The following is a 72089-nucleotide window of genomic DNA, read 5'->3' as shown; positions in this document are numbered from 1 at the left end:
ATTTGTACACATTTGCCAGGATTTACTTTGGCCGCTAAGATGTAGCATCGTCTGCAGTTTAGTGTGCAACAAACTGTATAACGCTTATATATTGCACAAAGTGCATACACTTTTTATGCGCATCCGATTTCACTATCAACCGTGAAAAAATACATCGATCTAAACATATTTCAATAAAATCCATCAAGAACCGTGGATGTAGCATCACACAGTATTTTTTGGATAAATCGGATACAGCTCCCACGCCACTAAATTTTTCAAACCGCTGTTTTCGCACAAACGCGAGTGATGATTCACTTTCTTCATTGAAATGGAAACGATCCACATAAAACGCGAATTAGTCAGCGATATTTTGAAAAACATTTTTCGCAAATTTTTCAATTTTTGCAGTAGCCATTTCCGCCGTTCTAGTAGATGGATTTTTATGATCTGTGATTCATATGATCCGGATCGCCGAAAAACTAAAATATCGCGGGGTACCAGCACACTCAAAACAATATTGTAAATACTGTACCCAAAAAATAGGTTTTTTTAGAAAAAATATCACACTAAATTTTGGCCTTTGGCAGTAGATTATTCTGCTGTTGTGTGGGCTACATACTCAATATACATATCAGATTATGCGAAATCGCGAGTTCTTTAATCCTATAATTGGTTTTTCGAAATATCCGAATGCGCGTCCCAGTTACATAAAAAATACAAAAAACACCTGAAATCCGGCTTCAAAATGTCAGCATCCATAAAAGGTGGATGCAGTGGAAATTTTGGAAAGTGATACATTAGAAGTGTAATCTTCATTTTGTATTCTCCTACTTTTACTTTGGACAGATGTCCGTCATTTGAATGGTTTAATCAGAAATCGAATAGCAATGTAAAAAACCTGTTTCGCTTCAACGTGTTTTTACCTATGGTTTTTCCTTTACGCGGTCGTAACTACCACGTAAATTAATTTTTTTTGCTAAATTTTTGAGCTTTGTACAAAAACATCTAAAATAATCCATCAATAGTCATAGTTATTGGTAAACTACAATAGTTCGCGTATTATAATAGTGCAAACCTTGGCTTCATGGAAACTAAAAAATTTTGACTTTTCCTCATATACCCTTCATAGCCTAAAGGTTGAGGGTATAAAAACAATTTCATGGATTTAAGCGTCCCTAGATCGAGTTCAACAGTAGAGTAATATCATGAAATCGCTGTAGTGGGGAACTCGATCTAAGGACGCCTAATTTCATGATTTTTTTAAATGAAATACCTTTAGTGTGGACCGGGACAAAGTATTCTTGACCAGCATGTTAAAAAAGTACGTGACTTATTTTAATCGATGTCATTCCGTATGACATTCCCACTAAGATTGCAATCAGTCTGAGTCTGGATCTGGGTTTACATTTTAAAATCTACTTTGATTTACACACTACCATTTATGTTTCCTAACATTTCTTTTCCTCACATATTACTGAAATATTTCTACGCAAAATGAAAGAACTCAATCGGGGTTTGTTGTCAACATTTCCTCCCTATCGGCCATGTATCTGTACTTTATCTGTACAATTTTTATGCTGCTACAAAGGCCGCTTAGCGTCATCTCAGTGCTTCCTTGCGCATCAATTTGTTAGAATCAAACAGTAAGATTTGATAAAGAGCTTTATTGTGGCTTATCGTTTATTACCGTAAGTTTGTAAGATTTGATAAATTGCTACAAATACATGTCATGGGCACCGTTTTTTTCTTACAGAACGCTACCAATGTTCATGCTCGAAATGATAATCGCCACTTTGGGCAAACTTGGCAAAACCAAAAAATTTGAAAGTCAAGCAACTCAAATACTTAAAACTGATGATGTACCAATGAAATTGTAGAAAATAAAGGGGTTATTCTGAATGAAAACTCTCCGTGAAATATACAAAATTCACGACAATTTTTTATTTATCCTCCTATAAGTTTATGGTAATAATATATAGTTTTTTTTTAAATCAATTACACATTTTATAGTGGATCTATAAAGTGATTAGACAATAATAAAATTGCTTTAGATATTAGAGGATCCCAACAAACCCTAACGAAAGTTTAAAAGAATAGTCTTTTATATAAAACAGGAGTAAAATCTATAAAAAAAAATAATTTTGTTTGAAAAGTCTAAATACAGATGATTCGGATGGAAAACATGCCTAAAACCTTAAAAATATGTTGAATCGATAAAAAACTTGAAATTATTTGGTAGACATCCAAAACCTGGACCTATCAAAACCTGCCCATGGATTGTAGTCCCAAATAACATAAACGATGCCTCAGCATAACTCCCACGGGCATAAGTCCCAAAATGACCTATGTACGAATGAACACGGTTGGTTGGAATTTATGTACCGAATAAAACTGCCAAAAATCCAGATATTACATCCACAAATTATTGAAAAGATTTTGTACGCGTAGCTGTTTTCACATCGGCGCAAAACATGTACATTAGGGCTAATTTATTTTGATGAGTTTTTACCTAGGATTAGATAAAATCTTAATTATAAGATGATTCGATAAAACAAGTTCACACACATAGTCATTTGAATATTTTTTCTATATGAGATTTTTTTTTACAAACTTTTGAAGTCACTATAGGCAGATATATAACTGAAAATAAGCTTTGGAGCCACACGATATAACCAAAATGACATAACCTTATGTTTCTCGCTACATATATTTGTCATTTTATATCATATATATTTAAATGGAGTATAAGTTATTATAGTCAATAATAGGCAAATAGTCAATAATTCGTGCAACAGAAATCATTTTTTAGTCCTTAATAAATAAAAGTTCATTCATTTTTGCTTCAGGAAATCATTTTTGAGAATAAGGGTCAAAAAGTCATAAACCTAATGTACACATGTAAATTAGGGTGATCCAATTTTTATACCCTCAGCCTTTGGGCTAAAGAGGGTATTTACACTTTGATACGACCAAAAATGTGCCTCATCGAAATAATGGTTTTAGACCCCAAGTATGTTTGTACGATATCCGTTTCAGACAATTTTGAGTAGATCTAGCAATGTCCGTCCGTCCGTCTGTCTGTCTGTCCGTCTGTCTGGCTGGTGCGCACTATAACTCTCGAACGGATCAATCGATTCCGTTCAAACTTTGGGTATAGAAATATTTTGTCCAGATTTGATTTAAGTTCGAAGATGGGTCATATAGGTCCACACCTTCCGGTACCTCCCCCACAAAAGTTCGAAAATATTCGGAAAATTTGTGCGCACGATAACTCTTGAAGGGAGTAACCGATTTGGTCCATACTTTGCCAATCGTGAAATGTGTACCAGACTTAGATAAGGTTTCAATATGAAATCAATCGGTCCACTCTTTCGGATAGTCCCACACAAAATTTCGGAAAAGTTCAGTTTAGGGCCATCTCTCGAATCGCTTTGGTTTTTGTTTTAACAGCTTGTATTCACTGCCCTTCATACGACGATACAAGTTTCATCAGGGGCAAGTCCATACTTCCTGAGAAAATAGCCTGAAAGGTGCAAAAAACCCCTATGACACCGTGTGAGTGGTTGGAGCGCAATATAACTCTCGAACGGATTTGCCGATTCGGTCCAAAATTTGCCCATAGTAATATTTTTCTAAACATTGTTTAAGTTTGAAGATAAGGCATATCGGTCCACTCCTTCAGGTACCTCCCCAACAAAAGTTCAAAAATGTTTGGAAAAATTGTTCGTACTGTAACTTTTGAAGGGAGTGGCCGAATTGGTCTATACTTTACACATCCTAATATATCAACCACATATATATCAGTTTCAAATATGTACTATATTTGTACACCCCATCCGGTAACTCTCACACAAAATTTCGGATAAGTTAACTTTAAGACCTGATATCGAATCACTTTGATTTTTGTTAAAGCAACTTGCATTCGCTGCCTCAATTACGATGGTGAAAGTTTTTTTAGGGGCAAGTCCATACTTCTTGAACAAACAGCCCGACGAGTGCAAAAACCCCCCATGGCACCATATGTGGTGTCTGGAGATCCACTTCCATAACGGTAAATGTCGATCCATTCCTCTTAGTATCTCCTCAGCAAAACTTTTGATCATTAATCCTAATCAACAAAATTTCTAAAAACATACGTATTTTGGGAAAGAATTGTTTCAATATACACAGGCTGAGAATATATCTCTGTCGGCAAAGCCGACTGATACTTTTTTACTTGTTTTAAAAGGGTTAGGGATAGGTATTGGGTGGCAATAATCGATTTTTTGACTTTTAGTCTAAAACTACAAATGCGATTTTTCGGTCTGGCGATTTTTTCAATTGTCCTAAAACGCTACTTTCGACTTTTTGATAACCTCAGATAATCGATTATAATCGACTATTTTTCGATTTTCGAGTTTTCTTTTGGTCCTTTGCACAGATGATAAGAAACCTGTAGAACCGCCAAAGTCAACTAAAATCGATGGTTCAGAAATCGATTTTCCTCGCCAAAATCCACATTTGTTGTTGTTGGGGTTGTTGTAGCAACGCAAATGTGTTCGTTCGTGTAATATTTCAGTTATCAGGTTCCTCTGTATCCAGATTCAAGAATTCTGCAACCTGAACTGGTTGCGTCCATAAGGAATCAGGAGACAGGTGAGTGGGGTTAGCTGTGCAGCTAAACAAAAGCAGTGTATCGTGTGGTCCCAATTCACATGCTGGGCAGGTGTTGGGTATCGTGGCGTCAATTCGGGCCCGATACGAATTGAGGCGGCTGCATCGTCCGGATCTTAGCTGGGCTAAAACCACTCGTGTTTGCCTTGGAAGCTGGCGTTCTTCTGCTGCGATGGATGGGGGTGGTCTCCAAGTACGTCATTCACACTGTATCTCTGTACTGCCTTCGCAACCATGTCAGTGTGAATGCTAGAGGTCTAGAGGTTCTCTTTTATACCTTTGGACCTCTCTCTCTAGATCATGAAGATCTATCCTGGCGAGCCTGGGTGGAGGAAGCCTGTCCATTAAATCGTGACAGGGATGCTCACTGCGATAACACCCAAGCAGGTACTGCATCGACAAAATTTTATTGTGTTGACGCACCGGTAAAATCTTCGTCTCCTCATGAAGATGGTCCACTGGTGTCATGAGGAGGCACCCTGTTACCACCGACCGCCCTATTGCATTGTAGGTGGTCAACAAGGTTTCTTTGACAGTTCCCCAAGTGCTGCCAACCAGCGACTTCAGCACCTTTTTCCTACTTCTGATCTTATCGCACATAGCTGTGGCATGCACGGACGACTTAAACATGCTATCGAACGTTACACCCGGTATTTTGGGGTATTTAGTGGTCGGAATCAGTGCACCATCGCCCAATATGTTCAGTGGGAGCCTCATTTCAGCCGTCCATGTGGTGAACAGTGTGGCGGTGGATTTAGCGGCGGATATTTTCATTAGGGTTATGACTTTTTTACAACCTCATATCCCTGTATCATAGCGTGATGAGTTTTGCCATAAGATTACATAAAATCTTAATTATAAGGTGATTCGGTAAAAAAACCTCACGCACAAAATGATTTTAAAATTTGAATTTATCAAAATTATGGACAATTTTTTGAAGTCACTGAAAACAGATACATAATTGAAAATAAACTTTAGAGCCACATGAGATAATTAAAATGACATAAAATTTATTTCTCACTATTTTTCTTCAATTCTGGAATCGTAAAAATGTCGTAAACGCTTTTATTCAAAAATATAATTTTTTAACAAAAAACAAAAAATTTAAAATTTTTTCAAAGTGACTTTTTTCGCGACTTTTTTAATATTTGAATGAAATAAACGTTATTATAGTTATTATTAGGCTTATATTTATTCATTTGTGCAACAAAAAATTATTTTTTGAAAAAAAATTTTTTTTTCATTTCATATATTTTGTCAAAAATTTATTTTTTTAAAATCGCTTTGTGCGTGAACTTTTTTTATATTTCAATGGAATAAACGATAGCATAGTGATTAATAGGCAAAAGTTCATTCATCCCTGCTACAGGAAATCATTTTTGAGGAAAAATGTCAAAAAGTCATAACCCTAATTTTCATATTCCTCAGATGGAAGAACTGCACTAGGTCAGCTATGTATTCATTTAACCTATCACATATGTCATCGATGATAGGACCCGACGCCAAGATCGTACAATCATCCACATACATCACGATCTCTATACCGTCTGGGGGGTGTGGAATTTCAAAAAGATAGAGGTTAAACAGTTCCGGAGATATCACCCCTCCTTGGGGAACTACGGGGTTTGGACTTCTTGTTTCTGAATTCCACAAACGACTGTCGTCCGCACATATAGTTCATTACCCAACGTTTCAAACACGGCTGGAGATTAGTCTTCTCTACATCCTCCATCCATTTTTTGTTGTCACCGATTGTTAATATCTACATGGGATTCGATAGAAAACATATTGAAACCAAGGAAAGGAATGAAAGAAGTAAACAAATTTAAATCAAGGAAAGGAAGGAAGGAAAGGAAGGCGTGGCGTGCTCCTAAAGACGAAAAATGTTTCCCAATTTTGGAAAATACGTAATGTTTGCAAATTTCTGAAGAAAGAATCAGCTATTTCTCAGAAACTATAACAGATATAAGGTCTGTACGATAACTTCACAAGTAAAAAGTACTTGCAAGTTCTCAGCAATTTCTCAATAACTTCTCTCCACTAATTTTACTCTCTCGAAGCTAAAAATTTGCAGAATGTTATCGAACAACAATTTGCATAAACTTGCAAGAAGTCAGCTGATTTGACAAACAAGAAGTTTGGCGGATAAGAATTAATTTAATTTTCATTTAAGGTTGTTTACGAAAATTATTTGATTAGCCATTGCTACAAAAATAATTCTCCTTCCATATCATAAATTAACGGCTGGCCGTGCACTTAGTGTTCCTCCTACACCATGGATGCGCCGCTTTTTGCTGGGATTTGACACCTTAGAAATAAAACAATCACCACAAACTACAAAATAAGTTATTTTAAAAAATAAGTAGTTTTCCATAATTTATTTAGCTATTTGTTCTATTTTTATCTTGTAATTATTTTAATAACCTTGTAATTATTTAATATTTGTTTATGTTTTTGCCAAGAATTGCAAAGTCCGGCACAATACATTCGAATTTAAATAAACTGAGCAAACTTGCAAATTCTTACAAAAACTTGTAAGTTCTCACAGCAATCGGCACACGACAACAACAACAATTTGAGCAAACACTACTGTTAGTCAGGGATGGAAAATTAAAAATATCAAAAAGTACTATAATGGTACTTTTTTCATTGAAAAGGTACTTTTTATTATCTTTTTAAGAAAAAATATAAAATTTTTTATTCAGTATAATTATTGTTGACCTTTGATCACTATCTTCTTCTGTTCATTTGGCTTTAGGTCAGTAGAAATAAAAAACATAAAGTTTGTTTTTTAATGTTGATTTATTTTTCCGATATTTCGACTATCATCGATAGTCATCATCAGGGAGTTGTTGGCTTTAAAAAACAAATAACTATTTTTATAAAAATATAAAACAATTGTTGCAAAAATATAATTACATGGTTTAGTTATTCTCTGAACTTAACACATCTTCTTTTATTGACAAGAGTTTTCCAACTAAATTTTCTTGTGCTTTTCAATGACATTCCTGTATATCTGGGCACAGTGTTCGGTGTCTGTCTTATAATTCATCCGTTGATTGATTGGTTCGTTTACAATATGTAGCATTTCTAGCATATATCTACGTTTATAATTGCTTTCTTGTGCTAGGATCTCAACATCTTTAAAGTTAGGCGTATGTCCTTCCTGTAAGCAATGGGCAGCAAGGGCTGTTTTTTGTTCTACCGGCTTATTTTTGGCTTTTTGGTCTGATTTATGTGAGCTAAGTCTTGTTTTTAGTTTAGATTTTGTGGTACCAACATATGTCTTATGACATACGTTGGACCCGTCACCATTGCACTTAATCTTATAGACAACTGGCATTCAAAAGCTGCAACACAAATAACAATTTCTTCAGTCGAACAAAATCAAAAATACCCCACGAAGACAAATCAAATCTTGTCTATAAGATTAAGTGCAATGGTGACGGGTCCAACGTATGTCATAAGACATATGTTGGTACCACAAAATCTAAACTAAAAACAAGACTTAGCTCACATAAATCAGACCAAAAAGCCAAAAATAAGCCGGTAGAACAAAAAACAGCCCTTGCTGCCCATTGCTTACAGGAAGGACATACGCCTAACTTTAAAGATGTTGAGATCCTAGCACAAGAAAGCAATTATAAACGTAGATATATGCTAGAAATGCTACATATTGTAAACGAACCAATCAATCAACGGATGAATTATAAGACAGACACCGAACACTGTGCCCAGATATACAGGAATGTCATTGAAAAGCACAAGAAAATTTAGTTGGAAAACTCTTGTCAATAAAAGAAGATGTGTTAAGTTCAGAGAATAACTAAACCATGTAATTATATTTTTGCAACAATTGTTTTATATTTTTATAAAAATAGTTATTTGTTTTTTAAAGCCAACAACTCCCTGATGATGACTATCGATGATAGTCGAAATATCGGAAAAATAAATCAACATTAAAAAACAAACTTTATGTTTTTTATTTCTACTGACCTAAAGCCAAATGAACAGAAGAAGATTTTTTATTCAGTAAAAAAAAACAACAACAAAGGCTTATATGAAATCTGAACAATGCAAAATCGTATATATTTTTATACCATACTGGAGGGTATAATTAACTTTTAATTTTGTCATTCCGTTTGTTACACATCGAAATATTTGTCAGAGAACCTATACAGTATATAACCATGTCCGTCCGTTGAAATACAGATATATCTCGGGATATTTCAGATGGAGCTTTTATATTTGGTACAGAAGCTTCAATTACTCTAGGGATTAGTCAATGCAGGCCCACGTTCTGATATAGCCCCCATAGAATTGTACTACACGATTTTCGGTATTTTAAAGAGTTTAGCCTCATTATCCCATCGAAATGACTGAAATTAGTTATTTTGTATTCGATATGGGTATAAAACATTCCTATAGAGAATTGTGGGTATAAATTCATGTTTTAATATAACCTAGAGGTGGCAAAGTATCGATAGCCCGACTATCGCTTTGATCGCTGTCGTAAAGCCTTGTTTATATTGAGCTCTAAAATATTTATTAAAAAAACATTTTTTGGACTTTCTGTTACAAAAGAAAGTAAAAAAAATGTTTTGGTGGCCAATGTAAACTTTGTTTTACGTCAGTAATCAATAATAGTCTGACTATCAATAGTTCCCCAGCACTAATATAGCCCGTATAAAACTGGTATTGCTGGTTCTCAGATGATTTGTCTACTGCATGATGAAATTATAAGGAGGGGTAAAACGTCCAGCTGATTGGTTTCAATGTGTCAAATATTTTGTTATTGTGAATAAATTGTATGAAAACGTAAACAAACATTTTGACATATTGAAGAATTTTCGGCCAAAATAGAGTTGTTGTTGTGCTACTTACGTGACCCGTTAAAGAGATCTTGGTCTACTGTAGTGAGTGTAACTTGATATGGTGGATTCTCAATGGGAGGAAGAGCTCCACAAAGAAAATGGTCAATAAAGGTTCATATTTTGGTATATTACCAATAGGAAGGTACATACATACATCCAGATTTGATCTCGGAAGCTAATACCCCGTTAAGACTATGCTCCGTTTAGCAAATCCAGTGGATTTAAGTTGTAATTTTCATACAATATACGTCAAATAAATCGAGAAAATGCACTTAATCATCGTATAAGTACATATATAGTCTAAAGCAAGTTAAAGTGGGAAATTTGCATTTTTAGTTCCATAAACTTTTTCTAGACTAGAGTATGTGAAATGGTACTGAATTGGTCGCGGGGGTACTTCGGTACTTTTTATAGTGAATTGGTACTAAAAAAAGTACTATTGTACTGAATTTTCCATCCCTGCTGTTAGTGCATGGTTTTTCAATTAGTGAGTGGAGAGAGAAGCTCTCTTTTCTTGCTCGCGAGAAAAGGGCTGCGGAATGTTGGTTCCAGGGCTGCAAAGTTGGTGGTTTTCCCGTTACTTGTGGTGATTTTGGACGTACAAAAACCACTGTTTAAGCAGGAATGTCAACTGTTTTAAGGTAAAAATCGCTACAGACCTATGATGCGTATGTGGCTGTAGCGATTTTTACCTCGGAACAGTTGGCATCCCTGGTTGGTTCTAATCCACTGGTGTGCACGGGCATCCACTGGTGGCTGCTGTAAAATACTCTTACTTTTATTAATTCAACAAAACTCAGACCTTTAAGTATTTTTTGTAATTATTATTTAATAAATAATTTCATCCACGATATTAGATTAAAATTGTGTTTTCTGTGCTAGCACACAGGCAAATTGTGAAAATATACTCTTAGTTTTTTATGAACCATGAACAATTAAAAGTTTATGCTTTTTATACCCTATACCTACGGTGACCAACCGTACTCTATTATAGAGTACTGTACTCTATTTTAGGCGTCCGTACTCTATTTTTTTAACGTACTCTATTTGTCCTCTATTTTCATTGAGCGCACTCTATGTCCTCTATTTTTGATTTATTTCACAAATACTTATGAGTAGTAATTCCCGTCCACTTTTTGGCCTGCAAATTTTCTTCAATGGATACGAGGGCAACTATCTAATTTTCTGGCCTAGTAATAAAAACGCGAATATTTATAAAAAAAAAATAAATAAATTTATTGTGTTTTGAAGTATTCTCCAGCTCATTTATGTACTTTTGCATGTGCTCAAACCAATTGTTGAAGCCCCTTTTCGACTCCTCTTGAAACGCTTCGACAGCATGTTCTGCCGATTGCTGTTATGCTTCGGGCTCATGCGCATAGATCCATGATTCGTCGTCACCTGCGACGATCTTCTCATCATTCTTTCGAAATCGCTTGAACCGATCGGCACGGAATCAAAGGAGTCAAACCATTTTTGAGGCCAGGTGTACATGCAATATCGAATGCAAGCTGGTTGATACCTCTTTCTCAGCATATATAGCATGGCACAACGACATTATCTGGCACAACGGCCGTTTTTGGACAACCTTTGTATTTAAGAGCGTTGGCCACGATTGAATTCATTAAATTAGTTTTTCACAGTGCTATAAGATGGTGCTTCATAGCCATACTAAGATTTAATTTTATCGATGCATTCTGGCCATGTCGAAAGTTGTGAACATGACCCCACTAAATTGATTTTTTTAGGTCAATGTAAACAACGCAACACATGGAAGTACGATTTGTCGTACAGAGTAAAATGTCAAACTTTCCAATAGAAATGTCAAATGAAGCCTGGCGATACGAATTGTTGCCTAGGCCAGAAACTTATATAGTAGCCCTCGTACATGTACTCTATTTTCGTCCAAAAATATTGGTCACCGTACCTATACCACAATGTGGAAAAGGGTATTATAAGTTTGTTTTGGTAAAAATTCATGTAACACCGCGAAATATTCGTCGGAGACCCCCAATGTGGTATACCAATCTTCATATCTCGACGAGATAAAGCGATTTTGAGATGTGTGTCCGTCCGTCCCTCCGTCCGTCCGTCTGTCCATTATAAATTGTAAACACGCTCCAAGCCGCAATTATGGACCGATCGTCACGAAACTTTGTATGGAGGTCGGGTTCAGATCAGAATAGATCCCTATTCTTATTGGTGATGACCGTGAAATATTTAGCGGGTGAAATGGACCAAAAAAATAATATTTATCCAATTTTCTAGCGGCTCTGTAGGTCTCAATAATAGTCCGATCAACGAGTAATTTTAAATAAGGTAAGAGTATATCACAAAGGAGAAGCTTGCAATTTGAGATGGCGATCGGATAATATTTAGAGGGTTAAATGGACCAAAACTTTTGTGTGAAAATTGTGAAAATTTTTAATATACAGCTTATATCTTAATTCCTGGAAGTGACATTCCGGACAAGTGAGATATACTATACTATACGCTTGACCTTTCAATTGATGCCAATTATGTTGGTGTGCATGATCAGATAACAGAGTTACAGCCTAATATATTCCGTTATTTGTTTGTAGTGTAATAATAAATTCGCTAGAAGTCGCAATTATACATCTATAGTCACGAAATTTTGCATTGGGTAAGAGTATAGGTCGAAAAAGATGCCTACAATTTTGAATGATGATCTGATATTCTTTAGCGGGTGAAATGGACCATTACTTTTGTATGAAAAATATAAAAATTTTATTTTTGGTCGATATTTTAATTCCTTGAGGACATATGTATTTCGCAAAGTAGCCTACATATGGAAAAAAACTACTGACCTTTCCTCTGATGTAAATTGCAATAAAGTGTTTGCTAGATAACGGGCCTACTGCCTACTATATGATGGGTTCTGCGTAGAGAACCATATTTTTATCCCATGCTACTTATTGTCTCTCCAAAAGTTTAGGTAACACCACGAAATATTCGTCCTAGGCCCCTTATTTGGTATGCCGAAATTCATATCTCGACGAGATAAAGCGATTTAGCGATGTGTGCCCGTCCATTAAAATTTTTAAATAAGCTTAAGGCCGCAATTATGGACCGATTGTAACGAATTTTTTAAGGAGGTTGGGTTCGGGCCAGATTAGAAATGATTAGTTTTTTGGTGATGATCCTGAAATGTTCAAGGGATGAAATGGACCAAAAACAAAATTTTAACCAGTTTTGTAGCGGCTCTGTAGGTCAAAATAATAACCCGCAAAATTTTAAACAAAGTTTGAGTTTATGATGAAGTGGGTTTGATTACATTTTACGTGAACTAAATTTTCCTTTCCTGCTACAAAAATGTCTTTGTCATGCTAGATAACTTTTTGGGTTTGGTCATAAGTATTATACATTACATCTCTGATATTTGATAATTAAATTGTCACAATCATTGAAAAGAAGTTCCGTGGAGAGCGATTGTCCACGGATAGTGGTATAGGGTATCCCATGGTCGGCTCCGTCCGACTATAGACTTTTCTTACTTGTTTTATTTATATTTCTTAATAATTTGCATCGTGGACGATTTTAGACAACATTAATGTTAAAAAAATGTTGAAATAAGTAATGAAACATTAAGAAAAATTAAATATTAATTCGCCCTTAAATTCGCCTCTCTCTCTCGATTTTGCTCACCATTGGGCATAGATGGTCAAAAATACTCTTAAATATGTTTTAAGGGAAAAATTAAAACAGCGTTTTTGATAGAATTTTTTACTTTTTAAATATTTTTAAGAAACGGCGGCATCTTAAACATTACAAAAAACAATTTTATTAAAAATACAATAACAAAACAATCCATAAATGTTTATTTATGTTGTTACAACGAAAAAGAGAAACAAACCACAGCAACGCTGGCGTGCGAGAAAGCCCATTTATGGCCAAAATTCTCTTATAATTTTCTCCAATTCGCTCTCTTTTACTTTACAAGTTTGTTATCGAACAGCATTTTGTACAATTTTGTACAAATTAGTACCTATAGTGTTTATTGGTTTTGTTAGGTAGGTAGGATTGTTTTCATAAATTACCGTAGCGTTTACACTGTTTCACTAAATTTTAGTTAAATTCCAAGTTTAGTGGACTATAACTTTTACGGAACAGCTTGGAACAATGTTCCGTTTCCACAGAATGATGTCCAAGAGTGTCCTCTTTCTGCCGATATATACTTTTGTACTAGTCCCGGTCCGTCTCTTTAAAATATCGAGATTTTGATTTTTATACCCTCCACCATAGGATGGGGGTATATTAAGTTTGTCACTACGTTTGTAACTACTCGAAATAATCATTGTAGACCCCACAAAGTATATATATTCTTGAACAGCGTGCAATTCTACATCGATATAGCCATGTCCGTCCGTCTGTCCGTCTGTGGAAATCACTCTAGCGTCCGAACGGATTGACGTAGGTTGATGAAATTTTGGGAAAATATGTTATATTTACGTAGGACTTTTGGTATTGAAAGCGGGCTATGTAGGTCCACGCTTTCGTATAGCCCCCATACAAAATGACGCGTGACGCGTCGTCGTTTTAAGGAATTTTTAAGATATTTGGCTCATTTTACTACCGAATTGGTTGTAATTCGGTACTTTGTGTCTCCAAAGGCTAAAAAATATTCCTACCAAAGTTGGGTTATATAGGTCCACGTTTTGGTATAGCCCCCATATAAGGCCCCATATAAAGTACGCGTCATTTTAATATATTTTGAATGTATTAGACCCATTTGACCACAGAATTGGTTGTAATTTGGTATTTTGTGTCTTCAGAGGCCAGAAAACATTCCTACCAAAGTTGGGTTATATAGGTCCACGTTTTGGTATAGCCCCACATAAGGCCCCTTATAAAGTACGCGTCATTTTAATATATTTTGAATGTATTAGACCCATTTGACCAAAGAATCGGTTGTAACTTTGTATTTTGTATTTCCAGAGGCTAAGAAACATTTCTACCATAAAATGTTTATATAGGTCCACGTGTTGATATAGCCCCCATAATACAATATCTCCTGATTTTCGATATTTTGAACGTTTTAGCCTCATTATCACACCGAGATGGCTGAAATTTAGTATTTAGTCTTCTGTAGGCGTATAAAACTTTCCCCCAGAAATTTGTAGGTATAGGTCCACGCCATCATATAGCCCCCATAGAACGGTACCTTCCGAATTTCGGCATTTTGAAGTTTGTGGCCACATTAATCCACCGAAATGGCTGAAATATGTGGTGGAGGTTATAAAAAGTTCGGCTCGACCGAACTTAACGCTTTTCTTACTTGTTTTCCATAAAACCCTCAAAAAGTCGAAAAGGGGTCCATTATGGGTGGTAAATTAGTTGATGTCATATTATAGCAAATACTTTAATCTTTTTAAAATGGTGCTATATGTTGTAATATCTTCTGTGTATCCAGAGATATTGACCTCAGAACCATTGCATCCAGTGATAAAATTCTTCTGCCTTAATATGTTGTACAATAATCATTAACATGTAAGTTTATTTACATCGCTAAACTTACAAAGTCGTTAACAAGGTTGTAATTAAATGTACTTATAACATATAAATATGGCAACATATGTAAAAATACCGTTATAAGAAAGGCGACGTAAACAAAAATAAATAAAAATAATAAAATTGAAAGTGGAAAGAGTTACTCAACTCTACGATTTATTCAATTGTGAAATTTTTGGGCAAAATACCCGACAATGCCCTTAAAGCATTAATTGGTTGGGGTATTATTCCACCTGAGGGCAGGTTGAAATGTGAGAATGGACATTCGTTGCGACTTACAAAAAGTGCAACAACAGTGGATGGATGGGTTTTGGCGGTAAATATATAGGTACATACATATATTTGTTTTAAATTTAAAATTAATTTTGGTTTCCTATTAGTTGTACCGAACATTATTTAAAGGGCCATAAAAGGGCTGGAAGGTGCCAATATAGTCAATCAATACGGAAGGGCATCTTCTTAGAACACTCCCACCTTTCAGCATACCAAATATTGGTTTTTGCATATTCATATGTAGTGCTACAATACTAGCATATCTTTTATTATGCGGAAGGCAAATATGAGTGGCCTGCAGTCTGGAAGGGACTGGAATAATGTCTACCGAGAGGTGGTATTTTACAGTTCGTTCCAGGACATTGTTCGTTTTGGAGGGCCTGGAAACATCGTCGAAATCGACGAATCAAAAATAGGCAAGAGGAAATATAATAGAGGGCACTGGGTGGAGGGGCAATGGGTGTTTGGAGGAGTAGAAAGGGGCTCCAACATATGTTTTTTTGTCCCGGTTGAGGAGAGATCGAGGGAAATCCTCTTTTCTATCATCCAAAAATATATCCATCCGAGGACTACCGTAATTTTGGATTGCTGGAAGGTATGTTTTTTATGATATATTTCCCTATTTTTGCAATTTTATTAAATATTATGCATTTTTAGTCTTATGAAACCTTGTCGGAGATTGGTTACATTCACCACACGGTCAACCACAAGGTCAATTTTGTGGATCCCGAAACGGGATACCACTCTAACACTATTGAGGGACTGTAGCGCCATTTGAAGGCTTCATTGCCTGAAAGCTATTTTTCAACGGCTATATTCAAAAATTTATTTTTTCAAGGTCGTACGGAATGAATGGAATGGATATTTTTGAACCATTTCTAAAATATGACGGAATGCTCTACACTCCTGCATATCCCAAGGCGGAGGAAGAGCGAGAAAAATTTCGTCAAGAAACAAATGAAGAAGAAATTGAATTAGAAATTTAAATGGTTAAAAATAAGTTGTATGTATAAATAAATTAAAAATAAGTTTTTCTCAATTCGACACTTTTTCTCTTTGGCCGGGTCTTGAGATTTTCTCCTCTGGGGTATGTCCAACACCGGCTAAGCGATGCAAAGTGTTTGTAAATTCGGCACTTTTTCTATGTAGCCGGCCTTTGGCCGGGGCATAAGATTTTCTCCTTTGGGGTATGTCCAACACCGGCTACGCCATACAAAGTTTTTATAAATTCGATACTTTTTCTATGTAGCTAGCCTTCGGCCGGGGCTTGAGATTTTCGCCTCTGGGGTATTTCCAACACCGGCTACGCGATCCAAAGTTTTTCTAAATTCGACACTTTTTCTAAGTATCAAAGTAACGTTTTTCTAAAATTCATTTCAAAACTTGAGCATTTTCTAAAGAAATTAACCCATTAGAACCGGGATGTTAAGATTATAAGGTCATTATCTCTGGATCCAGAGAAGATATTACAACAAAAAGCACCATTTTGGAAAGGTTAAAGTATGAGCTATAATATGGTATGCATTAATTGAACACTTATAATGGGCCCCTTTTCGACTTTTTGAGGGTTTTATGGAAAAACCCGGGTCCAAAAATCGATATTTTTGCTATAACTTCTGAACCGATAAAAATAACCCAGTCATGTCATCACTTGTTGGATAGGTATTTTCATAGTGTAAAATTCGGTTCAGTAGAACTGGGTTTAGCGGGTACCGGATACCCGGACTTTCGGGTCAAATAACCGGGTTACCGGGTCCGTCCCCCAAGAAAATTTTACATTCCCGTGATTAGCGCAACAATATCTACCACTGCAAAAAATTTGAAGAAAATCGGAGAGTTTTACTAAGCTAAGGTTAAGCCCTTTTGAGAATAATACCGCTAGATTAGTCAGTGGAAAAGCAGAAAAATTGCTACATCTAAACACCAAACATTAATTTATGATTGTTTCCTTGAAAAAAAAAATTGAGTATGAATTTTAATGAGAACAAGCCAATACATACGCCTTTTCGCAACCAACACTACTTTTAATAAACGACATACAAGTACCATTTGCAAATGCAACAAAGTATTTGCGAGTGGCATCAGATACAAATCAATGAAATGTAAAGAACACTTGTCGAAAGAGACGCAGTAAAAAATATTGAAAGCAAATCAACTAAACTGCATTTTCAGAGCGTCATCAAATGTTAGCATATGCAATATAATTTTGATAAATAAGCAAATATTAAAACTGATATGGAGCTATAATCTCGCATGGTGGGGAACAGAGATCGGCAATATGAATAATAAAGGCACACTTTTGTGTCATTCCCGAAAAACGAATAGTATGACTGGGCCAAAAGCATGATTAAACAAAAAAATACACTGCTTTAGTGCGTGCCGTCCTAGCTTTTACATTTGCATTTGTACGATTCGCAAATGCAGTATGCACAGTAGGGCGACCCAATAAAAACAAGTTAAAATAGTAAATTTCGATACCAAAATAAAGTAAAAGAAGTAAAAAAGTATGAGTCGGCTATGCCGACAGAGATATACCCTCAGCCTGTGTATATTGAAACATTTTTTTTTCCAAAATACGTATGTATTTAGGGGGTTTTAAAAATTTTGGGCGTTTGAACCGACAAAATTAGGATTAAAGATCAAAAGTTTTGCGGAGGAGATACTAAAAGGAATGGATAGACATTTACCGTTATGGAAGTGGATCTCCAGCCACTACATATGGTGCCATAGGGGGTTTTTACACTCTTCGGACTGTTTGCTCAAGAAGTATGGACTTGCCGCTAAAAAAACTTTTACCATCGTAATTGAGGCAGCGAATGCAAGTTGCTTCAACAAAAATGAAAGTGATTCGATATCAGGTCGTAAAGTGAACTTATCCGAAATTTTGTGTTAGAGGTACCGGATGGAGTGGACAAATATAGTCCATATTTGAACCTGATCTATATCTGGTAGATATATTAGGATGTGTAAAGTATAGATCAATTCGGCCACTACCACCAAGAGTTACCGTACGAACAATTTTTCCGAACATTTTTGAACTTTTGTGGGGGAGGTACCTGAAGGAGTGGAACGATATGACTTATCTTCAAACTTAAACTATGTTTGGACAAGATATTAGTAAGGCCAAATTTTGGACCGAATCGGCAGATCCGTTCGAGAGATATCATGCGCTACAACCACCTCACACGGTGTCATGGGGTTTTTTTTGCAACTTTCAGGCTATTTTCTCAGGAAGTATGGACTTGCCCCTGATGAAACTTGTACCGTCGTATGGAGGGCAGTGACTACAACTTGCTACAACAAAAGTCAAAGCGATTCGAGAGATGGCCCTAAACTGAACTTTTCCGAAATTTTGTGTGGGAGGTCCATATTGAAACCTTATCTAAGTCTGGTACACATTTCACGATAGGCAAAGTATGAACCAAATCGGTTTCTCCCTTCAAGAGTTATCGTGCGCACAAATTTTCCGAACATTTTCGAACTTTTGTGGGGGTGGTACCCGAAGGAGTGGACCGATATTAATATTCATAATAAATTATGAGAATTGCCTATTTCCTTCGTCAAAAATTTTGTGAAACCCCACTATTTCCCATACTGAAAAAAGCTAATATCCTGAAAATATCGGAAACCGGGAGGTACCGTTATACGGGGGCGATACTAAAACACGGACCCATATTGACAATTTTACGAGTAGGTGGATATGTTTTGTGACCACAGGCAAACTCAGATGTTAAATAATAGGTACTTCGGTTAAAAAAGGTAGCTAATTGCTCAAAACACCAAAAATAGGGAGGTACCGTTATATGGGGGCTATACCAAAACATTAATATATATAGAACATTTTTGGCCGAGATGTTTTGTGACCACAGGGGACCTCAAATGTCAAATTGAAGATAGTTCTGTCATCAAGTGTAGGTAAATCCTCAAAATACCGAAAACCTGGTATGCTTTGTGGCCACAGCGAACCTCAAATTTTAAATAGCAGGTAGTTCGAAATGTTCAAAAATAGTTCAAAAAATATAGCTAAAATCTCCAAAATACCGAAACTCTCGGAGGTACAATTACAGATATGGGCGATATACCAAAACGTGGACCTATGTTGACAATTTTTAGTGGAAATATTTCGTGACTATAGGGAACCTTAAATGCTAAATTAAAAGTAGTTCGGTCAAAAAGTGTAGCTAAAATCCTCCTCGGGAGGTGCCCCTTATGGGGCCTAAACCAAAACATGGACCTATGCCCATATTTTTTGGAATATAAGTTTGTTGATCACTAGGAACCCTAAATGTGAAGTTGTAGCTAATTCGGTTAGAAAATGTGACCAAAAACGTGAAAATACCGTTATATGGGGGCTATACCAAAACGTGGACCGATGTAGCCCATCATCGGACTTGACGTGCCTTCAAACAAAAAGACGCATCTTCCCAAAATTTCAGTGTCCTATCTCCATTTTTGTGGATGCTAGAGTGGTTACCACAGACGGACGGATGGACGGACGTACATGCATAGATAGACTCAGATTTTCACCCTGATCAAGAGTATATATAGTTTATAGGGTCGCAAATAATTATTTCAATGCGTTACAAACGGAAAAACAAATTTAATATAATCTCCATACTATGGTGGAGGGTATAAAAACAATTTTTTTTAACTCCTACCCCCTAACTTTGCCCATTTGATCCAAAAACTGTATATATGACATTTTATGACGATCGGATAACATTAACTAATCATCAAATTTCAGCCATTTTGGTGGGATATTGAGGCCACTACCTTCAAGATACCGAAAATCGGGAGGTAACATTCTATGCAGGCTATACAAAGACGTGGACCAATTCCAATAAATTTCAGGTAGAAAGAGAAAGAAGAAAAAATACCAAATTTGAGCTATTTCGGTAGGATATTGAGGTCACAGCCTTTAATTACTGAATATCTGGCGGTGCCGTTCTACCGCGTACCTATACAGACAAATTTCAGGTGGAATGTTTTATGTCCCCAACGAAGACTTATGGCCTGTTCCTCTAAGACAAATTCGATTTCAAATTCGTTAGAATTACTACCAACCTCCTGTTGTTGTAGGAAATATTTGTTTGATTGAAATGAGAATAATAACACTGTGCAGCAGCATTTTTGGGGGGTGGAAAATTTCTTTTGAAGATGAAAGCCCTTGATGAGTATACTAAGAACCCAAAAGGAAATTTTCGCCATAGGTCAAGTTTCTGAGATATCGCGCGATGAAGTTTTTGATTTTTTCCCTATAATACTTTGGAAAATAGCTCCATATCTCCGTTTGGCGTTGTTGTAGCTTCATTTTGAGGTGGCATGTCTTCAGTCAAATCGATTGGCGAATCTTTTTGTAGAACATTTCATTCTTCTAACTCAATGCCTTTCATGTCCTTTTCGTCCTTTATTTCTTGAACCGTAGTCAAAGTACCACAAGATGAGATTTTTCAGCATCCAAATATTCTACAAAAATGTTGCTCAGAAGATTTTAGGTACGGTTCTCTTTGACAACTAATCGATTTTGTCCCGTTTTCATTGTCCTTTTTGACATTTAATCGGTTTTGGTTCAGAAATAAACTAAGTTTTGTTTTTCTGTATATTCGTCATTGGGTATTTATTGGTATGTACACATAACCATTGGTTATTGCTTATGTAGACATCTGGGGTGCTTCTGAAATATTTACCACAAATAGCTATTGTAATGATGAACACCTTAATAACAAATTTTCTTGGAGGATAGATCCGGTTATCTCAATTTTTGAACCGGATATTCCGACATTAAAACCGATTTTTGAACCGGTTTTAAGTAACCGATTAAACTTATATGTATACCGTTAAAAAGCTTATAGAGTTGTCAATCAAATTAAATTATTTCGCTTCTGAAAACGTTGTTAGTTGCAGTTCTAGAACAAAAAAACCGTTTTCTTGAACCGTTTTTAAGGAAAAATATCAATACGCGCAAATATGGAGATCAAAGGCTGGGGGGCGAAAAATTCTTTTTGGCGATGAAAGTCGATGAAGGTAATATTACGAACCCGGAAGGACAGTTATGCCGTAGGTCAAACTTCTGAGTTATAGCGAAATTAATTTATTGACAAACTATACATACCCACATGACAAAAAAACCTAACGAAATTTGATCGCGTCATAACTCAGAAGTTTGACCTACGGCATAACTGTCCTTCCGGGTTCGTAATATTACCTTCATCGACTTTCATCGCCAAAAAGAATTTTTCGCCCCCCAGCCTTTGATCTCCATATTTGCGCGTATTGATATTTTTCCTTAAAAACGGTTCAAGAAAACGGTTTTTTTGTTCTAGAACTGCAACTAACAACGTTTTCAGAAGCGAAATAATTTAATTTGATTGACAACTCTATAAGCTTTTTAACGGTATACATATAAGTTTAATCGGTTACTTAAAACCGGTTCAAAAATCGGTTTTAATGTCGGAATATCCGGTTCAAAAATTGAGATAACCGGATCTATCCTCCAAGAAAATTTGTTATTAAGGTGTTCATCATTACAATAGCTATTTGTGGTAAATATTTCAGAAGCACCCCAGATGTCTACATAAGCAATAACCAATGGTTATGTGTGCATACCAATAAATACCCAATGACGAATATACAGAAAAACAAAACTTAGTTTATTTCTGAACCAAAACCGATTAAATGTCAAAAAGGACAATGAAAACGGGACAAAATCGATTAGTTGTCAAAGAGAACCGTACCTAAAATCTTCTGAGCAACATTTTTGTAGAATATTTGGATGCTGAAAAATCTCATCTTGTGGTACTTTCACTACGGTTCAAGAAATAAAGGACGAAAAGGACATGAAAGGCATTGAGTTAGAAGAATGAAATGCTCTACAAAAAGATTCGCCAATCGATTTGACTGAAGACATGTTACCTCAAAATGAAGCTACAACAACGCCAAACGGAGATATGGAGCTATTTTCCAAAGTATTATAGGGAAAAAATCAAAAACTTCATCGCGCGATATCTCAGAAACCTGACCTATGGCGAAAAATTCCTTTTGGGTTCTTAGTATACTCATCAAGGGCTTTCACATTCAAAAGAAATTTTCCACCCCCCAGACTTTGAGTTCCATTTTGTGTCACAGTGTAATAAAAATATTTTTCAAAAAATATAAGTTTGGCAGTAGTTCGAACGAATTTGTATTTGCATCGTCTTAGTGAAACAGGCCATTAATGCAAAATTTCAGCCACTTCGGTAAGATGTTGGGGCCACAACCTTTAAAATATCGAAAATCGGGAGGTACCGTTTCTGAAGGCTATATCAAAATGTGGTCCGATATAGCCGATTAAAAATTGCGAATTTTATCTTGATTTCAACAGACAGACGGGCAGACGGACATGGTTACTTGGACTTAGAAGTTTATTTATATATTCTACGACGAATATATCGATGTTTTAAAAACGGAATGACAAATTTAATTATACCCTCCATATTATGGTGGAGTTTATTGTAATGACAATAGCAAGCAATGTAAAAGCAATGAAGATGCAAATATGCATTAAAAGCGAATTGCATTTTGCAGAACACTGGTGGGTACAAATCAACTCGTTTAATCAATTAACAGGTAAGCAATATTTTTACATTGTATTTAATTATTCGCAATGCTTTAGATTAGAACTACACTCTATTATTAAAATGTTTCAATAGTTGTATGGTTTAATTAATGATTAACCAATTATTGTAATCTTTTATAGTTGGTACTATCTATTTAATTATAGACAAAGTAATGCATTTAAAAAAAAACAACTTATTACTTCAGTACCAAGTTATCCCTTGCTATGAACGGACAAATATTAAAAACCGAAGCTATATACAGCTTCCTTGTGCTGATACACTTTTTCCTATATCCTATTTTGGTGATTGTTGCAATTCTTGAGGAACTTCAAAAATGGTTTACAAATGACAAGTGTAGAAGTCCGCATACCCTTAGTGGAGAAGTGGCTTTGGTAAGTAGAATTTTTCAACGAAATTTGAAAATTTTATGTATTTTGCCTCGCTTAGATTACTGGATCAGCTCGTGGTTTGGGTCGTGACATTGCCATAGCATTGGCAAAACTTGGCTGTCATATAGCCATTGTGGATGTTCAGGAGAAATTGGGCGAGCAAACAGCTACATCCATAGCGGAAAAATATAATGTTAAAACTAAATTTTATAAGGTATGTGTGCGTTTCACAATGGTTCAGAAATCGATTTTCCTGGTCAAACCAACAATATTTGCGGGCACCGATTGTTAATTTCTATATTGAAATCGACAGCAACGAAAAAAAGAAAACCAAAAAATTAGGTCAAAATAATACAAACCGTGGGGGCGGCTTGCTCCTAAATACGATAATTTTCCACCATTTTGGAAAATATGTAGCGTTTACACAAAATGAGGTATTTTACTTTTCTTCGGGTACTACATTTTAGTAAAATTCCAACTTAGGCGGACCAGAACTTTTAGGTAACAACATGCAACAACGTTTGGTTTTGGAAAAAGATGCCTGAGAGTGACCTCTTTCAGCCCATATATACGCCCGTTCTGTCCGTTTAACACTATTTGTATACCCTCCTCCATAATATGGAGATTATAATCAAATTTGTCATTACGTTTGTAACACATCGAAATATTCCTTGGAGACCCTATAAAATATATATTCTTGATCAGCATAAAATTCTAAGTCGAAATAGCCAGGTTCGTTCGTTGTCCGTCCGTCTGTTGAAATCTATATACGGCTCGCAATTTTGAAGATAGAGTTTTTTATTTAATATGGAAGTTTCTATTACTTCTAGGATGTTTGGTATTGAAAATGGGCTATAGATCCAAGCTTTTATACAGCCCCCATAGAAAGGTACCTCCGAATTTTCGGTATTTTGAAGATTGTGGTCTCAATGTCCCACCGAAATGGCTGAAATTTGGTATTTAGTCTTTGTTTGTGGTATAAAACTTTGCACCTGAAATTTGAAGGTAAAGAACTACGTCTTCATATAGCCCCCCATAGAACGGTACCTCCCGATGTTCGGTATTTTGAAGGATTTTGCATCAATATCCCTCCGAACTGGTTAAAAATTAAGTATTTAGTATTCGTTGGTGGTATAAAACATTTCATCTGAAATTTGTCGATATAGGTCCTCGTCTTCATATAGCCCCCATAGAAGGGTACTTCCCGATTTACAATATTTTGAAGGATTTTGCCTCAATATCCCTCCGAACTGGCTGAAAAAATGTTATTTAGTCTTCGTTGGGTGTATAAAACTATCCACCAAAAATATTTCCTCTAGAAATTGATCGATATAGGTCCACGTCTTTATATAGCCCCCATAGAAGGGTACCTCCAAATTTTCGGTATTTTGAACTTTGTAACCTCAATGTCCCACCGAAAAGGCTGAAATTTGGTATTTAGTCTTGGTTATGGGTATGAAACTTTCCACCCGAAATATGTCGGTATAGGCCCACGTCTTTATACAGTCTCCCATAGAACGGTACCTACAGATTTCGGTATTTTGAAGGATTTTGCCCCAGTATCCCACCGAACTGGCTGAAATTTGGTATTTAGCCTTCGTTGGGGGTACACAACTTTCCACCCGAAATATGTCCGTATAGGTCCACGTCTTTATATAGCCCCTCATAGAACGATACATCCAGATTTTCGGTATTTTGAAGGATTTTGCCTCAATATCCCTCCGAACTAGCTGAAAATTTTGTATTTACGATTCGTTGGGGTATACAACTTTCCTGCAGAAATATTCCGGTATAGGTCAACGTTTTCATATAGCCCCCATTGAACGGTACCTCCCGATTTTCGGTATTTTGAAGGTTGTGACCTTAACATCCCAGAGAAATGGCCGAAATTTGGTATTTAGTCTTCGTTGAGGGTATACAACTTTCCATCAGAAATTTGTCGGTATAGATCAACATCTTTCTATAGCCCCCATAGAACGGCACCTCCCGATTTTCGGTATTTTGAAGGTTTTATCCTCAATATACCACCGAAATGGCTGACATTTGGTTTTTAGCCTTCATTGGGTGTATGAATCTATCCACCAAAAATATTTCGGTATAGTTCCACGTCTTCATATAGCCCCCATAGAACGGTAGCTCCCGATTTTCGGTATTTTGAAGGTTTTAGCCTCAATATACCACCGAAATGGCTGAAATTTGGTATTTAGTCTTCGTTGAGGGTGTACAATTTTCCATCTGAAATTTGTCGGTATAGGCCAACGTCTGCATATAGCCCCCATAGAAAGGTACCTTCCGATTTTCGGTATTTTGAAGGTTATAGCCTCAATATCCGACAAAACTGGTTGAAAATGTGGTATTTAGTCTTCGTTGAGGGTATACAATTTTCCGTCAGAAATGTGTCGGTATAGGTCAACGTCTTCATATAGCCCCCATAGAATCGTACCTCCCGATTTTCGGTATTTGGAAGGTTTTTGCCTCAATATACCACCGAAATGGCTGACATTTGGTCTTTAGCCTTCATTGGGTGTATGAAACTATTCACCCGAAATATGTCGGTATAGGTAAACGTCTTCATATAACCCCCATAGAACGGTACCTCCCGATTTTCGGTATTTTGAAAGTTTTAGCCTCAATATACCACCGAAATGGCTGAAATTTGGTATTTAGTCTTCGTTGATGGTGAATAATTTTCCATCAGAAATTTGTCGGTATAGGTCAACGTCTTCATATAGCCCCCATAGAAGGGTACCGCCCGATTTTCGGTATTTTGAAGGTTATAGCCTCAAAATCCCTTCGAACTGGCTGAAAATTTAGTATTTAGTATTCGTTGAGGATATAACACTTACCATCTGATATTTGTCGATATAGGTCCACGTCTTTACATAGCCCCCATAGAAGGGTACCCCAGATTTTCGGTATTTTGAAGGATTTTGCATCAATATCCAACAGAAATGGCTGAAATTAGGTATTTAGTCTTTGTTGATGGTATACAATTTTCCTCCAGAAATTTGCCAGTAGAGGTCAACGTCTTCATATAGCCCCCATAGAACGGTAGCTCCCGATTTTCGGTATTTTGAAAGTTGTGACCTCAACATTTAGCAGAAATGGCTGAAATTTGGTATTTAGTCTTTGTTGAGAGTATACAATTGTCCACCAGAAATTTGCCGGTATAGGTCAACGTCTTCATATAACCCCAATAGAACGGTACCTCCCCTTTATATAGCCCCCATTGAACGGTACCTCCCGATTTTCGGTATTTTGAATGTTGTGACCTCAACATCCAACAGAAATGGCCGGAATTTAGTACTTAGTCTTCGTTGAGGGTTTACAACTTTCCATCAAAAATTTGTCGGTATAGATCAACGTCTTCATATAGCCCCCATAGAATCGTACCTCCCGATTTTCGGTATTTTGAATATTTTAGCCTCAATATACCACCGAAATGGCTGACAGTTGGTCTTTAGCCTTCATTGGGTGTATGAAACTATTCACCCGAAATATGTCGGTATAGGTCAACGTCTTCATATTGCCCCCATAGAACGGTACCTCCCGATTTTCGGTATTTTGAGGGTTTCAGCCTCAATAGCCGAAATGGCTGAAATTTGGTATTTAGTCTTCGTTGAGGGTGTACAATTTTCCATTAGAAATTTGTCGGTATAGGTCAACGTCTTCATATAGCCCCCATAGAAGGGTAACTCCCGATTTTCGATATTTTGAAGGATTTTGCCTCAATATCCCTCCGAACTGGCTGGAAATTTGGTATTTAGTCTTCGTTAGGGGTACAAAACTTAACACCCGAAATTTGTCGGTATAGAACTACGTCTTCGTATAGACCCCCCCCCCCATAGAAAGGTACCGCCCGATTTTTTGGCTGAAATTTTGGTATTGTTGTGGGGTATAAAACTTTTGTCGGTATAAGTCTCCATATATAGCCCCATTGAACGGCAGGCACTCACGATATTTTGAAAGTATGAGCCAGGGGTACAAAACATTATAGCAGGTACAAAACATTCCTTGCCAAAAATCAGACAACATACGTCCAAGTTTTGCCAAAGGCCCCATGTAAGAGTACCACCCAATTAAAGTTTTTTTTTTTGAAGATTTTAGTCACATTACATAGTTTTTAGTTTAACCCGTCGTGGACCGGTATTGTCCATGTATTTTGAGAAGTTTTTGTCAAATCTTCGAACCGAGATTCCTGCAATTTGGTATAGTGTTTAGTCAGAGGATAGAAAGAACAAAGATGATCTCTTTTAAAGAGTGTTGCAGTCAACTGCTGAAGTGGATGTAAACTGGGATTTTGGAATCTCAATGGGTAGGAAACCTCCACACAGAAAATTATCTGTATAAAGTGATTATCATCAGTGAAGATATTATTCTCCACCAAGGACTTGCACTTAACGTAGAGAAAGAGCTTAGCAATTACTAATGGTTCACATGTATTTACTTCAATTCAGTGGTGGTGGAGGGTACAAAAAATTCGGTCCGGCCGAACTTAACGCCGTTCTTAATTGTTTTCATTTGAATTTGTTTAAAAGTTCTAAATTATTTAAAAGAAAAAAGAAAATTAAATTAAAAAAATTAATTTATTTTTAAAATTTTTATAGTTTATTTTCATTGTGGTTTTGGCCTTTTTTGATTTCGTTCTTTTATCTGTCGACCAAAAAATTGTTTTTGGAAAATAAATCTATCCGTTCAAAAGTTACAGAATTTTGACCAGGAAAAAATGATTCTGAACCACTGTGCGTCTTAAGAAATAAAAGAAAAAAACATTACCACCGTATTTTTCTGCATTTCAGATTGATGTCAGAGATTACCAGCAACTTTTGGATTTACAGAAAAGCATTACAACTGATTTGGGCGTTGTCACAATTCTCGTAAATAATGCTGGAATTTTAACAATGTCCACAATAGAAAATCCTCCCGTTCATGAAGTTCATCGTATGGTTGATGTTAATTTTACAGCAACGTTTTTAGTAAGTCTCATGGACCAAGTATTCGTTAGTGGAAATATAAAATGTATACCCAGAAAAATCAAAAGGGAAGTGATTCATTGTGAGCTCTATCATTCATTCTTTGAAATAGGTTGAATAGAGCTGAATGTACTCATGATTGAGCGAAGTCTGTTACAAAGAAGTGGAAGGACTGTGAAAGAATTTGAGCAAATACTATAAGAGGAATTGCTGAAAATGCCATTGCAAAGTACTGTTGACCTTCAGTGTAAAAAGAATATCATTCCGTATCCCAAGTCCCCTAAGATTACTATCAGTCTGATGCATCGCTCATTTTTCTGGGTACACATTTAAGACCTGGGTTTACATTTAAATACCTACTCTGATTTAAACACTGCCATTTATGTTTGCTAATCGTTATTTTCTTTTAAACTCCCCACAGATCACTGAAATATTTCTACCCAAAATGAAAGAACTTAATCGAGGTTATATTGTTAACATTTCCTCCCTATCGGCCATGTATCCACACTATGTGTTCAATCTTTATGCTGCTACAAAGGCCGCTTTGCGTAATCTCACCGCTTCTTTGTGTATCGATTTGTTAGAATCGAAAAGTGATGTAAGAGCTCTCGTAGTTTGTCCCTCCTTCCTTACCACCAATAAACGCATTACTGAATTACTTAAAATTGTAAAAATGGGACGTTTGTTGTTCGATATAGATGGCGAAGTTGTGGCTGAATATATTGTGCGGGCCATGCTCAGAGGTGATGTTGAAATAACTGTTCCTCGCATTTTAATTGTGGCTTATCGTTTATTAGCGTAAGTTTGTAAGATGTTATTAATTTCTGAACATAAATTTCATGGTCACCGTTTTCTTTACAGTACCCTGCCAATGTCTATCCTCGAAAAGACAATCGCCACTTTTGGCAAACTAGGCAAAACCAAAAATTTTGAAAGTGAAGCAACTCAAATACTTAAGGCTGATGATGTACCAATGAAATTGTAGAAAATATATGTTTGTGGTTAAATACATATTTTTTTTAAATCAATTGCAGATCTTATAGTCTATCTATGAAGTGATTAAATAATAATACATTTTAAGAAGCTTAAGATGTTAGAGGACTCCAACTAACGCTAAAGAATAGTCTATTATATAACACAAAAGTAAAGTCTATAAAAATTCTTAATTCATTTGGCACTCTAAATATAGATGATTCGCATGGAAAATACGTCTAACGCCTCAACAGTATTTTAAATCGGTCAAAAAAATGAAATTGGATGTTACTCTTATTTGTTGGTCATACAAACACATGGACCTATCACAACCTGCCCACAGGTTGTAGTCACAAATGACATAGACGATGCCTTGACATAACTCAAACGGAGATAAGTCCGAAAATTATCTTGAAACCTATCTATCCGTCAATGAACAAGGGTATAACTCCCTACTTTGGTTGGAAGTTATGCAGAGAATATAACTCCTAAATCCAGGCATTACATCCACAAATTTTTGAAAAAGGTTTTGTAGTCGTGGCGCGTTTTTACATCTACCCAAGGGTTGTGGTCAAACAAACATGAACCTAGGTTTTTGATTGAGAAATTTGGTGACCACTGGAAACCTTAAATAACAAGTAGTTCGATAATAAAGTGAAGGAAGAATCCTCAAAATACTTACAATCGGTAGGAAATGTTCAATCCAAAAAGTTATCTGAAGCCCTAAAAATACCGAAAGTCAAAAAACTGTGGCTAAAATTCTCAAAAAACCGAGAATGGTTCGATAGAAAATTTTACCTAATATCATCAAAATACCTAAAACCGAGAAGAAACGTCTATGGTGGCTATACGAAGACGTGGACCTACACCTGCAAATTTCAGGTTAAAATTTGTATATCCACAACGAAGACTAAATACAAAAGTTTAGCCATTTTTGTGGGATACTGAGGCCACACCTTTTAAAATAACGACAAACTGGAACCAGTTTGAAACGAAAGGAGCTTACACCTGGGAAGTTTTTGCGGAATCTGAAAGTACAATGTTCATAAATGAGAAAAACAAAAAAAAAAACAACAAAATCGCCGGAGCGCTTTCTAAATAAATAAATGCCAAAGCTCACATTTTTAGAGTTTTTTAGGTTTTCACGATTCTGCTGGGAAACCGCTAGCCCTATCAAATTGAAACTTAACAAGTAAAAAAGTATCAGTCGGCTTTGCCGACAGAGGTATACCGTCAGCATATGTGAATTGGAACTTTCATCTACGGCCAGATCGAATGTACTTAGGGTCTTTTCAGAATTTTGTGGCACTTTTTGGACATTGGAACTTGACGAAAAAAATGTGGATTAGGATTAAAGTTCAAAAGTTTTGCGGAGGAGGGAACGGACCGACATAGTGCATAGCGGAAGTGGATCTTATTTTGAGAGTCATATGTTTTAGATAGATATCGCGCCCACTAGTCATTTCAGTGGGTTATCGTACACCTGTTGGACCAGTATGCCGGGAAGCATGGAGTTGTCCACGGAAAACATATATGTCTGTAAACAGGACCACAAACAACATCATCGGTATAAATTTGCAAAGGATCTCCGAACAGACCCTAAACTGCACTTGGACACAAATGTTGAACTTTTGTGGGGGAGGTATCCTAAAGAGAGGACTGATATGGGCCATTTTATAAGTTAAACTAAGTTGGGACAAAATATGACGAAGACCAATTTTGGACCAAATAGGTTTATCAGTTCGAGAGTTATTGTGCTCTCCAGCTACTACATATGGTCCCATAGGGGTTTTTGACAACTTTCGGGCTGTTTTCCCAGAAAGTATGGACTTGCCACTGAAAAAATGTTTACCGTTGTAATTGAAACAGCGATGCAAGACATCTGTCCAGTATGCGGCATGGGCCAGCACGATACTAAGCACCTATTCAACTGACCCGCCCAGCCTACTCATCTGACTCCAGTGGATCTGTGGTTACATCGCATCGAAGTAGCCACCTTTCTGGAACTGAAGATAGACCCAGAGCCAGATTGAACAGGAGAACGAACATACAAACATAATGATAAAACACTGTTACAACAACCACAACCACAATTCGGTGGGATATTGAGGCCACAACCTTCAAAATTCCGTAAATCGGGAGGTTCCGTTCTATGGGGGCTATAAGAAGGTGTGGACCTATACCGACAAATTTCAGGTGGAAAGTTTTATACACCGAACTGAGCCCGAATACCAAATTTCAACCATTTCGGTGGGATATTGAGGACACAAGCTTCAAAGCACCGAAAATCGGGAGATACCGTACTATGGGGGCTATATGAAGCCGTGGGCCTATACCGACAAATTTTAGGTGGAAAGTTAAATAATACCAACGAAGACTAAATACCATATTTCAGCCATTTCGGTTGGGTATTGACGCCACAAACTTTTTTCAATGCACAAGTGGAAATTCTCACACGAAATAATCTCTCTATAACGAATTTTTGAAAAACCTTACTCTGAGCCACTGTCAATCTATCAAACTTCCGAACTGGAAGGCATAACAATTCATGAAGGAAATCCGCCTGCTATTATAGATGTGTAAGTAATGATAACTGTTTCTAAACAAAACACTAGGCGGTCTTTGATAGAAAAAAGGCTTCAAAAATAATCTATATCTGCTAATTTGCAATAATGTCCGTGTAAATAGAAGTTATCAAAACTCCACCTATATCTTATTCCACCTAGCCATATTCACATCTTATATGCCTGATGAGCTGACTAATCCCCAGCGAAACAATCGTAGCATACTGGTTTATATTCCACACAAATAAAAATGACTTATGACGTCTCCGCTTTTAACGTCATATCGGTTGTAACGTCGTTTTTTTTTGTGGAATATTTGAATTTTTCTATCGGTTATAACGTCGAATCATACGAAGAGGGAAATTGTCTCTCAATAATTTGTTGTATGTATATTTTTTCAAACTCAAACAACAACAGAATACCAAACTTATGCAGAATATGTTCGAAGATGGCGATCTTAAGTAAATTAAGCTTGATTTTTTGCCACCCAATGGCATATCTGTTTTACAACCCATGGGCAAGGTGGAATAAAATCATTAAAATCGCATTGCCAAAATAGGCAAATATCCACTATACTTGCAAGAATAGAAAATGATGAAAATACGAAATTAAATGTATTGGATTCCATCTTATTGTTAGATGAATCATGGAAAACGTCTGTAACGTCTTCTGTCATTGGTAATTGTTTTCATCATGCGGGATTGTTAATGGTCCTTTGAACGATTTTGAAGATATTTATCTTCATTCTAATTTCTCCCAACACGTAGAAGATATTGATTAATTTGTTTTTTATTATTATTTTTTTTTATTATTATTATTTGCCATCGATGACAAAGTTTTTACATCTGTCACATATAATGACGACGACATAATGTTGGATGTTTTAGATGGAGGCAAGTCTAACGAACCTGTCCTTGCTCACAAAGCCAAGGGAAGCAGCACCAGTACTGAGAAGGCGTCCACCTCCTCAGGAAAAGCTGTTACCAAGGCACGTGATCGAGGACGCAGGCAATCCTACGCCAAAACGGCCACGGTGGCAAACGATGACGAGCTCCTAGTTGCAATCATCGACCGAGCTGACCCCTTCGGGAAAATCAGCGAAAGTCACTGGTTGCTCTTCGAGACTCGGCTTCGTTAAGCCATTGTGTCCACTGAGGCGAACCAGGGTGACCGCCAGTTTGGTGGCGCCTTCCTTCACAAGGGAGTTAAAGTCATTAAATGTCTCAACAGGAGCTCGCAAGAGTACCTTAAGAAGACAGTTAATGGCTTTGATGAACTTTGGGAGGGGGCAAAAATTGCTGCGGTGTCTATAACGGAGATTCCGTCCAGGAAGGTATTCCCAGCATGGGTTCCCCCACCTACCGTGGATAAGGAACTTCTGCTGAGGATGCTGGAGCTCCAGAACCCAGGTCTCCTTACTATGGACTGGACTGTAATGAGTCTCACCCCTTGTAAGGAGAATGGAGGGATGGACATCAAGATGGCGGTAGACTCCTCAGGAGAGGAGTACCTTAAGATTCGTGAGGGAAAACTGAACTTCGGTTCAGGATGGGTTCGGTTCCGACTGATTCCACCTCGCGGAAATCAGTAGGAGTAGGTAGGCGGCAGGTGCTACGCATTTTGCAGATTAATCTGCATCATTGTAAAGCAGCTGCCGCCGAACTACCCCTGTCCCTCACGAACTCAGAGGTAGACATTGTTCTAGTCCAGGAACCTAATATATATAAAAATAAGGTCTCTGGACTGAACAATGCCAACTTCGAGGTCTTCGCATCGTCCGAAGGGGACAAGGTGAGGACCTGTGTGGTAGGTAGGAAGAACCTCAATCTAATCTTTCTATCTAATTACAGTAATGGAGACATGTGCACGGTGCGACTGGAGAACGGCAGGGAGAAGGCCACTCTCCTGTCCTCAATCTACATGCCGTATGAGGACCCTGATCCACCAAATCAGGGGGTACACAGGCTGCTAAAGGAGAACCTGGGCGTTTGTAACGTTATCCTTGGATGTGACGCCAACGCCCACCATTTTCACTGGGGCAGCAAAGACACAAACACTAGAGGTGAGTCGATTTTCAATTTTATATTATCTTACAATCTAAGAATATGTAATATAGGAAACGATCCCACCTTTAAAATTAGAGACAGGGAGGAGGTCATTGATCTAACCCTGTCTAATTTAGATGATTCTGTCGTCAGGAAATGGAGGGTATCCAACAAATGCTCCTTTTCGGATCATATGAGGATATACTTTGAAATCTCTTTCGACGGAGTCCGCCAAAATCCTTATAGGAACCCGAGAAGGACGGACTGGAGAAGGTTCACTGATCTGACGAACCATCAACTGACACTCCCCGGAAGGATAGAAACAGTTGCTGAGCTTAACAGTAAGGTGTCCAACCGCACTCGACGAAACTTGACAGTGACTGGGAATCGTATAAAGCGAGTTTCACCAAATACAAGAGTGAAATCAAGCGCGCCAAAAAGAAGTCATGGGTTTGCTTCTGTGAGTCTGTAGAAGGGGTAAACGACGCTGCCAGATTCCGTAAGATACTCTCGAAGGACCCCAAATCCATCGGTAGTGTCAAAAAACCGGACGGCACGTGGACAGACTCAGGTCTTGAGACTCTAAACCTTCTAGCTGAGACCCACTTCCCTGACTGCACGGAGGCCAGTAACCTTCACATTGAATGTGACAACTTCCAAGTCCAAGAGTCAGTGGACGAGAGCCTCATTGATAAGGTTGTAAGCAGAAACAAAATAAAGTGGGCAGTAAGTACATTCAAACCCTATAAGTCACCTGGTCCAGATGGAGTAATTCCTGCGATGCTTCATTTTGCTGCACCGCAGATATACCAAATTCTGGAGGAGATCTTCAGGGCCTGTTTGTTTCTTTCCTGCGTACCAGATCTGTGGAAAGAGGTAAAGGTAACTTACATCCCCAAAGCGGGGAAAGCCAGTCACTCTGCACCGAAAGACTACAGACCTATTAGTCTATCCTCCTTTCTCCTCAAGACACTCGAACGACTGATCGATCTGGAGATTAGGAGCTTTGTAGACACTGCCTCGCTGAGCAACTCGCAGCATGCCTACATGAAAGGTAAATCTGTCGAAACTGCTCTTCATGAGGTCGTGGGTTTCATTGAGAGAAATATGGAGAACTCAAACTTTACCTTGGCGGCTTTCCTGGATATAGAAGGAGCCTTTAACAACGTAAAACTTGAATCCATTCATCTCTCGCTTAGATCGGTCAACACCCCGGAAACCCTGATCTGCTGGATAAAGAGAATGCTGGAGAGCAGGATCATAAATTCCAGTATTGGGGAGTTGACAACAAGGAAGACAGTAACTAGAGGTACTCCCCAGGGAGGTGTACTCTCACCGCTGCTGTGGCTACTTGTGATAAACAATATTTTGGCGGAATTCGACAATCAGGGCATCAAGGTTGTCGCATACGCGGATGATGTAGTTTTACTAATAACTGGCAAATTCTTGTCCACTATTTCGGAGCTTATGCAAGGAGCCTTATCAAAGCTGTCTCGTTGGGCCACCACAAATGGCCTTGGTGTAAATCCAACGAAAACAGAACTGGTATTGTTCACCAGAAAGCGTAAGCTTGGCGACTTCATACCACCAACATTGGATGGAGTGCAGTTGCATCTATCTCCTGAGGCCAAATACCTAGGTACAATCCTGGATTCTCAACTGAGATGGAAAAGGAACGTCGAGGAACGGACGAAGAGAGGTATGATCGCACTCTATTCATGTAAGAATTCGATTGGGAAAAGTTGGGGTCTAAATCCAGCTATTATACACTGGTTGTATAATACTGTGGTGAGACCCATACTATCCTATGGATGTCTTGTCTGGTGGCATGCGCTTCGACATAAATCGAACTCGGGCAGCATAGACAAGGTGCAAAGGGCAGCCTCGATCCTGATAACTGGAGCTTTTAGAAGTACACCACAAGCAGCTCTGAACGCGATGCTAAACCTCTTGCCCACGAGAATTAGCATCAAAGGTCAAGCAGCACGTAGTGCTCTAAGGCTACATGAATTGAATCGTTGGCGTGGCAGCACCTATGGTCATGCATGCATTCTTCGAGAGCTAGGGCCAAACCTTGGCTTAAATCAGCAGGGGAAGTTCAGCGACTACTTATCAACAATCCATAGATTTGATGATTTTGAGGTCGTTATCCCTAGTAGAGATGACTGGATCCGTAGTAACCCTCCTCTGGACGGTCTGGCTTTCTATACAGACGGTTCCAAGATGGAAGAAGGTACCGGAGCTGGCGTCTACTGCGAAAAGCTTTGCCTCGAGTACTCTTATAGGTTGAACAGCGACTGTAGCGTTTTCCAAGCAGAAATCTTCGCGATCAAAATGGCCGCAGAGTTGATAAAAAGTCTGGATGCTGAAATCTTTGAACCGGTGACTATCTTCGTTGATAGTCAGCCGGCTCTTAAAGCCATCAAATCCCCCAATATCAAGTCTGAGGCCGTTCTTGAGTGTAGAACTGCCTTGGCGAACCTAACTAACGCTGTCCGACTCTGCTGGGTACCGGGACACTGTGACATTGTGGGAAACGAGAAGGCAGATGAACTGGCAAGACACGGATCTCAATCAACAAGTCAAGCTATCACTGTTTCTATTAAACCACCCATATGTCACGTTTTTCGGAAGGTGGAGACGTTCTTTGAAGAACAGGCCAAGGAACTATGGCATAATGAACCAAGGTGCAACGTGTCAAGGGCCATTTGGCCGAATCTTTCAACAAAGAGAACAACTTCGCTTTTAAGTTTGAGTAAGTCAGAAATCAGGGTATTGACGGGAGTCATTACCGGCCATTGCAACATCCGAGCTTTTATCGGCAAATGGCAGGATGATGGCGTGGACTATTGCGGGCTCTGTGAAGATGAGGAGGAAACGGAGACGATCGAGCATATTTTATGTCGTTGCCCGATGTTAACTCGAAAGCGGTATAGATTAACAGGAATACGCTTTCCTCCAAGCTTAACTTTCTACTCAAACATGGAACCAACAATCATAAACAACATCATCAAAAATCTGAAGTGGCTGGGACGGCGCGACCCATAAGCGTAACTACTTCTCTGACAGTTTTTTCCACCATCGCCAAATAAACCACCCTCTCTGTCTTTATTACATCTTCATTCTTTCTTATAAATAATTCATTTATTACTACTCTCCAAACCACACTCCCCCTTTTTTCTTTATTCTTCTCTCTTTTCTCTTCTCTTTTCAGGTAACTCTGAACCTCCTTTTTTCTTTATGGATGATCACAATGGACCGAAAGGTCTCCGAGTGGCGTAGTCAATATACATATATATTGACTACACATCCCCAAACCTAACCTAACCTAAGTCTAACGAAGAAACTGCGGATACTACAGAGACAGAATTTCAAATGCTGTCAGCGTCAAAGGCGTGTCTAGCTGTAGAACCTCTTCAAAAATTTATTTACTCAAAAGATGTTACAAACAAAAATGAGTTTTGAAACCCTTTCAAAATCTGAGTTAAATTTAAAACTTATGTCGGAATTCAAAATACAAACTAAAATAAATTAAAACAAAATAAAATATAATTTAAAAAATAATAAATTATTTGTCGCTTAGCCTCAATAAATATATGTATTCTTTCTCATGATGGAATCTCTCAAATAAAACGCTTGCCGTTTAATTTTGCCACCATTTATAATTTAAATGCAAGCGTTTTATTTGAGCGTTTGCAACTGTGTGAAAAATGAGTTACCAGATTTGAAAAGCAAAAGACCGGAAATCGGGTGATACCGTTATATGGGGGCTATAGGAAAAATGGACCCATATTGATTTTGGTTTCATATTCACGTATTGTCATCTAAATCTGAAAAGTGTGCAAAGTTTTACTTCGATTGGTCAACTGCAACCGTTTTAAAAACCAGTTACCAGACTTGAAAAGGGGGTTAAGATAGACACTGTAAAAACACTGTTAGAATGGACCAATATTGGTTTTGATTTCATATTCCTGTATTGTCATCCAAATCTGAAATGTGTGCAAATTTTAAGTTCGATTGGTCAACTGCAACTGTGTGAAAAATTAGTTACCAGATTTGAAAAGCAAATTAGATAAAACACTGTAAAACAGTGTAAAAATGGACCAATATCGGTTTTGATTTCATATCCGTGTATTGCCATCCAAATCTGAAAAGTGTGCCAAGTTTTAGTTCGATTGGTCAACTGCAACCGTGTTAAAAATGAGTTACCAGATTTGAACTAAACACACACCAAAGCATGTTAAATAAAACACTGTAATACAAATAAAATTAGAAATAGAACCATATCCTATTTTAAGGTGATATATCTGCTGAAGAATGAATTTAATGTCGTTATTTCTTATTAGTTTGTTTTTAGTCATTTAAACTTAGGTATATAGAAAGAAAAAGTAAAAAAAATGGAATTGATTTTATTTATTTACTTAATAAAACAACGTTTTTATTCCCAAAAGTCACTATACATAATATAATTTTACCTCTTTTATAAAAATCGTTATAGCGTCCGATTTTAGCCGGTCCCTTGACCGACGTTATAAACAACTTAGACTGTAATTAGAAACTTGCTCATTTTGGTTTACACAACATATTTGAAACACAACACATTCGTCAACGCTCTTTATTATTGAAGTTCACAAAACACAACTCATTTATTACCGCTTTTAGAATAAAATTTGATTGAAAATACGTTAAAATTCCAATGACTACCGTGCAAAGATTCATATTATTTCTTTAAAATGACTGGTTTGCCTTTTTGCACCGGTTTCTCTATAACGAATTTTCTCTATAAAGTAGTAATTCGTCAGTCCCCAACTACTACGTTATAGAGAAGTTCGACTGTAGTTTGAAACAATTTGACACATATCATTAAACTGCACTTTTGCGAAAATTTTTCAAATTTCACACATTTTTGTGAGGATTTCATTTTTTAGCCACAACTATGAACTGTTAGTCTTTTTTATCGATTGAACCATAATTGCGGCCTTCAGTGAAAACGCACCTTTGGTCACATACAAATTACTATGTTAGCAAAGATCGCTAGGGTGGCACGGATTAACGTTAACCGATTGGATTTTGGATGAAATGAAAAAATAGGAGGTGGGAGTCCAAAAAACAAATTGTTTTGGACACATGTGGAACCACCCGAAGCTGTAACCGATGAGGGCTATCTTCAAACTTGATATATGTTACCAAGTGCAAACGAGTCAGACCGACAGACGGACTGACTAAAGTGACTCCAAATTGTCTAAAACAGATTTCGTTCAAACATTCTGAAATCTAAATTGTGAGTCACTGTTGATGTGAAAGTGTGAGATAAGAGATATACAACCTAGTAGGTTGTAATAAAAGGGTAGAGATATTGCTAATTTCGCGAAAAATTATTGTGCTTGTTTAGTAGTTGTTACAAAAAGAATATTTTCTATTAGAAAAATAAAACAAAACATGTTAAAGCCATCTTAATACTTAATTTTTAAATAAACAAGTAAAAAAAATATCTGTCGGCTTTGCCGCCAGAGGTATACCATCAGCCTATGTGAATTGAAACTTTCATCTACGGACAGATCGGATAGGATCTTTTCAGAATTTTGTGGCCCTTTTTTACACATTTGAACTTACAGACAAAAATGTGGATTAGGAATTAAGTTCAAAAGCGGAGCAGATACTTGAAGGAATAGACCGACATAGTCCATTATGAAAGTGGATTTTATTTTGTATAACATTTGGACCAGTATGCCAGGAAGCATGAAATTGTCCACGGAAAACATAAAACCGCTATAAACATGACCACAACGAATAGCATCGGCATACATTTCGAAAAGACCCAAAACTGCACTTAAACACAAATGTTGAACTTTTGCAGGGAAGGCACATTAAGGAGATGACAAATATGGGCCATTTTAGAAGTTAAAATAAATTTAGACAAAATATAAAATGATCCAAAGTTTGGAACAAATTGGTTACCCCGTTCAAGAAAGTGTATGGAGGATACCATTTCAGTGACTTTTTTTAAATTTTGGGGGGAAGTACTGGAAGTTGTGGACCGGTATTGCCCATCTTCAAACTGAAACTAACTTTGGACAAAGTATGACGAAGTCCAAATTTCGGACCAAATCGGTTGACCCGTTCGAGTACTATAGTGTGCTCCAGTCACTACACATGGTGCCATAGGGATTTTTACAACTTTGGGGCTATTTGCTCAGGAAGTATTTACTTGCCCCTAAAAAACTTGTACCATCGAAGGGGGGGGGGGGGGGGCATTGAATACAAGTTGTTACAACTCAAATTAATGCGATTCGAGTGCTGGTCCTAAACTGAACTTTTCCAAAATTTTGTGTGGGAGGTACCCGAAGGACTGGACAAATATAGTCCATACTCGATCCTGATCTATACCTGTGTAGATATATTAGGATGTGTAAAGTATGGACCAAATCGGTCATTCCCTTATTAGAGTTATTGTGCGCACAATTTTTCCGAACATTTTTGAACTTTTGTGGGGGAGATATCTGAAGGAGTGGACCGATATGGCTTATCTCCGAACGTAAACTAAGTTTGGACAAAATATTACGAAGGCCAAATGTTGCACCGAATCGATCCGTTGGAGAGTTATCTTGCTCTCCAACAACTACACACGGTGTCATTGGTTTTTTTTTATGCAACTTTCAGGCTATTTTCTCAGGGAGCATAGACTTGCCCCTGATGAAACTTGTACCGTCGTATGGGGGGCATTGAATACAAATTGTTACAACAAAAGCAAAGTGATTCGAGAGCTGGTCCAAAACTGAACTTTTCCGAAATTTTGTGTGGGAGGTACCCGAAGGAGTGCACCGATTGGGTCCATATTGGAACCTCATCTAAGTCTGGTAGAAATTTCAGGATGTGCAAAGTATAGACTAAACCGGTTACTCCCTTCAAGAGTTATCGTGCGCATACATTTTCCGAACTTTTGTGGGGGAGGTACCCGAAGGAGTGGACGGATATGGCCCATCTTCGAACTTAAACTAAGTTTAGGAAAAATATTACGATACCCATTTGGTTCGAATCGGTTAGTCCGTTCGAGAGTTATCGTGCGCACCAGCCAGCCTGAAAGACAGACGGACGGACATTGCTAAATCGACTCCAAATTGTCTGAAACGGATTTCGTCCAAACATACTTGGGGTCTAAAACCATTATTTCGATGAGGCATATTTTGCCCGTATGAAAGTGTATATACCCTCGTTAGCATAAATGCTGAGGGTATAATTAAATTAAAATAAATTAAATGTTAAATAAAAATTGTGTCAAAGTTATATTTATATCTCCAAAACTCGACGAGTTACAGCTCATTTACTCCGACTTTGGCATAATTAAACAAAATCATTTTTTGAGTTTATGAAGCAGTAAAGCACTTCAAATCAGGCTTGATCTTGCACAGAAATTAAGCCGTGATATCTGGCTAGCTGTTTGCAAAATATGCTCCGATTTTGTTTATTTTTGTTATTGCTTCAAAGTCAAATTTCAATCGCCAACTTAAAAGGCGTTTTTCCCGACACTAGATGTTTTGAGATGTCTCTATATTTGAGTAAATGAGCGATGTAATATTTGCTTGGCTTGCTGACCCACCCCATACTGAAGGCATCGTTAATTTTATGTTTTGAATAAAATTATTTTGAAGCTAAATTTATTTCATCAATATTTTTGCTACAGTGATGCGACACTGCTGACGCTTCATATTTAGCGTCTGTATTTAAATGACTTGATATGAGATACAGTGACGCAGTAGCAAAAATTTCCAAAAATAAAACAAATGTTCAAACAAAAATAGCTGAATTAATTTAATAATATTGTGCAGAAAACGAGATTTGCAATGATAGAGCAAATAATACTGTTTGTCTAATTAATGATCTATTTATACCCTACCCCATAGAATGGATGGTACAGTTTGTTTTGTTTTTCGTTTGGAACACAATGGAATAATCATTTGCGACCTTATAACGTGCATATATTCTTAATTAATTTTGAGTCGATCTATGCAAGTCCGTCCGTCTGTGGTAATCACTTTAATATCCAGAAAAGTTGACAAATAGGTCATGTTCGAAGATAGGCTACATCGGCCCAAACGATTTCAGGTATTTTGGCCTTTTTATTTACATTTCCAGACCGAATTAGCTATAATTTGGCATTACAGTTTCGAAGTGGTCAAATAACTTCTCCACCAAAAATTGTGGACATAGGTCCTCGTTTTGGAATAGCTCACATATAACTGTACAGCCCGATTTGAGTTATTTTTTTAAGTTTTTAGGTACATTGTCAGACCGAATTAGCTGTATTTGGGGTACTTAGAAGTCAAAATACTTCTCCGCCGAATATTATAGACAAAGGTCGACGTTTAGGTATAGCCCCCTCCACAAATTGTGAAAATTACTACTCTCGTAACAGATGGAAAACTTGTTATTTTCATATTAATCCAGGATATATTATGGTGGGGAATATAACAAATTCGGCCTGTCGAACTTATCGCTTTTTTATATTCTTAAATTTATCATTCCATTTGTAAGACATTGAAATATTCATCGAAAACCAAATAAAGCATAACATTCTGTTTCCGTCTGTCTGTTGAAATCAAGATGCAACTCTCAGTATTTAACATAAAGCTTTATAATTTGTTATAGTAGCTTCTACCGAATTTTCGGTATTTTGAACGTTGTAGACTCAATGTCTCACCGAAATGACTGAAATTTGGTATTTATTCTTCCTAATAGGTTTAAACTTTCCACCTAAAGTTGGTAGGTACAGTTCCACGTCTTCATATAACCCCCTCATAGATTAGTACCTCCCGATTTTCGGTATTTTGAAGGACTTTGCCTCAATATCCGACCGAACTGGCAAAAAATTTGGTATCTAGTCTTCGTTGTGGGTATACAATTTTCCACCTTAAATTTGTCGATATAGGTCGCCGACTTCTTATAGCCCCCCCTAGAACGGTATATTCCAATTTTCGGTATTGTCACACCGAAATGGCTGAAATTTGGTTCTTAGTCTTCATTGGCGGTATATAACTTTACACCTGAAATTTGTCGCTGCAGGTCCACGCCACCATATAACCCTCATAGAACGGCACCTTCCGATTTTCGGAATTTTCATGGTTCTGTCCTCAATATCCCGGCGTAATGGCTGAAATTAGGTATTTAGTCTTCGTTGCGGACACATAACTTTCCACCTGAAATTTGGAGGGTATAGGTCCACGTTTTGATATAGTCCCCATAGAACGGTAGCTCCCGATTTTCGGTATTTTGAAGATTGTTATTTTGAAAGTTGTAGCCACAATATCCCACCGAAATGACTGAAACTTAGTATTTGGTTTTCGTGAAGGGTATAAAAATTTCACCTAAAATTTATAGATTTAGGTCCTCGTCTTTACCATCCGATTTTCGGTATTTTGAAGTTTGTGGCTACAATATCCCACCAAAATGACTGAAATTTAGTATTTGGTTTTCGTGAATGGTATAAAATTTTTCACCTAAAATTTTTAGATTTAGGTCCACCTCTTTATATAGCTCCCATAGAATGGTACCTCCGCATTTTCGGTATTTTGAAGGTTGTGGCCTCAATATAACACTTAAATGGTATTTGGTCTTCGTTAAAGGTATAACAATTTTGAACTGAAAATTGTCGGTATAGGTCCACATCTTCATATAGCCCCCCTAGAACGATACATCCCGATTTGCTATACATTGAAGGTTGTGGCCTCAATATCCCACCGAAACATCTGAAATTTGGTATTTAGATTTGGTTGAGGGTATAAAACTTTCCCTCTGAAATATGTAGTTTTAGGTCCACGTCTTCATATAGCCCCCATAGAACGGTACCACCCGATTTTCCGTATTTTAAAGGTTGTGGCTTTTAGTATTAGTCTTTGTTATAAGTAAAAGCTTTCTGTCTGAAATAAGTCGGTATATGTCCCCGTTTCGAAGTAGCCCCCCAAGAACGGTACCTCCCGATTTTCGTAATTCTGAAGGTTGTGACGTCAATATCCCACCGAAAGACTGACATTTGTTATTTAGTCTTCCATGTGGTTATAAAATATTCCGGAAGGGAATTATCAGTATTGGTCCGCTGGTTTCTATATCTCCCAAAGAAGCGTACCTCTTAATTTTCGATATTTTGAATGTTTTACCCAAATATCGGACATTTGGTATTTAGTCTTCTTTGTGTTTAAAAACTTTCCGCCAGAAATTTGTAGGTATATATCGACGTTTTGATATAGCCCCGTGGAACGGTACATCCCGAATTTCGATATTTTGAAGGTTAGCCACATTGTCTCACTGAACTTGCTGCAATTTGGTATTTAGTCTTCTTCATAAACGAAAGGAAACTATTTGTTCCATTTTACTTCACTTCAACTCTTGGTGGAGGGTATAACAAGTTCGGCCTTGCCGAACTTAACGCCGTTCTTACTTGTTGTAGTTGACAGTATGCTTAACTTTTAGGCGATTCGGTATCTGTGGACCAAAATGGACCATTTCGTATGTTCCAGAAAGTTATTTGCTGATATATTTGCTACATTATTGTGGTTGATTGTATTCTTGAATTTTGAACGGTTTAGTATCTATCGAGCGGGAACCGAGAAAAAAGGATAAAGATCGAATTTGTTTCTGTAGAGTTTGTATGTTCACAATTATTATTCTTTAAGAGAAGAACTGCAACTTTTATTCCACGTGTAAACCCAAATTCTTAGCGGTTTAGAAGATATGTACCTGACAAAATTATCCCTTGTGACAGCAAGGTCTTTGGGGCCCATAACCGTAAAAGTGGAAGTTATTGTTAAAGACCATGGGACGCGCGTCTTCTTATTTCTGGTCTTATACCACGTTGCGATGTCAGAATATGGTTAATAAGCCATGGCTCAAAAAGTGCCAACCAGTATAATAAAATAATGTTGTGGCGGCGATATGTGCCTTACTTTAACCGAATGAATTAAATAGTCCGGTCAAAATAGACATTGAAATAGCAAAAATTCCCACAGAGCTGAATTTTGGTGGAGAGCTAGGGTTTGCCATTAGAAGCAAAGTCCTAAAAGTCCCCATCGATGCCTTGTGTGCAAAAAAAATTATTCGGGGTCAAAGGTCAAATTTTAAGGGTTTTTAGGTTTTCGGATTTATTTCTTGAAAACGGTTGATCTAATCAAAAAGTGACTAAAGTAAATATTGTAGACACAAAAATTATCTACGAGTTTGACCTTTATAATTTTTTTCCTAGAAGGAACCATTCTTGAGATATAGCTGTTCTAAAAAATACATGATTTTTATGCACTTATAAGGGAAATATGCACATATTCAGACGAACCGGCAAAAATAAGCGAAGTAATCGGGTCTGCCCCACAAAAAAAAATATATATATTTTCTTGAAGAGCGAAATTATATCTATCTTCTAAAAAAAATTCCAACAAAATCGGAGCGTGTTTAGTAGAGTTATTCAACGTTAGAGTTATTTTATGCGAAAATAGCCCATTTAACCCACATGTATAATCGAAAGCCCAACGGGAACGACCCCCAACGAAAACTCTCCGATTTTTTCAAGTTTTGTCCGAAGGTAGGGTTTGTTGCACTGATTACGGAAATGTATAATTTTCAACGGTTGCGGATCCGGTTCTCCGGTTATTCGACCCGAAAGGCCAAATTTAAAAACCGGGTTAGACTCGGTTCTACTGAACCGATTACTGCAAAGTGGATATCGTTTGAAAGCTTACGGAAGTATCTAACACATAGTGTCGTTACTTTAACCGGCTCGCCTCATAATGTACTTACGCGGCTAATTTTTTATTTAACCTTTAGATCGCGATATCTCGAAAATGGTAAGTCTTTTTTAAGAACCATAAAGACCACTCTTGTAGACAATTATTGAATCTACAATTTTCACTTTAGCCGGTTTTTGCTAAGTCTTACCGTTTTTGAGAAAAATTAAAAAACTGAATAATGCCTCCAAAAATGACCTTTGACCCCGAATAACTTGTTTTGCACACATGGGATCGATGGGGACTTTTAGTACGTTGCTTCTAATAGCTAACCCTAGCTCTCCACCAAAATTCAGCTTTGTGGGAATTTTTGCTATTTCCCCCTTATACGCCTGTCTATTTTGACCGGACTAAAAAGTATGAATATAAAAGTCAATAAACCTAGACTTGATTACTACAGATACAAGTTATTGCTTATTCGGCTTATTCGACAGCACTCGTTGTTCCGCTGTCTTGCAATACTGGAATGCTTTCACTTTAATGTCGTATCAAGCTACAACAGTCGTTGAACTTTGTTGTTTATTTGAGTGTAACGTTAACTTATATGTTCGCCCGATTTGTGGTATTTGGTGCACCAAACACCAAAATTCTGTACAATTTTGATGAAGCTTGGAAAATGTCGTCGAAGTTAAACTAGAAATATTTGTGCCAAATTATTCTGAAATCGGTTCAGATTTGGATATAGCTCCCATATATATGTTCGCCCGATTTGAGGTATTTTGTGCACCAAACTCTAATTCTTTTAATTTTTCTCTTATATTTTACCCCGATTTTATGTACTATTTATTATACAGATATTTTGATTAAATTTGGAAAATGGTCTAGAAAAAATTTCGTTTAGGATAGCATATAGTCGGCTCTGCCCGACTTTAATGTTTTCATCACTGGTTTTTTGCTGTGTTGATGCTGCTCATCAGAAAAATATATTATTATATTTTCCGATTTTTTTTACTAACGGTTCCAGAGATATCAGCAAAAGTCGAATTCTGCAAAAACTATGTGCAAAGAAATTCTCATAATTTCCTTAATATTGATCCAAATATTTTATGTTTTTGTATACCCTCAGTATTTATACTAACGAGTCAAAATGAGTCTCATCGAAATAATGGTCCGTTTCAGAAAATTTGGAGTTGCTTTAGCCATGTCCGTCCGTCAGCCTGTCTGTTTGGCTGACTGGAGCGCACGATACAAAATTTGGCTTTCGCAGATGGGTTATATCGGTCCACTCCTTCCTGTACCCTCCCCACAAAAGTTCAAACATATTCGGAAAATTTATGCTCACGATAACTCTTGAAGGGAGTGATCGATTTGGTCCATACTTTGCACATCGTAAAATTTCAAACTTGGTTTAAGTTCCAAGATAACCCAAATCGGTCCACTTCTTTAAGTAACCACCCCCTTTGGAATCCTGTGCTCTAAGGATAATTGTTAAATACCAAAGTTTTATTCGATATTTAATAGTCTAAAGTCCAGATTAGAGTCCCGGAATTTTCTATATGAATTTAGATTACACTGTGTGCGATTTTTTGAGTCATGGTTTATTAACCATATTCCGACACCGCAGCGTGATAGAATACCAAAAATAAGAAGACACGTGTACCGGCGATTTTTCATATCACTTTAATTTTCGCGGTTATGGGCCCACAAAGGCCTGAGGCATTAATGTCAAAAGTGATCATTTTGTGGGGCTCATATCTTCTAAATCGCTGAGAATTTGGGTTTACTCGTGGAAGCAAAGTTGTAGCTCTCGTCTTAAAGAATAATAATTGTGAACATATAAAATCGATGGACCAGAATCTCAGAAAAAAGTATAAAAATCGAATATTTTCAAAAGTTTTCGCTATTTTCGCCAATAAGGAGCGTTCATAGACAGTTCGTATGTTTCAGAAAGTTGTTTACTGATATTTTTGCAACATTAATGTGGTTAATTCTTTTATTGAATTTTCAACGGTTTAGTTTCTATGGAGCAGAAACTGAGAAAAGATGATAAAAATCCCAATTGTATTGCTATTTTGGCCATTAAGAACCAATTCTACAGAGTTCGTATGTTCTAGAAAGTTTTTTTGAGATCTAAGGTAATTTTCCAGGTGGTTGTTTGCTTCAATTCTGCTCGGTTTGAAATATGTAGCCTAAAATTATAGGGGAAATTTGACCTTGAAGTTGAGGTTCAATGGATTTTATGTGTGCACAATTATTATTGTTTAAGTCGAGAGCTTCAACTTTGCTTCCACGATTAAACCCAAATTCTCAGCGATTTAGAAGATATGAGCCCCACAAAATGATCCCTTTTGACATCAATGCCTCAGGCCTTTGTTGACCCATAACCGCGAAAGTTGAAGTGATAGGAAAAATCGCCGGGACACGTATCTTCTTATATTTGTTCTTCTATCACGCTGCGGTGTCAGAATATGGTTAATAATTTTCGTGTTGAATAGTGTTACTTAAGCTGATGGGGTCCGATAAGAATTTAAACATATTTGTAAAAAATAACTAGTTTTACTAGGTAATATATATGTTTAGAGACGGTATTATGCCAAAGCACCCTGTTATACGACACTTCTGTGGGCGATTCTCTAACTCATTTTTTTAGTTACCGACAAGAATCGTTAACATTAAAACGCAAAATTATGAATGAAAAGTTCAAATAAAAGTTGACAACACTCTTGCTATCGGTAGAACTTTGCGACTTTTAATTCGTCGCTAACTTACCGAAAAATATCGTTAATTGCCGGAATTAAAAGCATTTTAATTTTACCGATTTTTGTCGGTAACTCAAAAAATGTTTTAGAGAATCGCACTACTGGTGTGTATATGGTGCGATTTTGACATAATATCTGTCCGGCTAGTTCTTGGATCTGATGAATAACTCAATCTCATCCATCCAGTACCATTTCTATCCTCCAGGGCAATATAAAATCCTTCTACATTTTGGGTCAAATGTTTTGTATAAGGGGACAAATTCTTTTTTTTTCTACCTGGTGGGTATATTAAGTTTGTCATTCAGTTTGTAACACATCGAACTAATCATTTGCGACCTTATTAAGTATATATATTCTTGATCACGATAAAATTCTAAGACGATCTAGCCATGTCCGTCTGTCCGTCTGTTGTAATCACTCTAGCGTCCGCAATAATTGAGATAGAGTGCTGAAATTTTGCATCCGTGGGTCTTTTTTCCATAGGCAGGTCAAGTTCGAAGATGGGCTATATCGGTCCACTCTTTGGTATAGCCTCCGGATTTGAGGTATTTTGACGTTCTTCGCCACATTTGCAGACCGAATTAGCTATAATTTGGCACTTAGGGTTCCTAGTGATCAACAAACTTATATCCCAAAGGATATGGGCATAGGTCCATGTTTTGGTATAGTCCCCATATAACGGTACCTCCCGATTTGCGGTATTTTGAGAATTTTAGCCACAGTTTTTAACCGAACTATCTGCAATTTGACATTTGAGGTTCTCAGTGGTCATGAAACATCTCCACCAAACATCGTCAACATAGGTCCATGTTTTGGTATAGCCCCCATATAACGGTACCTCCCGATTTTCGGTATTTTGAGAATTTTAGCCACAGTTTGTAACCGAACTATCTGCAATTTGACAATTGAGGTTCTCAGTGGTCATGAAACATCTTCACGAAACATCGTCAACATAGGTCCATGTTTTGGTATGGCCCCTTTTATAACCGTACCTCCCGATTTTCGGTATTTTGAGCATTTTTGTTACAATTTTTAACCGAACTAGCTGTAATTTGACATTTGAGGTTCTCAGTGGTCATGAAACATTTCCACGAAACATCGTCAACATAGGTCCATGTTTTGGTATAGCCCCCATATATCGGTACTTCCCGATTTTCGGTATTTTGAGAATTTTAGCTACAATTTTTTATCGACCTAGCTGTAATTTGCCATTTGAGGTTCACAGTGGTCATGAAACATCTCCACCAAACATCGTCAACATATGTCCATGTTTTGGTATAGCCCCCATATAACGGTACCTCCCGATTTTCGGTATTTTGAGAATTTTAGCTACAGTTTTTAACCGAAATAGCTGTAATTTGACATTTGAAGTTCTCAGTGGTCAAAAAACATCTCCAACGAAACATCGTCAACATAGGTCCATGTTTTGGTATAGCCCCCATATAACGGTATCTCCCGATTTTCGGTATTTTGAAAATTGTAGCTGCAATTTTTAACCGAACTAGCTGTAATTTGACATTTAAAGTTCTCAGTGGTCATAAAACATCTCAAAAAGAACATCGTCCACATAGGTCCGTGTTTTGGTATAGCCCCCATATAACGGTATCTCCCGATGTTCGGTATTTTGAGAATTTTAGCTGCAATTTTTAACCGAACTAGCTGTAATGATCGGTATTTTTAAAATTTTAGCTACAATTTTGTCTATTCAAAAATAATCGTCAATATAGATCCATATTTTGGAATATCCCCCATACAACAATACCTCCCGATTTTCGGTATTTTGAGAATTTTAGCTGCAATTTTTAACCGAACTAGCTGTAATTTGACATTTAAAGTTCTCAGTGGTCATAAAACATCTCAAAAGGAACATCGTCCACATAGGTCCATGTTTGGTATAGCCCCCATATAACGGTATCTCCCGATTTTCGGTATTTTGAGAATTTTAGCTGCAATTTTTAACCGTACTAGCTGTAATGATCAGTATTTTTGAGAATTTTAGCTACAATTTTGTCTATTCAAAAATAATCGTCAATATAGAGTCATGTTTTGGTATATCCCCCATATAACAGTACCTCCCGATTTTCGGGACTTTTCAGTGGTCACGAAATTTCTTCACTAAAATTCGTCAATATGGGTCCATTTTTGAGGGTCTACATTGTTTTGATGAAACTACCCTCAATTTGACTCTTGAAGTTCACTGCAGCTATAAAACTTTTCCGCCAAAAAATTTAAAGATAGGTTGACTCTTTGATATAGCCCCGTTGGTGGTACCTTTCACCTAGCTGAACGCATTTTTTTAGATTAGATTAGATAACACTGTGCAACAAAATGGAGGTGAAAGTCTGGGGCACGGAAAATTCCTCTTGGGGGAAAAAGACCTTGGTGAGTATATTATGAACCCCGAAGGACAGATCCGCCGTGAGTAGAACTTCCGCGTTATGGCGTGATGAAATTTTTGTTAGAGACCCTGTGGGCCATCAGGAATTAGCGTTATATCTTTGTTCACAGTTGCTTAAGTGCTCTACAAAAACAACAAACAAAGATATAATGCTAATTCATGATGGCTTACAGGGTCTCTTGCAAAAACTTCATCACGCCATAACGCGAAAGTTCGACTCACGGCGCATCTGTCCTTCGGGCTTTTTAATATACACACACCAAGGGCTTTCATCTCCAAAAGGAATTATGCCCCAACATTTGTGTTCACAGTGTTATTTAAGCAATAGTTGGAGGCAGTAGGAGTCTATCCATTGTCGAAAAGTTGTTCCACCTAAAATTGTGAAAGGACCCTAATTATTCCATTTTAATAAGGACTATTTTGGTGGAGGGTATAAAAAGTTCGGCCCGGCCGAACTTAACGTCTTTTTGCTTGTTTTATTTATAGATCATTTTATGTGGAATTTATTTTCTATTTCAACGCACTTCATATTTTTATTTTATTTCGCTATATGTTGGATTTGAACACACGAACTTCTGCTTTGTAGCCGAACACACTACATACTAGGCAACGCACACGAATATTAAAGGTTGTTAAAAAGCTTACATAAGCACTACCAAATATTCGATGTCTTGTTTAACAAAAAGTACCCGGCCCGCGGTGAGCGTTGAACACACAACCCTCTGATTTGTAGTCGGACACACTAGCTCTGTGCCACCGTACTCATAACTTAGTAAGGAGTAATATAAGTAGTTATTTCTATTTACATTACTTTGTCATGGGTTACATAATGACTAACGAATCTGAATTTTTGCTGCATTGGTATGAATCGGAGGGGTTTGTATTGATTTATCGGTGTCAAGTCTTATTTTAACATCTGTTGATGACTTCTGATAGATCTGCTTAATAATTCGTATAATTATTTGATCATCTCCTGTAGGAGATATTGGTGTCCTTACACCTCCTTCCCATCTTATGGCGATTTTAGTTCTTTTTACGCGGTATCCTGCTCTGTTTTAGATATTGTGCTTGTATAAGTTCGATACATTGGTTACGCTAATGTATAGGTTCGATACATTGGTTTCCCCGTCGTCAGCATTACAATTAACCACCTTAATTGGCCGCTCTTTGGAGCTCAATGGGGAAATCTTCTCTGCCTTTCTTTTAGGAGTCATATTCGCCTGGGTCGGATGCTGGGAGAGAATGCCAATTCTTTCCCACACTCTCTCCTAAAAGTCATATTCGCTTAGTTCGGATGCAGAGGGGCGCTTTCCAATGCTGCCGTCGTCGTTGTTGATCACAACCTTGTTACCGCTATTATGCTCATTGGACACTTGCTATTTAACTGTCGAAGGAGTCACACTCCTATTGCTTTCGTTTCGTAGCTTCACATACCAAAGGTAACCGTTTCTTATTCAAAGAAACTCACTTTTACCACAAACATATCGAAAATATTTGAAACCGATACACTCGTGTTTGTCTTTTATTTTCTTCTCTTTTCATCCCTGAGCTATCGACGGTCAGTGGTATCACGCCAACAGTGCTTTTCTTATGTTTATTTTTGGACTTCGTTGGATCCACAATTTTCAAAAATTTCCATTTTAGTAAAGCTTTGATATAAATTTCTGGTCATAATTTAAGTGTTTCTTAAAAAATTAGACATGTCTTGTTTTTCGTCATAATTGTCTGTCAAATGTAAACATAGGTGGAATAAAATGTACATTAAGAAATGTCTGATTAAAAACAAGTAAGAACGGCGTTAAGTTCGGCTGGACCGAACTTGTTATACCCTCCACCACAAGTTGTATTGAAGTAAAATGGAATAATTAGTTTCCTTTCGTGTATGAAGAAGACTTAATACTAAATGTCAGCAATTTCGGTAAAACAATGTGAGGCACCAAATTTCTGACGGAAAGTTTTTAGGCTCAAAGAAGACTAAATACCAAATTTCCTATATTTTGGTAAGAGAATGTGGCTAAAACTTAAAAAATACCGAAAATCAAGAAGTACGCTATAGGAAGACGAGGACCTATACTGATAATACTCTTCTGGAATATTTTATAACTCTTGGAAGACGAAATAACGAATTTCAGCCATTTCGGTTGGATATTGACGTCACAATCTTCAGTATTACGAAAATCGGAAGGTAACGTTCTATGGGGGCTATATCGAAACTTGGACCTATACCGACAAATTTTAGTCAGAAATGGGGCAATATGAAAGCGTGGACCTGTACAGATATATCTCTGGCGAACAGTTTAATATCACATTGAAGACTAAATACCAAATTTCAGCCACTTTGGTGGAATATTGAAGACACAACCTTCAAAATACGAAAAATCGGAAGGTACCTTTCCATGGGGGCTATATGAAGGCGTGGACCTATACCGATAAATTTAAAGGGGAAGTTTGAGTACCCCTAACGAAGTCTAAATACCAAATTGCAGCCATTTCGGTGGAATATTGAGGCCACAACGTTCAAAATACCGAAAATTGGGAGGTACCGTTCTGTGGGGCCTATATGAAGGCATGTACCGATACCGACAAAGTTCTGGGGGAAAGTTTTATACCACCAACGCCATTTCGGTGTGATAATGAATCTAAAACCTTCAAAATACCAAAAATCGGGAGGTACCGTTCTATGAGGGCTATATGAAGGAGTGGACCGATACCGACAAAATTCTGGTGAAAAGTTTTTTACCCCTAAAGAAGACTACGTACCAAATTTCAGCCATTTTGGTAGGAAAATGAAGCTAAAACCTTTAAAATACCGAAAATCGGGAGGTACCGTTCTATGGGGGCTATATGAAGGAGTGGACCGATAGCGACAAAATTCTGGAGGAAAGTTTGCTACCCCTAAAGAAGACTACGTACCAAATTTCATTCATTTTGGTAGGATAATTAAGCTAAAACCTTCAAAATACCGAAAATCGGGAGGTACCGTTCTATGGGGGCTATATGAAGGTGTGGACCGATACCGACAAAATTCTAGGGGAAAGTTTTATACCCCTAAAGCAGACTACGTACCAAATTTCAGCCATTTTGGTAGGATATTGAAGCTAAAACCTTAAAAATACCGAAAATCGGGAGGTACCGTTCTATGGGGGCTATATGAAGGTGTGGACCGATACCGGCAAAATTCTGGGGGAAAGTTTTTTACCCCTAAAGAAGACTACGTACCAAATTTAAGCCATTTTGGTAGGATAATGAAGCTAAAACCTTAAAAATACCGAAAATCGGGGCTATATGAAGGTGTGGACCGACACCGACAAAATTCTGGGGGAAAGTTTTTTACCCCTAAAGAAGACTACGTACCAAGTTTTAGCCATTTTGGTAGGATAATGAAGCTAAAACCTTAAAAATACCGAAAATCGGGAGGTACCGTTCTATGGACCGATATATCCCATTTTCAATACCAACCATCCTGCAAGTAATAAAAACTTCTGTACCAAATTTTGACTCTCTATCTTTAAAATTGCGAGCTGTATCTTGATTTCAACAGACAGACGGACGGACGGACGGACAGACGGACATGGTCAAATCGACATAGAATTTTATGCTGATCTATAATATATATACTTTATAGGGTCTCCGACGAATATTACGATGTGTTACAAACGGAATGACAAATTTAATTATACCCTCCATATGGTGGAGGGTATAAAAACTGATGCCAATCAATACATAAAAAAACTCCTCAAAAGTGAACTAATAGATATTCGTACCACGGAATTGCAAATATATTTAGCAGGCTAAAACTTGCGTTCCTCCGATATTTTACACATTTTTGTAACATTAGTGTTTATAACTGAATAATCATTTTTAAATTTTAAAGATAGGGTCAATAAAGGATCAAATAACTAAAATAATTATATTTTAAAACTCAAAATGCCCCTAAAAATAGATTGAATGTGATATAGGCATCTGAATTGCAAATGTTTTGAGGAGCACTGTACATTAATTTTTTTTTTTACAAATTTCAAACAAAAGTTTTGGTCCATTTAACCTGCTAAATATTATCTGAACATCTTTTAACATTGCAAGCTTCTTCTTCTTCTTTGTCATAAACTCAACTCTTATTTAAAATTTGGCATTCATCGGACTATTATTGCGTCCTACAGAACAGTTACAAAATTGCGTGAACATTTTTTGATCCATTTCACCCACTAAATATTTTACGATCATCACCAATAACAATAGCGTTCTATTCTGATGGGAAACAGTCCATATTGGCGGCCTGGAGTTTGATTACAATTTATAATGGACAGACGGACGAACGGACTCACATCGCTAAATCGCTTTATCTCGTCGATATACATACATATGAAAAATGGATTACCACATTGGGGGCCTACGACGAATTTTCGCGGTGTTACATGTATTTTTAACAAAACAAACTTATAATACCCTTGCCACATTATGAAGAAGGGTATAATAAATAAACATTCATGAATATGAACATTGCAAACACTATTTGTATGTATTTGTTGCGTAAATCATTTATTGCTTTCTAAATGCATAGGAACATCATCAGCTTTCAAAATTTGCGATAGTTCATTGCAGTTAAAAAATTTATTTAAATTCTTTGTAAAAGTCGCAGTTAATTTTTCCACGAAATACACCGGAAATGGGCTGCAACAAACAAAATATAATTTATTAATAATACACATACACATATATAATTCCTCAACAAACTTCATCAACTTACGCCATTAATCGTGAACACAATAATAAAGGACGTGGTACTGTTAGCTCGTCATCTCCGCTTAGCATTGCCTCTAAAATGCATTCGGCCACATCTTGTCCATTTAAATTGGCAAGTAAATTGACAATTTTTAAAACTTTTAGTAGTTCAAGGACACGTTTATTGGTGGTAAGGAAAGAGGGACAAACGGTGATGGCTTTCACATTACTTTTCGATTGTAGCAAATCGATGCGCAATGAGGATGTCAAATGGCGTAATGCCGATTTTGTGGCCGCATAAACATTGTAAAAAGGAGATGGATACATGGCGGATATAGAGGAAATATTTATGATATAGCCACGATTGAGTTCTTTCATTTTGGGTAAAAATATTTGAGTTGTCTGTGGTGAAGATTAACGAAAGATAAAAAAGCAAAGAATGAAAAAAAAAAATGAATTGAACTTAATTTTTATGAAGCAAAGCTTACCAAAACTGGTGCTGTCAAATTAACATTAATCATACGTTGCACTTCGTCAGCAGGAGGATTTTCGATAGAAGATAATGTTAAAATACCAGCATTATTTACTAGAATTGTGACATCTCCCAAATCGCTTGTTACAAGTTTTTGTAAATTCAACAGCTGTTGATAATCCTGAACATCAACCTGTAATTGTATACCATGGAGAATTATTTATGAACGGTTTGTTGGAAATCGATTTGAGTTTGGACAAAAAATATTACGAGGACCATCGAACAGGTTGATCCATTCGAAAGTTATCGTGCACTCCAGCTGGACAGATAGACAGGACTAAATCGACTCCAAATTGTCTGAAGCGGATTTCGTCCTCTTTTGTTGTCTAATATTGATACTTACCGTATATGCTTTTGCTTTGACATCATACTTTTCCCTTATATATTCAGCTGTTTCTGTAGCCAATTTACCCTGTATATCCACAATGGCTATGTGACAGCCATGTTTAGCCAAAGCTATGGCAATATCACGACCTAAACCACGACCAGATCCAGTAATCTAGATAAGTAATATGTAATTTTTGTTTTACATTCTATGTTAAGCTCAACGGGGACAAACAACTATCTTACCAAAGCTACTTCTCCAAACAGTGATTGAGGACTTTTGCTGGGCTTAAACCATTTGTAAAAATATCCCACAACTGCGATGCAAATAAGTAGGGGATACAATAAAATTTGACAAAGCACAAACAAACTGTGAAGAGCTTCAATTAAAATAAGGCGACTATTCATATCGAACGATGATTTCCAAATGAATAGTAAGTGGGTCGATGACCAATATAAACTTAAGCTAACAGTTTATTTTGTTTAGTTCCGTTTTATTTTATTTTTGTCTATGTTAGCTAACAAATTTATCTAATAAACAAGTAAGAACGGCATTAAGTTCGGCCGAGCCGAACTTTTTATACCCTCCACCACGAACAGAATTGAAGTGAATAGAGAACACAAAATTCCAATAAACAACCAATCTTCAAAAAATCGTAAATGGGGGGGCAAAATACAAAATGTCAGTAGTTATTCCGATTGAATAATGTGGCTAAAACTGTCAAATTATGGCGGATTTATAAAATCGAGAAAATTCCGGAGGAAAGTTTTGTAATTCCAACAAAGAAAGTTTTATATCCCCAACGAAGGTATTGTAGCCAAACCTTTGAAATACCGAAAATTGGGAGGGACCGTTCTATGGGGGCTATATTAAGACGTGGAGCAATACCGAAAAACGTCAGGTGGAAAGTTTTATACGCATAACGAAGACTAACGAAGACAAGGGAGACTTCTCACATATCAATGAGTGCACCCCGATTCATATTAGCTCAATAATATGGGACATATAGTTTATCGCCGAGTCCGAACGGCGCGCCCTAAGACACCACTTGTAGAGAAGTTTTACATGGCTGAATTACTCAAGAAATTTCGCCAACATTACTGAGGGGTATTTTGCCACCGTTGAAAATTTGATGTTGCCTGGCCGGGGGAATCGAACCCACGACCTTCTGCGTGCAAGGCGGGTGTGCATACCATTGCACCACGGTGGCACCCACCCAGCTAACATTTTTTTCCGAATTCGGACAGAATTTCTGAAAAAATATCCGATTCTGATGCAGAATTCGTATCGAATTCGGTACGAAAGTTGTATGGACGTGGTCACAGAATTCGGAAAGAATTTTCTAAGGAAATTCTTAAAAATATTAGAGTTTCGCGACGAATTCCGTCCGTATTCGAAAGTAAATTCTTGGAAAATTCGGAGAAAAATTTAGATTTTCTGACAGAATTCGGTCCAAATTCGGATGAAAATTCTGGAAAATTCGATGAAAAATTTAGATTTTCTTAAGAAAATCCGTCCAAATTCGGAAAGAAATTCTGGAAAAATTCGGAGAAAAGTTCAGATTTTCTGAAAAAATCGGAAACTATTCTGACGCTGACGCCACGTGTCGTACTGTACAGAACAAACCCCACTCAGAGACAATTTTCTTTCAATGTGCTATTTATGGAAGATTCTAATTTCAAACTTTCTAATGATTTTGCCTGTTGTTATCATTTTATGATTAACAGTAGATCAATATGCAGAAGTATACTTCTACATATAATATGTTGAAGCTATCAACACTAGCTTGAATTATTATATGTAGCATTTATATTTAAAAAATTTTAAAATTGTATATGCGAATTTTATGACCAGTCATTTTGTTCTTCGACATCAAACGAAAAAAAATTCCCTCAGAAAATCCATTAGAAATCGGAAAGAATTCGGAATGACGATTCTTAAGATTCTTTAGAAAATGTGCAGAGATTCTTAAAATAAACTTATAGAAAATCGGTCATATTTCTAGGAAACAAGTAAAAAAGTATCAGTCGGCTTTGCCGACAGAGATATACCCTCAGCCTGTGCAAATTGAAACACTTTTTTCACAAAAAGCTTATATATTTAGGGGGTTTCAAAATGTTGGTCTCGTATGAACCGACAAAAATGTTGATTAGGATTAAAGTTCAAAAATTTTGCTGAAAAGGTACTTAAAGGAATGGACCGACATAGACCATGGGGGTGCCATAGGGGGGTTTTACACACTGCGGGCTGTTTTCTCAAGAAGTATGGACTTTTACCATCGTAATTGAGGCAGCGAATGTAAGTTGCTTCAACAAAAATCAAAGTGATTCAATGGCAGGTCTTAAAGTGAACTTATCCAAAATTTTGTGTGGGAGGTACGGGATGGAGTGGACAAATATAGTCCATATTCGAACCTGATCTATATCTGGTAGATATTATGAGAATGTGTAAAGTATGGACCAAATCGGTCACTCCCATCAAGAGTTATCGTGCCCACAATTTTTCCGAATATTTTTCAACTTTTGTGGGGTAGGTACCTGAAGGAGTGGACAGATACGGCTTATCTACGAACTTAAACTATGTTTGGAAACTATATTACGAAGGCTAAATTTTGGCCGGAACCGGCATTTCCGTTCGAGAATTATCTTGCGCTTCCACCCATAAACATCGTGTCATAGGGTTTGTTTTTCAACTTTCAGGCTATTTTTTTTCAGGAAGTATGGACTTGCCCCTGAGGAAACTTGTACCTTCGTATAGGAGACAGTGAATACAAGATGGTACAACAAAAACCAAGGCGATTCGAGAGCAGGTCCTAAACGGAACTTTTCCGAAATTTTGTGTGGGAGGTACCCGAAGGAGTGGACCGATTGTGTCCATATTGGAACCTAACCTAAGTTTTGTAGAAATTACACGATGTGCAAAGTATGGACCAAATCGGTTATTCCCTACAAGAGTTATCGTGCGCACAAGTTTTGCGACAATTTTTGAACATTTGTGGGGGAGGTACCTGAAGGAGTGGACCTATATGGCCCATCTTCGAACTTAAATCGAATCTGGACAAAATATTTCGATACCCAAAATTTGAACCGAATCGATTGATCCGTTCGAGAATTATCGTGCGCACCAGCCAGACAGACCGACAGACAGACGGACGGACATTGCTAGATCTACTCAAAATTGTCTGAAACGGATATCGTACAAACATACTTGGGGTCTAAAACCATTATTTCGATGAGGCACATTTTTGGTCGTATCAAAGTGTAAATACCCTCTTTAGCCTAAAGTCTGAGGGTATAATAACATTATCGTCAATCTTGTAGAGAATTTTCACAGCTACTATATTTTCTTCAGCTCCATTTCGATAGGGCTTGCGGTTTCCGAGCAAAATTGTGAAAACATAATAAAGCACTAAAAATTTGAACTTTGACCGCGATTTATTTTCCGGCGATTTTTTTCGTTTTTTGATTTTTCTCATCTATAAACATTGTAGTTTCAGAATCCGCAAAAACTTCCCAGGTGTAAGCACCTTTCATTTAAAATTAGTTAAGGCGCACAGTGCAAATTTTCTGCCAGTTAGGTCGGATATTGAGGCAAAGTCGTTCAAAATACCTAAAATCGGGAGGGGGTTATATGAAGACGTGAAACTATACCTACCAATTTCAGGTGGAAAGTTTTATACCCATTAGGAAGAATAAATACCAAATTTCAGCCATTTCGGTAGCACATTGAGTCTACAACGTTCAAAATACCGAAAATTCGGAGGTACCCTTCTATGGGGGCTATATCAAAACGTTCACATATGGACAATTTTCAATATCATACATCCTAGAAGTAATAGAAACTACTATACAAAATCATAAAGCTTTATCTTAAATATTGAGAGTTGCATCTTGATTTCAACAGACAGACGGAAACAGAATATTATGTTTTCTTTGGTTTTCGACGAATATTTCAATGTCTTACAAATAGAATGATAAATTTAAGAATATAAAAAAGCGTTAAGTTCGATCAGGTCTAATTTTTTATATTCTCCACCATAATATATCCTGAATTAATATGGAATAACAATTTTTCCATCTGTTACGAAAGTAATAATGTCCACAATTTGTGGTGGGGCTATACCAAAACGTCGTATTTTGACTACTAAGTACCCCAAATACAGCTAATTCGATCTGAAAATGTACCTAAAAACATAAAAAATAACTCAAATGGGGCTGTAGAGTTATATGTGAGCTATTCCAAAACAAGGAAATATGTCCATAATTTTTGGTGGAGAAGTTATTTGACCACTACGAACCATCAATGGCAAATTATAGCTAATTCGGTCTGGAAATGTAGATAAAAAGGCAAAAATACCTGAAATCGTTTGGGCCGATGTAGCCTATCTTCGAACATGACCTATTTGTCAACTTTTCTGGATATTAAAGTGATTACCACAGACGGACGGACTTGCATAGATCGAATCAAAATTAATTAAGAATATATTCACGTTATAAGGTTGCAAATGATTATTCCATTGTGTTCCAAACGGAAAACAAAACAAACTGTATTATCCATTCTATGGGGTAGGGTATAAATAGATCATTAATTAGACAAAAAGTATTATTTGCTCTATCAATGCAAATCTCGTTTTCTGCACAATATTGTTAAATTAATTCAGCTATTTTTGTTTGAACATTTGTTTTATTTCTGGAAATTTTTGCTACTGCGTCACTGTATCTCATTTAAATACAGACGCTAATTATGTAGCGTCAGCAGCGTCGCATCACTGTAGCAAAAATATTGATGAAATAAATTTAGCTTCAAAACAAGTAAGCAAAGGCTATAGACGGACACGGCCGACCATACGATATCCTACACCACTACCCTGCGAACTAGCCTTCAGCAAATAAAAATTATTTTTGGACAAATGAGGCGCTCAGCCGTTTTGGCGATGAGCGCCTCAAATAAAGTTATTGTAAACAAGTAAAAAGTCGTTAAGTTCGGCCGGGCCGAACTTTTTATACCCTCCAACATAAAATAGTGTTAATTAAAATGGAATAATTAGGGTCCTTATACAATTTTAGGTTAGACGCCTACTGCCTCCCACTATTGCTTAAATTTCACTGTGAACACAAATGTTGGGGCAGAGATAATTCCGCTAGGGCGTGATGAAGTTTTTGCAAGAGACCCTGTAAGCCATCATGAATTAGCATTATATCTTTGTTTGTTGTTTTTGTAGAGCACTTAAGCAACAGTGAACAAAGATATAACGCTAATTCCTGATGGCCCACAGGGTCTCTAACAAAAATTTTATCACGCCATAACGCGGAAATTCGGCGGATCTGTCCTTCGGGTTTCATAATATACTCACCAAGGCCTTTCTTCCCCAAGAGGAATTTTCCGTGCCCCAGACTTTCACCTCCATTTCGTTGCACAGTGTTATCTAATCTAATCTAAAAAAATGTGTTCAGCTAGGTGAAAGGTACCACCTACGGGGCTATATCAAAGAGTCAACCTATCTTTAAATTTTTTGGCGGAAAAGTTTTATAGCTGCTGGGAACTTCAAGAGTCAAATTGAGGGTAGTTTCATCAAAACAATGTAGACCCTCAAAAATGGACCCATGTTGACGAATTTTAGTGAAGAAATTTCGAGACCACTGAAAATTCCCGAAAATCGGGAGGTACAGTTATATGGGGGGATATACCAAAACATGGACCTATATTGACGATTATTTTTGAATAGAAAATTTTTAGCTAAAATTCTCAAAATCATCATACCGATCATTACAGCTAGTTCGGTTAAAAATTCTCAATATACCGAAAATCGGGAGATACCGTTATATGGGGGCTATACCAAAACATGGACCTATGTTGACGATGTTTCGTTGGAGATGTTTTATGACCACTGTCAAATTACAGCTATTTCGGTTAAAAACTGTAGCTAAAATTCTCAAAATACCGACAATTGGGAGGTACCGTTATATGGGGGCTATACCAAAACGTGGACCTATGTTGACGATGTTTGGTGGGGATGTTTCATGACCACTGAGAACCTCAAATGGCAAATTACTGCTAGTTTGGTTAAAAAATTGTAGCTAAAACTCTCAAAATACCGAAAATAGGGAGGTACCGTTATATCGGGGCTGTACCAAAACATGGACCTATGTTGACGGTGTTTGGTGGAGATGTTTTATGACCACTGAGAACCTCAAATGGCAAATTACAGCTAGTTCGGTTAAAAATTGTAGCTAAAACTCCCAAAATACCGAAAATCGGGAGGTACCGTTATATGGGGGCTATACCAAAACATGGACCTATGCCCATATCCTTTGGGATTTAAGTTTGTTGATCACTAGGAACCCTAAGTGCCAAATTATAGCTAATTCGGTCTGCAAACGTGGCGAAGAACGTCAAAATACCTCAAATCCCGAGGTACCGTTATATGGGGGCTATACCAAAAAGTGGACCGATATAGTCCATCTTCGAACTTGACCTGCCTATGGAAAAAAGACCCTCGGGTGCAAAATTTCAGCACTCTATCTCTATATATACTTTATAGGGTCGCAAATGATTAGTTCGATGTGTTACAAACAGAATGACAAACTTAATATACCCTCCATACTATGGTGGAGGGTATAAAAATAACTTGGTGGAGTCTGCCACCTTATTACATCAAGTTTAAACAACAATATAATAATTGTTCCACAAATATTCCAGAAGGGACGATTCATAATAAATCAATGATATGGGGCCTACAGTTTATCGCCGAGTCCGAAAGGCGTGTCTTAAGACACTACCCAGTAAAATTTAAAGGAAGGGGTTCTTTGCGATGACGTGATTTCATGTCATCTTTTGCATTGGTTCAAAGGAAGTCGTGAATGATCCGATCTTTTCATTAGGATTTGAACCAATGCAAAGGAAGTCGTGAAAGATCCGATCTTTTCATCAGCATTTGTACCCATTCCATCGTTCCAATAGAGATGATGTTTGTGTTTTTATTTACACACCTGTTTATTTTCATTTCGGTATGTTCCAGTACTGGAAAAATCTACTATTTTCTACTATTTTTTTCCGTTGACATAAAGGAAAAATGGTTATCGTAGTAAAAATTAGTAGATTCTTGCAGGTTCTGGAACAGACCAAAGTTGATAGAACTGTCGTCGTGATGTTGTCTTACATTTCCTGCATATCAGACAACTAAAACTTCTAAACAGTTGGTATTGTATGAAGCTCGAAATGTCTGCAATAAAAATGAAGCCTCAATAATCGAGCTAAAAATAGAATCGGACTGCACACATTGCTATTTTAAAAGTTCCCTTCTTGTCTGTTCTAAATCTGACATATCAAATCAAATCAATCAAATCTCGCTTCTTGGAATTTGAAAAAAAAGTCCGAAACGAAAAGGAACAAGAATCTGAAAATAAGGAAGAAACGACTTTGGGAAAGAAACAATTAAAAATAAATTAATTAAGCAGAAAATTAATTTCCAGGTATACACTTTCATACGGGCAATATGTGCCTCATCGAAATAATGGTATTAGACCCCAAGTATGTTTGGACGAAATGTGTTTTAGACAATTTGAAGAAAAAGTCGAACGCTGACAAAACCAAATTAAAAACTGTGAAATAAAAGTAGAAAATTGATTTTTTATGTTTATTTTTGACATTGCTACCAGATCTACCATTCTTCCGTTCCTTTACTGTACTGGTAAAAATGTTCATGAGAGAGCAATTTTGAGCAATTTTTACACTTTTCTCTTTTACCATTAAAAAAGTAAAGGAACAAATCTATTATCACTCCCAAATGCATGGAGGGTACCAGGGACGTACGCAGGGGGGGGGGGGGGGGCACGGGGGGCCCGCCCCCCCCCCTAAATGGTTTGGTCGAACAAAATTTTTTAAGCTACTGTAACTAGTTATTATATTTTTTTCTCATAAAAATGTTTGTATATTTGAAGATTTCAAATTAAAACTTATATTTTCTTAAGTTTTTGAACAGAAAATGTACATCATTAACAAGTTTTGTAAGAAAATATTTTAAAAATTTTTGTTTGTAAGCTGTTTTTGAGAGAAACTTCCAATAAAATCTGAATTACTTCTTCATGTCATATCATACCACTATCAAAAGCTAATTCCTTAATGAATATACCCCATGTCTATTATTTATTCGAACTGTATAGATCTCTCGAGGCTTAAAACTCATCCGGTTATAACAAAAATAACGAGTTCAGTATTATGGGAATGGAAATATATAAAAAGAATCTATTGAATAAAATGTATGAAGGGTCGGTCTTTCGTGGACTACATATTAAAAGCCAATTAGAAATTTGTTTTACTGCCATCGCCAAAATTTTGTTATTCTGTTTTAGACAAATTTGTTGCAAAACAGTATGAGAAAATAATGAAGACACATGAATTTTTGTGCGTCACTTGATATTTACTTATCATTACCGAAGTATAATTGTAACCTCAGACTTTAGATTACGAGATTATATACACTAGGATTGTATAGATTTCATCAAAATAATGATTTAAGACTTCACATATATTTGGACGATATTCGTTTCAGCCAAGATGGAAGTACTTACCACCGTCCGTCCGTCTGTATCTCTGTTTGTCTGGCAGGTTGGAACTCATGATAACTCTCGGTCCAAGTTATGGATCTCGTAATGTTTTGTTCAAATTAAATTTAAGTCATATCGGTACCTCCGCCATAAAAGTTCAAAAATGTTCACTAAAATGGTCGAAGGGACTAACCGATTCGGTCTAAAATCGAACCTAATATGGTTCGCAAGATTACTTCCAAAAGTACATCAAGGTCCAAGAGAATATGTTTGGACAACATCTTCAGATCTCTTATACAAGTCTAACATAACTGCAGTTTAAAGACTGTTCGATGATTCTTTGGACATTTTGTAGTCTGGTTTTCGTGGACAAGTTTATGCTTCCTGACAAAACTCTAAATACTACGGTGGCCAATTAAACAGCTTATGGGCGCGGTAACTATCGAGAGGAGTGTCTCTCAAATAATTATTAGTGAATAATTATGTGGGGTTCAATAAGGATCGATTGTTATTTGTCAAAACTATATAGAACTAAGTCTATCAAAGTATTTGTCATCGAGTCCAAAAACTTCTAACCGTACAATTAAGAAAACAAATTATAACGCTTCTTTTGTAACCTAATATTAAAAGTAAAAATAATCCTGGTATCAGAATCTATCTCTTTCGGTAAATAACACTGTGCAACATTTTTAAGGTAATCTTGTACAAATAATTTGAAGTGAGGATTTTTTGAAAGTACAGACCCAAAGTACAAAAGCCCTAGTTCCGTTTTGTTGAGTCCGATACAGCTTGGATTTTATGGCCCCATCTAAACATTGTTAAATATCGACTTTTTAAACAACTCGGGGCTATATCTCTGAAACCAATGCAAATCTTCTTCTGACAGGAACTCGGACAAAAATATATATGGGAGCTATATCCAAATCTGACCCGATTTCGATATATTTTGGCACATTTATTTGTAGTCCAAATTCCGTCACATATTCCGAATTTGGAGTCTGTATCCGTAACCGTTCTACAGATATTTTCATACAAAATCTAAATTTTTGGAGGTACCTCCGGTTCTGATGCTATATCTCCGGATCAGGGCGGAATTTCAAAACTTTTCATAGCCTATGTTACTATCAGGCCTTGTAGTGATATACTCTGAAAATTTCAGGAAGATCGGTTAAGCGGTTTTTGAGTCCATAAACTTCAAACAAATAAACAAACATACAAACATTTTTCTACTTTATATATCGACACCTCCAAATAATAGTATGCTAAGTCTATAAAGTGAGTTTAGCAGGAGAAGCTCTCAAAGTGTGGAAATTTTTTTGAACTTCAGTACTATGCTAAGTCAATATTTGTTCATAACTTCTGTTCGGATTGACCGATCATTACCAAAATTTGACAGAATTTAAGTTAAATGACGTTAAATATAAAAATGTAAAGAACTTGAAAACATGCTAAGTCGACTTAGCATACTATTGTTTGGAGGCGTCGATATATAGATCTAAAAATTCCACAATTTGTATACATTTCGCACCATATCTCCAAAACTGTTAAATATTTCTTAATGTTTTCATTTGGAAACATATCAACGACGACGACAGCCGATATTAGGCTAAGATCATCGAAATAGTGAAAATCTTGCTATAGCAAAGACAACGGCAATTCTTTGTTGTTGTAAAATTCTGCGATAAAACATAACGTGGACCTATATGATTAAAAACTTCAATATACTTCAATAAATTTTACATGGCGACATGGCGATGTTCGGTAACATGGCCCGATATTGTCTATTTTCAATTCTAAATATCCTACTCTGTGAATATTTAAAATTGAATCCTTATCCCAATTTACATTAAACGATTTTTCTTGCGGCAATTTTTCTCGTTATACCCTCCACTATAGTATGGAGGGTATATTAAGTTTGTTTTTCCGTTTGTAACGCATTGAAATACTCATTTGCGACCCTATAAAGAATATATATTCTTGATCAGGGTAAAATTCTGAGTCGATCTGTGCACGTCCGTCCTTCCGTCTGTGGTAATCACTCTAGCATCCACAAAAATGGAGATAGGACGCTGAAATTTTGGGAAAATGCGTCTTCTGTTTGCAGGCAGATCAAGTTCGATGATGGGCTATATCGGTCCACGTTTTGGTATAGCCCCCATATAACGGTACCCCCCGATTTACGGTATTTGGACGTTTTTAGCTACATTTTCAGACCGATTTAGCTATAATTTGACATTTAGGGTTCTTAAGTGTCAATAAACTTATATAACAAAACTTGTGGACATAGGTCCACGTTTTGGTATAGCCCCCATATAACGGTACCCCCCGATTTACGGTATTTTGACGGTTTTAGATACATTTTCAGGTCGATTAAGCTATAATTTGACATTTAGGGTTCTTAAGTGTCAATAAACTTATATAACAAAAGTTGTGGACATAGGTCCACTTTTTGGTATAGCCACCATATAACGGTACCCCCGATTTACGGTATTTTGAAGTTTTTAGCTACATTTTCAGACCGATTTAGCTCTAATTTAATATTTAGGACTCTTAAGCGTCACTAAACTTATATAACAAAACTTGTGGACATAGGTCCACGTTTTGGTATAGCCCCCATATAACCGTACCCCCCGATTTACGGTATTTTGACGTTTTTAGCTACATTTTCAGGTCGATTAAGCTATAATTTGACATTTAGGGTTCTTAAGTGTCAATAAACTTATATAACAAAACTTGTGGACATAGGTCCACGTTTTGGTATAGCCCCCATATAACGGTACAACCGATTTACGGTATTTTGACGTTTTTAGCTACATTTTCAGACCGATTTAGCTATAAATTGACATTTAGGGTTCTTAAGTGTCAATAAACTTATATAACAAAACTAGTGGACATAGATCAATGTTTTGGAATAGCCCCCATATAACATTACCGCCATTTCAGGTATTTTGACGATTAAAGTCGCATTTCTAGACCGAATTAGCTATAATTTGATATTTAGGGTTCTTAGTGACCAAAAAACTAATATTCGAAAAAATTATGAACATAAGTACATGTTTTGGTATAGCCCTATATAACGGTACCTCCTGATTTTCGGTATTTTGAGATTTTTACCTACAAGTTTTAACCGAATTAGCTGTAGTTTGAACATTTGACATTTGAAGTTCTTAGTGGTCAGCACACCTCTCCACCAAAATTGTCTGAATTTTTGGGAAAATGCGTATTTTGTTTGCAGGCAGGTCAAGTTCGATGACGGGCTATATCGGTCCACGTTTTGGTATAGCCCCCATATAACGGTACCCCCCGATTTGCGGTATTTTGACGTTTTTAGTTACATTTACATACCGATTTTGCTATAAATTGACATTTAGGGTTCTTAAATATCAATAAGCTTATATAACTAGTGGACATAGGTCTATGTTTTGGAATAGCCTCCATATAATGTTACCGCCCGATTTCAGGTATTTTGACGTTTTAATTCACATATCTAGACCGAATTAGCTATAATTTGATATTTAACCGAACTAGCAGTAATTTGACATTTGAAGTTCTTAGTGGTCACAACACCTCTCCATATAAAATTGTCAACATAGGTCCATGTTCGGATATAGCTCCCATATAAAGGTACCTCCCACTTTTCAGTAATTGTAGTGGTCACCACACATCTGCATCAACAATTTTCAACATAGCCCTAATATAACAATACTTCCCGATTTTCGGTACTTTGAGGATTTTGCTTAAAATAATGACATTTGAAGTTCCCACGTTATGTACCGATTTTCGGTATTTTGAGGATTCTAGCTACAATTTTTAACCGAATTAGGAGTTATTTGACATTAAAGGCTCCCATCAAAAACTGTCAACATAGGTCCATGTTTTATTATAACCACTATATAACGGTACCTCCCAATTTCTAGCCCACCAAAAATTGTCAACATACATAGTTAGATATAGGCACCATAAAAAAGGGCCTACCGAATGAAACATTTTATGTACATTATCTGACATTTTAACGTACCCACTTAAAGTTGGGGACAGGAATGAAAACTAATTATTCCATTTTAGTTCAGAATATTTTATGGTGGAGGGTATGAAAAGTTCGGCCCGGCCGAACTTAACGCTTTTTTACTTGTTCTCTTTTAAACTTGCCTCTTGCGTTTATACAGGCAATCCTGTTTCTGTAAGTTTTGTTTTCAAAACAATGAAAATAATGTCAAAAACGAAAAATATAAAAGGAATTGCCTGAAAATTGCCGGTACGAGCAATTTTTTTCCACTTCCATACCTCTAACGTGTCTCTCCTACAAACTGAGACTTGCCGCAAGTAAACTCGCCTAATGTAAATTGGGACTAAATTTTATGAATTCTTTCTATTGAATTTATATACTTTGTACTATTATTTCATATTAAATATGGAATAGAATATGTGCCAAAATTTTCAGTCCATCGGACAAAAATTTACCGAGATATGAGCTTTCGAAGGGAAACATTTATTGTGTTTTGTATGTAGCATAGAAACTAAAAACGTCTTTTCCTCGAAGTGGCACTTTATATATTTTTATGGGACTATTGTACACATAAATCATGTGCTTAACCGAGAGAGTCTTACAAAAACTGCTGACGGAGTCAGAAAAATATTAATTTTGTACGGTGTTTTGTTTTTGTTAAAATCGAAATTTTGATTTTAACTGTTCAAAATTTTTAAAAATTGATTTTTTAAATTCCTTTTCGATAATGTACAAGATTATTAGGTACGTAATGATCCCACAAAAATATATGCTGATCGGTTTATTATTTTTCAAACGACAGTGGGTACCGCAAACTGCTTTAGTAAAAACAGTGCTTTATAAGCTGGCATTTGAATGTAAAATTTTCAAAAAAAAAAAACAAAAAAAAAAAATGGAAGGTAACTTAAGGTTTAATAGATTTTTTATAAAAAATTTATGAAAATGGCTTTTCTCATGCTTATAAGTGGTCATAACCCCTTAAAATAGCTTTACGTAACGCTATACAACATTTGAATTTTTCATGATTTTTGGTCAAGTTGTGACCCATATCTCCACCATAAAATATTCTGAACTAAAATGGAATAATTAGTTTTCATTCCTGTCCCCAACTTTAAGTGGGTACGTTAAAATATCAGATAATGTACATAAAATGCTTCATTCGGGAGGCCCTTTTTTATGGTGCCTATATCTAACTATGTATGTTGACAATTTTTGGTGGGCTAGAAATTGGGAGGTGCCGTTATATAGAGGTTATAATAAAACATGGACCTATGTTGACAATTTTTGATGGGAGCCTTTAATGTCAAATAACTCCTAATTCGGTTAAAAATTGTAGCTAGAATCCTCAAAATACCGAAAATCGGTACATAACGTGGGAACTTCAAATGTCATTAACAGCTAGTTCACGGGGTATGTGGGCTATACGAAAATATGAACTTAAATGAACAATTTTTGTTGCATTTTAAATTTCAAATTACAAAAAGTTCGCCCAAAAAATAAAGCTAAGGTACGGAAAATCGGGGATTTGTTTTGGGGCTATACCAAAACATGGACCTACAACATTTTAAGTAAAATCCTCAAAGTACCGAAAATCGGGAAGTATCGTTATATTGGGGCTATGTTGAAAATTGCTGATGCAGATGTGTGGTGACCACTACAACCTTCAAATGTCAAATTACAGTTAGTTCGGTTAAATATTGTAGCTAAAATTGCCAAATTATTGAAAATTGGGAGCTATATCCGAACATGGAGTTATGTTGACAATTTTTGATGGAGAGGTGTTGTGACCACTAAGAACTTCAAATGTCAAATTACTGCTAGTTCGGTTTAGTATTGTAGCTAAAATCATCAAATTACTGAAAATCGGGAGGTACCGTTATATGGGGGCTTTGTCAATACATCGACCTTTCTTGACAATTTTTGATGGAGAGGTGTGGTGACCACTAAGAATTTCAACTGTCAAATGTTCAAATTACAGATATTTCGGTTAAAACTTGTAGGTAAAATTCTCAAAATACCGAAAATCGGGAGGTACCGTTGTATGGGGCTATACCAAAACATGGACCTACGTTCATAATTATTTCGAATATAAGTTTTTTGGTCACTAACAACCCTAAATATCAAATTATAGCTAATTCGGTCTAGAAATGTGAATTTAATGGGGGCTATTCCAAAACATGTACCTATGTCCACTAGTTATTTAAGTTTATTGACTTTTAAGAACCCTAAATGTCACTTTATAGCTAAGTCGGTCTGAAAATGTAACTAAAAACGTCAACATTAAAATCGGGGGTACCGTTATATGGGGGCTATACCAAAACGTGGACCTATGTCCACAAGTTTTGTTATATAAGTTTATTGACATTTAAGAACCCTAAATGTCAAATTATAGCTAAATCGGACTGAAAATGTAGCTAAAAACGGCAAAATACCGTAAATCGGGGGGTACCGTTATATGGGGGCTATACCAAAACGTGGACCGATGTCCACAACTTTTGTTATATAAATTTATTGACACTTAAGAACCCTAAATGTCAAATTATAGCTAAATCGGTCTGCAAATGTAGCTAAAAACGTAAAATTCCCTTAATCGGGGGTACCGTTATATGGGGCTGTACCAAAACGTGGACCTATGTCCACAACTTTTGTTATAAAGGTTTATTTACACTTAAGAACCCTAAATGTCAAATTATAGCTAAATCGGTCTGAAAATGTAGCTAAAAACGTCAAAATTCCGTAAATCGGGGGGTACCGTTATATGGGGGCTATACCAAAACGTGGACCTATGTCCACAACTTTTGTTGTATAAGTTTATTGACACTTATGAACCCTAAATGTCAAATTATAGCTAAATCGGTCTGAAAATGTAGCTAAAAACGGCAAAATACCGTAAATCGGGGGGTACCGTTATATGGGGGCTATACCAAAACGTGGACCTATGTCCACAACTTTTGTTGTATAAGTATATTGACACTTAAGAACCCTAAATGTCAAATTATAGCTAAATCGGTCTGAAAATGTAGCTAAAAACGGCAAAATACCGTAAATCGGGGGCACCGTTATATGGGGGCTATACCAAAACGTGGACCTATGTCCACAAGTTTTGTTATATAAGTTTATTGACATTTAAGAACCCTAAATGTCAAATTATAGCTAAATCGGTCTGAAAATGTAGCTAAAAACGGCAAAATACCGTAAATCGGGGTGTACCGTTATATGGGGGCTATACCAAAACGTGGACCGA

At 36.8% G+C, this 72089-nt stretch overlaps 3 protein-coding genes across 3 annotated transcripts; 2 read left to right on the top strand and 1 right to left on the bottom strand.

Moving 5' to 3' along the window:
- Window positions 1–23087: 23087 nt before the first annotated feature.
- Window positions 23088–29301, top strand: LOC141405306 (uncharacterized oxidoreductase YoxD-like). The gene is made up of 5 exons (XM_073989503.1): window positions 23088–23298; window positions 23354–23509; window positions 28095–28271; window positions 28690–29066; window positions 29130–29301. Exons 1-5 carry the CDS (start codon window positions 23131–23133, stop codon window positions 29251–29253), a joined length of 1002 nt encoding a protein of 333 aa, XP_073845604.1. The 5' UTR covers window positions 23088–23130; the 3' UTR covers window positions 29254–29301.
- A 3675-nt stretch (window positions 29302–32976) lies between these two features.
- On the top strand, window positions 32977–37182 carry LOC141406839 (uncharacterized). The gene is made up of 4 exons (XM_073992906.1): window positions 32977–33460; window positions 33539–33595; window positions 33655–33866; window positions 37064–37182. The coding sequence occupies exons 2-4, from the start codon at window positions 33555–33557 to the stop codon at window positions 37129–37131; spliced, it is 321 nt and encodes a 106-aa protein (XP_073849007.1). The 5' UTR covers window positions 32977–33460; window positions 33539–33554; the 3' UTR covers window positions 37132–37182.
- Window positions 37183–55438: 18256 nt separating this feature from the next.
- LOC141406583 (uncharacterized oxidoreductase YoxD-like) lies at window positions 55439–56770 on the bottom strand. Its single transcript, XM_073992314.1, has 4 exons — window positions 56539–56770; window positions 56312–56467; window positions 55925–56101; window positions 55439–55838 (listed from the first exon to the last, which is right to left on the bottom strand). Exons 1-4 carry the CDS (start codon window positions 56698–56700, stop codon window positions 55458–55460), a joined length of 876 nt encoding a protein of 291 aa, XP_073848415.1. The 5' UTR covers window positions 56701–56770; the 3' UTR covers window positions 55439–55457.
- Window positions 56771–72089: the final 15319 nt, after the last annotated feature.

This window comes from Musca autumnalis, unplaced genomic scaffold (genome assembly GCF_047663935.1).
Source record: "Musca autumnalis isolate F117 unplaced genomic scaffold, ASM4766393v1 scaffold_5, whole genome shotgun sequence".
Lineage (NCBI taxonomy): Eukaryota > Metazoa > Arthropoda > Insecta > Diptera > Muscidae > Musca > Musca autumnalis.
The sequence above is the reverse complement of the archived record's forward strand: the minus strand, read 5'-3'. Positions and strand labels throughout refer to the sequence as shown.

Excerpts from the sequence above, each read along its gene's own strand:
- LOC141406583 (XM_073992314.1), bottom strand. The coding sequence starts at position 56,700 with ATGAATAGTCGCCTTATTTTAATTGAAGCTCTTCACAGTTTGTTTGTG. Across the intron at positions 56,102-56,311 it reads TCAAAGCAAAAGCATATACG|GTTGATGTTCAGGATTATCA; the intron begins GTAAGTATCAAT and ends ATACAATTACAG. Across the intron at positions 55,839-55,924 it reads ATTTGACAGCACCAGTTTTG|ACAACTCAAATATTTTTACC; the intron begins GTAAGCTTTGCT and ends TCTTCACCACAG.
- LOC141405306 (XM_073989503.1), top strand. The coding sequence starts at position 23,131 with ATGAACGGACAAATATTAAAAACCGAAGCTATATACAGCTTCCTTGTG. Across the intron at positions 23,299-23,353 it reads TTAGTGGAGAAGTGGCTTTG|ATTACTGGATCAGCTCGTGG; the intron begins GTAAGTAGAATT and ends TGCCTCGCTTAG. Across the intron at positions 29,067-29,129 it reads GTGGCTTATCGTTTATTAGC|TACCCTGCCAATGTCTATCC; the intron begins GTAAGTTTGTAA and ends TTTTCTTTACAG.
- LOC141406839 (XM_073992906.1), top strand. The coding sequence starts at position 33,555 with ATGCCAACTTCGAGGTCTTCGCATCGTCCGAAGGGGACAAG. Across the intron at positions 33,596-33,654 it reads CATCGTCCGAAGGGGACAAG|TAATGGAGACATGTGCACGG; the intron begins GTGAGGACCTGT and ends ATCTAATTACAG. Across the intron at positions 33,867-37,063 it reads CAAAGACACAAACACTAGAG|GTAACTCTGAACCTCCTTTT; the intron begins GTGAGTCGATTT and ends TTCTCTTTTCAG.